General features: G+C 35.0%; 4 protein-coding genes across 36 annotated transcripts in view; 1 reads left to right on the top strand and 3 right to left on the bottom strand.

Moving 5' to 3' along the window:
• Window positions 1–6,660, bottom strand: part of LOC125680404 (outer dense fiber protein 2-like) — a 20,610-nt gene extending 13,950 nt beyond the window's left edge. For 18 of the 24 annotated variants that reach the window (XM_056155858.1, XM_056155864.1, XM_056155867.1 and 15 more), the window contains exons 1-6: window positions 6,229–6,270; window positions 5,711–5,833; window positions 5,476–5,616; window positions 5,277–5,366; window positions 4,250–4,405; window positions 3,747–3,934 (exon numbers count right to left, since the gene is read on the bottom strand). In XM_056155858.1, the coding sequence (XP_056011833.1) occupies window positions 3,747–3,934; window positions 4,250–4,405; window positions 5,277–5,366; window positions 5,476–5,616; window positions 5,711–5,833; window positions 6,229–6,255 (725 nt within the window). In that variant the 5' untranslated portion in view covers window positions 6,256–6,270. Of the gene's footprint in view, window positions 1–3,746; window positions 3,935–4,249; window positions 4,406–5,276; window positions 5,367–5,475; window positions 5,617–5,710; window positions 5,834–6,228; window positions 6,271–6,521 lie in introns of those variants that run through there. The other 6 variants (XM_056155866.1, XM_056155881.1, XM_056155870.1 and 3 more) reach the window with 3 other exon arrangements.
• Window positions 6,661–15,789: 9,129 nt separating this feature from the next.
• Window positions 15,790–28,978, top strand: LOC125667252 (protocadherin-7-like). Of its 5 annotated transcripts, none has more exons than XM_056155853.1 (5): window positions 15,790–15,815; window positions 19,172–19,208; window positions 21,889–24,538; window positions 26,451–26,565; window positions 27,096–28,978. In XM_056155853.1, the coding sequence occupies exons 3-5, from the start codon at window positions 21,911–21,913 to the stop codon at window positions 27,818–27,820; spliced, it is 3,468 nt and encodes a 1,155-aa protein (XP_056011828.1). In that variant the 5' UTR covers window positions 15,790–15,815; window positions 19,172–19,208; window positions 21,889–21,910; the 3' UTR covers window positions 27,821–28,978. The 5 variants fall into 5 exon arrangements, with proteins under 5 accessions (XP_056011828.1, XP_048756569.2, XP_048756570.2 ...); XM_048900612.2 differs by lacking the exon at window positions 15,790–15,815 and adding an exon at window positions 17,656–17,841; XM_048900613.2 differs by lacking the exon at window positions 15,790–15,815 and having other exon boundaries at window positions 18,644–19,208.
• Window positions 28,979–30,487: 1,509 nt separating this feature from the next.
• On the bottom strand, window positions 30,488–57,892 carry LOC125667251 (protocadherin-11 X-linked-like). 5 transcript variants are annotated; one of them, XM_048900611.2, is made up of 7 exons: window positions 57,757–57,892; window positions 50,403–50,611; window positions 35,640–38,457; window positions 33,108–33,251; window positions 32,189–32,327; window positions 31,915–31,966; window positions 31,497–31,599 (listed from the first exon to the last, which is right to left on the bottom strand). In XM_048900611.2, the coding sequence occupies exons 3-6, from the start codon at window positions 38,349–38,351 to the stop codon at window positions 31,941–31,943; spliced, it is 3,021 nt and encodes a 1,006-aa protein (XP_048756568.1). In that variant the 5' UTR covers window positions 38,352–38,457; window positions 50,403–50,611; window positions 57,757–57,892; the 3' UTR covers window positions 31,497–31,599; window positions 31,915–31,940. The 5 variants fall into 5 exon arrangements, with proteins under 5 accessions (XP_048778966.1, XP_056011827.1, XP_056011825.1 ...); XM_048923009.2 differs by lacking the exon at window positions 31,915–31,966 and having other exon boundaries at window positions 30,488–31,599; window positions 57,757–57,890; XM_056155852.1 differs by lacking the exons at window positions 31,915–31,966; window positions 50,403–50,611; window positions 57,757–57,892 and adding an exon at window positions 45,439–47,649 and having other exon boundaries at window positions 30,488–31,599.
• An 11,734-nt stretch (window positions 57,893–69,626) lies between these two features.
• The window catches only part of LOC125682444 (ATP-dependent (S)-NAD(P)H-hydrate dehydratase-like), a 17,669-nt gene continuing 15,206 nt past the window's right edge, over window positions 69,627–72,089 (bottom strand). The window contains exons 8-9 of one of the 2 annotated variants that reach the window (XM_048923044.2): window positions 71,968–72,088; window positions 69,627–70,007 (exon numbers count right to left, since the gene is read on the bottom strand). In XM_048923044.2, the coding sequence (XP_048779001.1) occupies window positions 69,976–70,007; window positions 71,968–72,088 (153 nt within the window). In that variant the 3' untranslated portion in view covers window positions 69,627–69,975. Of the gene's footprint in view, window positions 70,008–70,206; window position 72,089 lie in introns of those variants that run through there. The other variant, XM_056155857.1, reaches the window with a different exon arrangement.

Here is a 72,089-nt window from a genome sequence, read left to right as displayed (position 1 = left end):
AGATGTTCCCCAAACATTCCCCCATTTAGTAAGTGGTGTCATTTATTTCAGTACAAGTGGTTTTGACCATTGCAAACTGTGTAGCATGTGAATATATAACTATCTTATAACGTTCAGTCCATTTCATACTAGTTCAAATCAGTTATAAAGATCTGAGAGTTTTGTGCACGTGCACGTACGTGCATGCACGTGCATATAAATAATTCCACCATCTCGATACATTACAAGTCTTACTATATGAGTACAAGAGAAGTTTCACAACTGTTCAATGAAAAAGGAGAAATTAACGGCAACTCAAAACTACAAAGACCGAAATCAATGCACGTGCATACACGTGCGCGTGAGTACCACACAGCAATTTTGTTGATGCTGTTCAATAGACATTTGAACAATATACCTACTATATGAAATTGGTATCGATTGCTTCACTCATAAGAAAGTTATTGGGATTTCAAAATCGTCCAATCGGAATCAAGCGCACGTGCATGCGCGTGCAGGGAAGTGATTTTGAGACTATTAATAAATTGACAGGCCCAAAACATACCTGCAACCTAATTTTCAAACCTATTCATTGCAATCTCAAAATGTTATAGACCAAAACTTGAATTTAGACGTCAAAAATTACAATGCACGCGGATTCATGCGCATGCAATTTTGATAATGGAAAATGTGTTGACACCATTTCATAGACATTCATATCATAGATCCTCAGGGTAAATTTGAATTCATTTCAGTTTTTAATTCAATAGTTATGACCATTTTAGTACCCGAAAAATGAAAGAAAAGCTATGCACGTGCATACACGGGCACGTGAGAATGATTCAGCATCAATGTTGATGTCATTCAATAGACATTTGATAGATATACTTACAGTATGAATTTCATATTGTTTCCATCATTTATAAGAAAGTTATGGCGATTTGAAAATCGTCCAATCAGAATTTAGCACACGTGCATGCACGTGCCGGATAGTTCTTATGACTGTTTACATTTGTTAAGAATATCAAGATACATATACAATAAAAGTTTGAAAAGATTTTGACAAAAAACAAAAAAGTTATGGTCATTGAAAGAATTGAATATTCAAATGTCAATGCACGTGCGTGCGCATGCGCGTTTTCAATTTTTATAACATATATTTGTACATATTTATAATCTTTACCTATCCTGTAAATATCATCAAATAATCTTAATTTACCTGAAAGTTATAAACGGTTTTGTATTATCCAATCAAATTGAAGCACACGTGTATGCGCGTGCAGAATTGAAATTTTGACGATGCCAAACGGTTAACGGTCTCAAGCTATACCGGCAATATAAATATCAAACGATTTCATTGAAAAATAAAAAAGTTAGACGCATTCCAAAATTTGTAAACAAAAAATCCAATGCACGTGCATGCACATGCATGCATTTTCAGACAAAATGACGTTCGTTCCGCACATCTACATAGAGTATTCTATCATCCTAAAAAGGTTTCATCTTGATCCCTTCAGTAGTTTCTGAGAACACTCGTGGACAAAAAAGGGTGACAAGAATAAAGAAAGAATAATAATAATAATAATAATAAGAAACAGAGTAAAACCAATATGTTCCCAAACTTTGTTTGGGGAACATAATTACTGTTTAGCAGACATAAGTTAGTTAACCTAAAGAATAGAGGTCATTCATTAAAGTGACCATTAACCAAAGAGATTGATTGCTTTGATAACCAAACTCCATTATCTAAAAAATACTCAGAATTGAAAACAAAATCAATAATATTATTCGTAAGTACCGGTAATGAAAGTGATTTTTTTAAAAGATTAATTTCTATAAATATATTTTACCGAAGTATGTTTATAAGAATTTATAAGATAAGTTTATTCCAATTTTGGGCCCAGAGGGCATAACAGTAAGACAGTTTATAAAGAAGGAAATTCAAAAAACAAAGAAAGTTTACAACATTAACTACAGATTACATAGACTGCAAACTGCATGTGGATGCAGCATGTTGGGGAAACAAGTACATACATATATGAATTGCTAATCATGTGTATACACAAGTAAATGGACAGTATCAGTATTATACCAACATATGAATAATAAACTATAATGATTTTTGCAGTTTTAAAGCATCACTTCTTTTTCTGAAAGTTTGCACTAAATATTCACTCAATTTGACAATTATGGTTTGTCTTTATTAATCATCAACCAAGTAAATTTGTCCTTATTTGTTAGATAGATAAAAATTTTGTTGAGCTTGTATATACCATTAAAAAACATATTTCTCTCTTCAACATGTTTATATATAATCTAAGGTACTAAAGATTAAAAAAAAAATATGCTGTATTTGTTTTGCCATTTCTAATTAGAATATAACTACAAGTGACTTCAAAATGACATTCAATAAGACTTTCGTATGTGTACACCTATGGTAACCATTTATTTTAATTAGTACACTGAATATTCTGGGTAATAAAATTTGCAGTGAAAATAGTTCAATTATTCATTTGATCAACAAACAACCTCTTTGATAAACAAAGAGCCTCATAAGACTTATAATTGAGGCGATTCTTTTAACAACCTTTTGCTTTAATTTATCACTTGTAGTAGAACTCCAAAATGAAGGTCATGTTCAGGGGTCGAAATTAACCTTTTCTACCACAGGCTAATTTTAGCCTGTGGGTAAAAAATCCACAGACTAAAATGAAAACCTACAAGCTAAAATAAAAATAATGAAGCAGTACTCTTTTTTCATAGTTTTTTTTTTAAATCAATGATTTTCCCCATCATTGATCCTAGTGGGTCAACATGTAGGCATCATTTGAACAAGACACTAAGTTACGTAAGTCATACGGTGCAATGTTTAGGTCTCTTGACCATCGCACCTCTAATCCACAACCTGTTTACTGCAGGTCTAGATCCAATGTCTTCCAATTTCGTGCCACATCAGGGGTGTCACTAGTGATTTTTCAAAGCGAATCCCGGACTCATGGTTTATTAGCAGCATGATCACGAGTCCCATGGACTTTTTTGATAATTGTCTACGCGCCGAGCAGTGCACTCGTGTCATCACTACAACTTGACATCAATAAGTCAATAAATTAATGTAGATACCATGTGGGTCATTCTGATAAAAATGACTACCGGTAGACTTGGTAAAACATAGACTCAGATTTTTTTAAAAAGATAAATGAATAACAAAAAACCTCATACTTGGAATTCAATTTAATCACTCCTATAAGTGAACAGGACTCGAGGCACATGTCTATATTTTTCATCATAATGCGATGTCCGACCTCTAAAGCATTTGTTTGATTCCGAGTTTCTTAAAAAATCATAAAAGAAAAATCTGGATAGAAACGGTTGTTGAAACCAGTCGTTCATGTAAGCGTTTGTATGATTCTGAATGCAAGTTTAAGAAAAGCGAATAGCGCATCACCGTGTAAGACGGATACAATACGATCATGGTTTGTAAATCACCACTCGCTAAGATTGTCGATTGTCCACTATTTTTACTCGCTATTTTTCAAATCTACTCGCATTTTGCTAGTATTTCTCGCTAATTTCGAGCCCTGATGTTATTGCCCCAAAAGGCCTCTGAACAAGGTTGTTTGCTTATTTTAAGTAAAAAATGGTGATTGTTGGCTGCATTAGACAGGTGGCCAATGAATACAGTTATTGGTGCACAGAATTTCAACGGGGAATAAAAATGATTGCATACTATTTACTACTGCATGTTTGTACATTACACCACTTAATACCTGTTAACATTTGCTTCTTCGCTGAGCATTTCCATGCTTTTCCTGAGGAGTTTATTTTCATGTTCAGCCATAGACAGTTCGTCTTTTGTGTCCTCTAACTCGCGCTCCTGAACATCCATTACGTGACGACTTGTTTCTAACAAATCTTCCTTCCTTTCTAACTCTCTTTGACTGTTTTTGAGCTCAACCTGGCATTTGACAATGAAAGAGAACATTTAACATGTCAATAAGGTACATATGACAGATTACAGCTTTTCACAATATTGAATGCATCGAAAAACAAATGCCGTGGTTTTAAAGACATGTAAAAAAAAAAAAAACAGGTTGTTTAAAATGTAATTTCTTGGAAAACTACTGTTTTTCCTTCATAAATGAAAATTACACCTCACTGACCACTTTATTTCATGGCCTGACAAAACTACAAAAGCTGGTATTCAACAAATTGATGAAACCAGTTAGTAATCATCCTTATACATTTGTGCATTTTTTTCCAATATGCATACCTCTGTTTTCAAAGACCCCATTTCTGACATGAGGTTTTCTATTTTTTTCTCATAGTTTTTCATTTGTCCATGGACGTGTTCTTCTTCATCAGTGGACAGGTCATCCATACGAAGGGCATCCCTTGGTGTGTTAACTTCTAGCCTGTGTGTAGGGCCCTTCAAATAGAAACTTTCAACATTGAGTTTATGATACATTTGTACAAATTTATGTATTTAACCACCTGCTAACACTCTACATGACTGATCTAAGACTTTGTGTTTTACCAACAAGCACCAATATGTTAGTGAGACATTCCAGTTGGTTGACTTTGGGCACACTTGATTTGTCTACACAGTTGTACACTCGGTGTAGATGGTTTACACCTTGTAATCAAGTGCTATTTGGTCCAATTTAGCAAGTTCAATATGGATGTTCAGCAGCTGAGATCCTCATTAGAGAGGTAACAATTTTGTACTAGAATTTAATAAGATTTTCATTTAACAAAAATGTATGTTACTGTGCATTTATGAATACCTACACACATCTGAAAAAATACCAGGTCATACTCCAAGTAATTTCTTGATTATTTAATGCCGAACTTGCTTTTGATGACTGTATGAAATATGAATAATTTTTATTTATTCTTTAAAATACATTTTAAACTCTTATAAATCATGTCTACATACAATACACTGGAATTATCCTCTTGTATACTTTACAGCTAACAGCATATGGAGAGAAAAATCAACAAATTTTCTGTCTCACAATTTTTCACTCATATGGAATTTTTTAGTGCATTTATCAACACATGTCCTTGATTGTACAAGGTGTAGATGGTGTACACCAAACAGTGTACACTTTTGCACTTGATTACGGAAAGGTGTACACTTTGTGGTTGGTGTAGACAAATTAAGTGTGACCTTTGTACCTCACATATTCATGCATTATGATTTACCTGTGCAAATTCATCATGCACTGCACATACATGTATCATAAATACTCTAAGTTCTATGTCCTGAGTGTCCACATACATGTAGCATGCAATACCTTCCAACAAAACCGAGGTGGTCTTGATCTTGAACGTGCTATCCTGGTCCTTTCTCCACAACCAAGACAAGGACAATGATTGGGGTGCCACTTCCATTTAGAGATGAACATCACATCAATTAAATGCATCTTTAGTAAATTTTAATATTATCAATTTTTCATTCAGTTAGCCTTTTATTTTTAGTATTTTGCTTCCTACCTGCCATGAGATCTTTTGTCCCTTGGTGGCTCGACCTGGTGCTGGCACCCATGGACCTGTGGCAGGGGCCTTTAGACGAGATGAGGCAGATTTGCTTCTCACTGATTTACCAGTTTTAACACTAGTTATTCCAGAACCAGTCTAAAGAGAAGTAAACGTTAATTAATAAAAGTAAATTGCAATCAAAATGATAAAAAAAGAGACAAAATATGCTTGATAGATGATTCAACTTCACCTTCTTTGTAACTTTCTTTCCCTTCTGCTTCACATGGACATGCACTGGTATATCATCTTCCACATGAACATGAACAGGAGATGTTGCTCTCAATCCTTTTTCACCTGGCATATTCTGTAGCTTCTAAAAAGAAGTTTAACACAAAGGGTTGAATATGCAGTTTTCTTTAATTTTTCATTAAACATGATGTGAAAATATCAATGTTAATTTGCAGAATTTGTGTCAAAGTAAAAGAGAGAAACTCAAATTCCTTAAAGATCAATAATAAATCATTTAATAAAACCACTATTTCTGTAAGAAATTTCACCTTTAAATGCTTCTGACTACAGAACTGTTTTTAATTGTTATGCTCAATGTTCTTGTAACCTTACATAATACAATTCTATTTTATATCTAACAATTCACACAAATAAAAAAGAAAATCAACGATCTTGAAGATACTAAGACTCGTAAATTGAAATTAAAGCATTATCTAAAAATAAAGTGTAATATTGCACCGTGTTTTTAGCAATACATACATGTTTCAACATGTTCACCTTAGCCATAATCGAATCGTAGCCAAAGACATGAAGCACGAAAAAGAAAGCTGAAGGAGACAAGGAACCAACTTATACGATAACTCTGTGTTATGTGTGGTTTGCTTATTACAAATCAATAGAAATTGGATTTTTCAGTATGAATTTTTCATAGACCATCTGTCCCAACATGTTCTTGATAGCGGGTAAGCTGAATGCATAAAAAATACTTTGCAACGCACGATCTTTTGCACTACTTGGGTGATGAAAATTACAAATATACAAAACGCAATCACCTGTGGATTTGATATTCTTCTTATATGACAAAATGAGAGCCGTTCATTATTATTTTTCCAAATCTACCTTCTCCGCGTATTTGTTGTTGTTCTGCAGATCCTATTCTTTATTCCCATTGGTTGAAACATTTTGACGTTTGTCACACTTTATTTTCCTCCTTTGTCAAAGAGTTCCATATAAGGGACATAAATCTTATATAACTAATTTTTTTAAAATTTTGGTATTAACAAGTATTTTCTTAATGAACGGTCTTGCCAAACGCTTAATTGTCCCTATTTTAATGATATTACTTCAATTTCAATAAGGATAATCAGCAAAATCCACTATGTAGACATCCCGCTGATGATTACTATGTACATACGTGCACCTTGGAGCCTCAGTGCCAAACGTTAAAAGTCAGTTCCAATTTAAAATAATAACATATTTACACTGTACAATTATACTTTCCAGTTGTGTTTCAGTCATGGTGTTTAACATTGTTACTGATCTTACCATTTTTGTTCTATTACGCTCCATGTGGATCGCCTCTTAGTGAAATAAAAAGTGTCAAAGTTGGTGCTTATCGTTATGTTATTGTGGAGTGATGAATATCTTTCAGAAGAGAAAAATTCTCAAAGCTTTTTAGCTCACCTGAGTTGAAAGTTCAAGTGAGCTTTTCTGATCGCCTGTTGTCCGAAGGGCTTTCAAGTTTGTTCAAATGAAGAGTGATGCCCCCTTCAAAGGGGAGATAATTACAAAAATGCAAAAAGTGTGGGGTCGTTTAAAAATTTTCTTCTATATAGAACCACTGGGCCAGAAAAACTGAAATTTACATGAAAGCTTCCTGACATAGTGCAGATTCAAGCTTGTTAAAATCATGGCCCCCAGGGGTAGGATGGAGCCATAAAAGGGGATCAAAGTTAATTGCATGCAAATGTATAGGGAAAATCTTTAAAGATGGGCCAAGGTGACTCGGGTGTATGGAGCGCCAAATTAACTTAATCTCAAATAATTGAAGATATCTTCAATTATTTGAAGATATCATCAATTCAATTATTGCTCTCTTTAATTGAATTAATGCGAGCATTAAATTATTGCTCTCATCAAATGAATTAATGCGCGCTTCAATTCAAATTATTGCCCTCATCATATTGAATTAATGCGCGCATCAATTGAATTAAGGGGAGCAATAATTGATTTAATGCTCGCATTAATTCGATCATTGCTCTCTTCAATTCAATTGATGCGCGCATCAATTTCGTAGACATATTGCTCGCAATAATTAATTTAGAGCTCGTGATAAATAATTTGATGATCTCTTTAATTTAGACCTTAATTCCTTATATAAATGCATTGTGAATAATTAAAGATATCTTCAATTGAATTAAAAGTAGACCTTAATTCCTTATACAAAAGCATTGTAAATAATTAAAGATATTTAATGCACGCATCAATTCTTTTAAAGAGAGCAACAATTCAATCAAAGAGATCATTATTATAATTCAAATGTGGATATGTTGAATTGAAGATATCTTTAATTATATAGTTGCTCTCTCTAAAAGAATTATTGCTCTCTTCCCATGAATTAAAGAAATCGTTAATTCAATTGAAGAGAGCAATAATTGAAGTAATGCGCGCATTATATCAATTACTGCTCTCTTTAATTGAATTGTAGCGCGCATCAATTCAATTGTTGATCAATCTGATTAAAATCAGATCCTCGATCCGCTCCTCTTTCTTTTTTCTTTTTTTGTCGCTACCTCGTTGATATCATTAATTCATTTGAAGAGATCATTAATTCAATTAAAGCGCGCATCAATTCAGCTGAGGAATTAATGCGATCATCAATTCAAATAATGCGCGCAATAATTCAGAATTGAAGATATCATTAATTATTTAAAGAGATCTTTAATTAAATTATTGCGCGCATCAAATGAATTGATGATATCTTCAAATAATTGAAGATATCTTCAATTATTTGAGCTATGTTAATTTGGCGCTCCATACAGGTGAGCAATGTGGCCCATTGGGCCTCTTGTTGTTTATAGTATATACATGATATTGATCATTTTAATTTTGTTTCAAATTGATATACAAACAATGACATATGATTTAAGAGAGAGGATTGTCAAGGTCTTGAAATTTTGTCTAAATGGCAATAAAATGTTCTTTTCCCGGGAGGGGGAAGTCAACGCATAGTTTTTCTTTGTCGGAGGGGGGGGGGGGGGGCGCAAACCCTCCCCCTCAACATGTGCTCCGAACGGCTTTATTAATGAAATAAGGATGTTTGATTTTTTTAAAAATCAAAACAGAAAACAATGGGAAAACTCGGTAGTGTAATGAAGATCAAACAATAGAGTAAAATGAATATCCATAGACATCCTTATTAATGTGATGATCCTGCAGAAGCTGATAAATATCCATAGATATCCTTTTTTATGTGATGATCCCAAAGATGTTCAGATTACAGTTCTACCTTAACATGAGTACAATTTCTCGGTCATAGTCAAGTGACGTGGTTGATTTTCACCTTCCCCGTGTATGTCAAGCTAAACTGACCCTAGAGCATTGGGAGGGGTGGGGTGTCACCAGGCGTTACATCATCTGGAGATATAACTAAGTCGTTTAATAATGACACCACTAACTCATTATAACGAGATGATTTACGGAAACGTTTCAGGGTGAAAGGGCCATGGACACGATTTGAACTGAAATTTTCCTAATTTTATTTTCCACGTCTTAAATGTTTACAATGCTTAACTAGGGTGTTTTTTAATGGTCAGCAATAATTTCAATGTCAGTTGTCAAGGTACATGGAAGATACAGAGCTCACAACAATTCTTTGTTATGTAAACAAGGCTCGTGCCATGTTTTTATTTACTTAGAAATTACTTGATAGAAAATACCAAGTTTAAAACAAAATAAGACGTGACAAACAATAGAAACTGTTTGATTGTGTTCAAGATCAACTTGTAAATTAAAAAATTGCTTTAAACGTCACTTTCTGTAGTATGCATGAAATTAATTATTGTTCTTATCAATTCAACTGATGCGCGCATCAATGTAGTGGAGTTATTGCTTGCAAAATTTAATTTGGAAATCGGTATAAATGACTTGATGATCTCTTTGATTTAATTGAAGATTTCTTTAATTATTTAGAAAGCTTTTGTATAATGAATTAAGGTGTCTATCAATTCTTTTAGTCCCGTGGGGATCCGTACTCCTTGTTTGTCGTAAGAGGCGACTAAATGGGGCGGTCCTTCGGATGAGAACGCAAAAGGCGAGGCCCCGTGTCATAGCAGGTGTGACACGATAAAGACCCCTCCCTGCTTAAAGGCCGTAAGCACCGAGCATAGGCCTTAATTTTGCGGCTTTTCACCGGATATTGTGACGTCTCCGTATGAGTGAAAAATTCTCGAGAGAAACATTATATTGCTTTATTGATTTAAAGATATCTCTAATTGTATACTTGCGCGCATCAATTGAATTAATTATACCACTAATTCAATTGAAAAAAGAAATAATTCAATTATTGCGCACAACAATTTAATTGATGCGCGCATTACGTTAATTGTTGTTCTATTCGCGCAATAAGATATCATTGGTTATTTGAAGAGATCTCTAATTGAATTGTTGTGCACAATAATTGAATTGATGATATCTTAAAACACATTGTAATTAAAGATATCTTTAATTATTTGAGTTTATATCAATTTGGTGCTCCTTAGATTAACTCGTTATAAAGATATTACAATATATGTAATTCGTTATAACGAGATACTAACTCGTTATAACGAGATACTAACTCATTATAACGATTGTCTTACTTTTTCGAAAATGATTCTATCCAACTTTCTTATGACAACGTATTAAAATCGTGATAGAATACAATGGTTATCTAAAACGATTTCGGTAAGTCGTTAGAACAACTTAGTAGTATATGATAGAGCTGCAGTGTGTATTTGTCTCTATATGTCATGTTTTTAGGGACATCGACTCTTTTGAACAACCATACTTTGCCGAGCATCTTTGTGTATATGGAAATTCAGTGTATGTAAACGAGGGATCATGTCCTCTTTACAAAAAGTTCGAGTGTATTTTTTGTTATCCTGGTCCGTCCGTCCGTCTGCCACACTTGTCTTCTTCCACAAACTCATTTTTATTGTAAACAGTAACCAAATAATTACTGGTGTTGTCCTGTGGATGTGCAATAAGGTTTAGGAATTTTTAATTTTACCCTGGGGACCAAATGAGGGTAAAACGATGTTTTGCTTAAAAAAAACCCAACAACCCTGGTTCCCAGAACTCCTCTTACATTTTACGCAGTTGCCAAATTTTTATCATCTTTTGTAATACGACTGGTGGTGTCCTATAGATGTGCAATGGGTTTCAGGTGTTATCATTTGCATCCTTGGGGCCAAATGGGGTCGAAAACAGGCCTTTGTTTTTTTTGTTTTTGTTTTTTTTTTTTATTACAAAACCTGGTTACCAGAATTCCTCTTACATTTTATGCAGTAGCCAAATCACCTTTTGGAAGATGTTTGCATGGTGGTGTCCTGTAGATGTGCAATGATATTTCGAAATCAGATTTCACTCTGGGTCCCAAATGGGATTCGAAAAACGCCTTTCTTCTGAAAAAGAAAAAAAAGCTTGATTCCCAGAACACCTCTTACAATATTTTGGACATGATTGGTGGCGTCTTGTAGATGTGCAACGAGTTTTCAGAATTTTCATTTTCATACTGGGGACCAAATCGGGATAAGAAAAAATAAACCAAAAAAAAACTTTATCCACCAATAAAACCCTGAACTCCCCTTACAGTCTACGCAGTTGCCAAATCATCCGTTGGAAGGTAATTGGTGGTGACCTATAGATGTGCAATAAGTTTTTACACCTTGAGGGTCAAATAAGATGAACAAACACCCGGTGCTCAGTTATGCAATGTCACGTGCAACAAGATTATATTTGCTTTAAGGGCTGGTATATCAACCATTTTAAGAATATTTGAACAATAAAAAAATGTCGGGGTTGGGATGACCATTTTAAGGATATTTGAATATTGGGGTCAGGATGACCACGGAGCACTTGCCCATCAGAATACGCACCTTGATATGTGTGTAGCAAGAATACATATCATTTAGGGGACCTGAACCTCAATTGTCTTAAATATCTTCCAATAATTATGAAATTTAGGGTTTGTGGTAACCCTAGAACATACTCAATGTATCTTGACATATGCAGCAAGAATACATATCATTGAAATTTAGGGTTTGTGGTAACCCTAGAACATTCTCAATGTATCTTGACATCTGCAGCAAGAATACATATCATTGAAATTTAGGGTTTGTGGTAACCCTAGAACATACTCAATGTATCTTGACATATGCAGCAAGAATACATAACATGGTAATTATTGTGGCTTCTATGTTAGTTACACGAGTATAACGAAGGGTCAAGACAGCATCTAGTTAGATTATATGATTGATTTTTTCAGTTATATCTGGTGGCGTCCAGTTTCTTATTGGTGGAAGAGAGAACCCAGATATACGATGTACCGGGGAAGAGACCACCGACCTTCCGAAAGTAAACTGGGAAACTTTCTCACTTACCAGCGCGAGCGGGATTCGAACCCGCGCCGACAGAGGTAATAGGCCGTGTGACTATGAGCGCGATTGCTCTAACCACTCGGTCACGGAGGCCCCAGTTAGATTATAAATTGTGAAGTATGTTTAATGGGTTGATCTAACAAAATGGCGCTTTAAAATTGCTGGTTTTGCGCCCCCAGTAGGAGACGAAGATGAGCTTTCTGAGGCATTCATTGTCTAATGCTTGTATCCTTTCTTTATCTCAACCGGAAGTATCCACGTCTTACACCCGTAGAGGATGGAGACCGACCAACGGATTTCAGGCTAGTTTCTAGCTGTAGCAATGCGCGTTACATGTGTCATCTTTAAACACTTCCTCGGGTGAATGGACGTCCGTGGTGACGCTGGTGTTATCTGTGCTCTTCACTTTGGGTTTCTCTGTGCCAACGTCCACTCTAAACGCACCTGCTCTTTTATTGAGTTCGTTAGTCAGGTTTTGTAGTTCAATATGAATGTTACTGCCTGCCATGAGACCACCGTTGCCTGACAAAACGGCTAACAGGTAATACGAGGATATGTCGTAACGAGGTGTTGTCATCGTGGAGCGTTTTCTACATAATTTTCCGAAGAAACGGGTGGAAATCATTGGATAGTGGAAACCCCAGTCTGATAGTCGTCTGACGACATTACTATTTGCTGAAGAGAAATTCGTTGTCGACATGGTCATAGAAGGCCCCGGGTGACCTAGATAAACCCTCCCTCCGAAGAAATGCCAGAGACAGTCATGCCATTCTTGGAGTCAATGTCATTGTGTAACAAATTGCTCTCGTTTTGCAGATGCTTCTCGGTGAGGGCTCTGCAGTTGAAAACATATACACATGAAATTCTATCTATTTATCTATTGCATATATAAGATTTGCACATTTTAAAAGACTATTTATTTTTAGTTCTACTATAAAATCGCTGACCTTGATGTGATTGTGTACCACTGCTCACTATAAATATGCCACTGTCAGATGGCAGAAGACTTGATGGTCATTTTGGCAGAGGTTTGAGTACTCACCATAATCATGCAAACATCTGACCCCCTTGATGTCCAGTGGTAAAGGAGAAGTGTTTCTAAGATATAATGCATCTATTTGTTAATTGGTGAAAATGTACGTATATAAAAATGTGTCAATACATAACTTATTGACACACCAGTGGGGCTAACATCACCGAAGCGTGTATTGATCACGGTAGAGAACACAAAACTTAATAATAACGTTATTCAATACTTGTTTTCAAAGTACTAAATGCTCTGTTGATAATCTGTTATCTTCTGTAATTGTGATTTAATACTGTGTGTCGATTTTTTTCTCCAGCATCAAATGTTTCATCCCTTTTTAAGAAGATTTTCTTAGACAAACAAATTATAACTCAACGCTGATGATCCGTTACTCTGTTCTTGTAAGTGGTAAAAATCAGGACCATTATAAAATAGATTTAGTTTATCATCGATGCTATCATTTGATTACAAATCTATTATGATCAACAACAACAACAACAACCGAGTAAGCATCCTCATTTTAGCAACAGCATTGTAATTTTTTTGTCATAGCCCAGTGTGGAGTAGGAGTGAAGGTTATGAACCTGACCTTGGTTTCGACGGTGTTTCCGTTTCACTCAGATGGAGTAGGAGTGCAGGTCATGAATCTGACCTTGGTTTAGATGGTGTTTCCGTTTCACTCAGTCTCTGTCATCTATCAAAATTAAATCTAAGGCCGAAGCCCCCGCCCTGTTGATATTTAAAGGTCACTTTTAGGGGGTAGTGCTATCTCATTCTGTTGTCCCGAAACACGACAACGCATGCACAGGGAAAACAATGTTGGGTTGCTATTTCCTTCTACTGGCATTGATGTTTCCGCACGATCATGAAAGGAAGAAAATAAAGCATGGTAGACATTCGTATGTTGTAGAATACGAAGGCCGATTAGTGTCTAGGAATATCTTTTCATTGTAATTATCTCGCAATTACGAAAAAAGAACATTTTCTCTAGCAATGATCTCGTAATTACGATAAAAGGTTTCGAAATCTTGAAATTACGAGATCCGATCTCGATCGAGATAATTACGAAAAAAATTTTTTTTTTCATTGATACCAAAGTGCTTCCGTGATAGGACAATATCTTATGAACTTCATTTCTATCTTGGATCCACTTTCCAAAAACTGATGTGAAGACAAGCACGAATACAGCTATTCCCTTTCCACATACATAATTATATGACATCGTAAGAAAGGGATCTTTTCTCGCAATAACGAAAAAATTTCAACACGAGATCTATTCACGAACTTACGAGATAATGAATTCATGACAATGAAATCTTTAATCGCAATAACGACTCACCTTGAAAAGTTTCAAAATGAAATGTGTAATTCGCCTCTCTCTCTCTCTCTCTCTCTCTCTCTCTCTCTCTCTCTCTCTCTCTCTCGTAACACGATACTAACTATACCTGCTTCCGGGGCCTCCTTACCTGTTCCTAATTATGGAGTGCCTACCCCATTCATCATTCTGATGAACAGGGGACTGTCCTCCGACATGTCATTCTCCCTACGTTTACAATGCTTCTGAAATGTATGCACTTTGGATCCACTTTAATGATCTGAACCACATGCTCTCTCCCCTAGACATTGTCATCAGGTTGAAATCTGAGAACTTGGGACACCGACCAAGAGAACGGAGAGCAATTCTCTGACAACACAACACAAATCATCTGCATTTCATACCAATTTTATGTTTCGATGATTAGAATGCAGGTTTTCTTGACTATTTTGGAAAATAAATTCCGAGTTTTACGACCGATATGTTATACAAATACAAGTCCTTTATTAAAACGAATCTCGCTTTTCACACATTGGTGCTATAAAGTTTTAATCTGAGTTTTTGAATAATCTGATACGGACGAATACTGATGTATAATGGGAATAAAACGAACGAAACAAAGTATCGACATTTCTTATGTTAAAAAAACCTCACAAACAAACAAACAAATAATAACATATTAGGGGTGTCTGATAGGTTACCCCCCCCCCCTCACCACCCCTGAAAGAGAAATAAAACTTCGTATAATTATTTTCCCTTCGGTAGATGTTTTACGCCTGAAAACTCTAGAGTACCCCAACTATGAAAATAATTTTGCAAAATTCAATTGCTAAATTTCTCGTTCGTGAAATTAAAACACCATTAGTAGGAGAGATTTATTAATATATCAAACACAATTACGGCCAATTTTCGGATGTCTTTGTGAAAAGTTGTTATCTTCTCTTCAGTCCAACAAGCGACATTTTCTACAATAACCTTGACTATATTATTTTATATACCCGTTTCATATAGTTGATGTTGCTACTTTCTGGGTTTTGCTCGGATGGCAGCGGCGATAAGAATGGATATTGTTGAAGCATGGGTCCCTGCTATAATGGGAATGGTTTGAGAAGACGGATCACATCTTCAGCAGAGCTAATGGATTTTACACCCCACTTTAAACTTTACTTCACGGATTATCGTACAAATCTCTTTTGATACACCTTTTGAGCAGGGTAATTGCATCAATTTTTTGTCATCTTCTTTTGCCGTGTTCCCGGCCTCTTTTGATTGTGAGTGTGACATGAGGGGGCTGTAATATCTCGCAATAGGCTTTACCTCCAGCGAGGTCTCGGGAAGGCATCATTCACGACAGGCTCTCCGACAGGTAAGTCAGATACTTCAATATTTATATTGTCTATTGTTAGATGAAGGGTAAGGTACGTTTACATTGAAAATAATAAATATTAAACGAGAGAGGGGGGCATTAGTGAATGAGAGAATTAGTGAGTGAGAGAATAAGAAAGAAAGAGGAATTGAGTGAGAGCAGTGAATGAGAGAATAAGAGAATTAATGAGTGAAAGAATAAGAGAGAGAGAGAGAGAGAGAGAGAGAGAATTAGTCAGTGAGAGAAGAGAAATATGAAATAGAGAGAAAGAATCCGTGACTGAGAGTATAGACCATAGGGGAAGAGAGAATTGGTTAGTGTTGTCCCATGATCCTCAGCACTACATGCTGCAGGGGCCATGAGACAGGACTACGAATTAGGGACATGATGAGAAAGGGAGAGAGGGGTGCAAGAAGAGCGATGGGTACCGTACTATAAATCCATTATAATGTCCAGTGGCAACCAGAAATCGGCCATTAATTAAGTACTGTTTATATTTATGTTTATTTATTCTATGTAAAAACGTCAAACCTATGAACTGCGTGGTTCTTGGTAATAAACAATACACTACAACACACTGACCCAAAATGAATGATAGAATTTCTGTGATATTATATTGCTATTAATTAAGTCAAATTAAAGAAAATGGAAGATATGTAACTACCAAGGATGGTGATGTAGACTCGCTTTTCGATATTTGTTAAACTCTTTTTTAATGTTTGCAAATTCAAGGCACGTGCGATCTTTCAGAGACTGTTCCAGATCATTCAACATCACTTAAAGGGCAAACATTCGGAAGGGGGTTAGCACGAAAAAAAGTTGAATAATTTCGGTAATTGTATATATATATTTTTTTAAATTTACCATCAATAACATTTAATTCAAGATTAAAGACTAGCAAAACGGGGACGTAAACTGTGGTTTTGACAAGTACTTTTTAAACCAATTAGATAAGACATAAAAGATCAGGCCCAAGCTTCCTTAATTTCTTATAACACTTTCGGGCTGATTTTTATCCTGGGAAACCTCGGATTAGACAAAAATAAAAACTTTACGACTCCAGGGAACAATAGTAAATACTCGGTCTTGAGCTCGACCACTTAAACGTTATTCGAGTCCCTCGAAACACACTGATGAGAAATTCATATGGAATCTGCGTTTTATTTTAATTACTGAAAGAAATGGTGAGTATCTAAATGAATCATACGTAGATTGTTGTTAGAAAAAAAAGTCGAAGAGGACACATTCTGTTTGTCTAATATTTTGTTTATGGTGACCATGGCAATTGTTTTATCTAATAAATTACGTGACGTGGTGTAATTATAAGAAAGTTGTGAAAATCACACGAAGGTTAGTCTATATCAGATTAAAAAAAACTTGTGTGAAATCAGACAAAAGCACCAGCCCTGAAAGTGGGGATGCGTTCCTGTAATTGGAAAATTAACCATTGTCAGGGGGAGAAAAAGAGACACTTTCAGTAAAATGAAAACGAAAAGGTCCTCTCTTGTGTCACAGTTCCTTGACTACAACGATTGTCCTCACAATTAGTATATGCTCCTTGAAATGATTCATCATTTGAGAGGGAAAAAATGACATTTAAACTTTTCATTTTTCCCCTTTTCTTTCCATTTCTTCAAAAACTGAATGCTATATTTTTCTTTGTTTTGTTAGCATTCTCAATTTTAATATAATTATCATGCTTGTTGTAAACTGTCTTTTGTTGTTCCGAACCTGGGAGAGTGAAAAAGGTCTATACCCTTGATTTCTACGTTGAACAGAAGATCTAGATAATTGAACAGTCCATAATTATAGTCAAGGCGCTGTCAGCCTGAAATCAAACACAGGCACTGTATGTCTCTCGGTGCCGCTATTGATTGTGTTTTATCCAAATAAAACCAAATTCAAGGTGTGCACATTTTGAGTTTTGAAATTTGTCGGGCAACTCTGATTGTGACACAGGTAAATTCGCACCTTGCTGTTAGGTTGTCATCAGCTTCTGAGACGTCTATCCGTTTGCATCTTGCAGGTAAGATATACTGAGTTATACAGACATGATGTAAGCACCGCGCACCTGTTTCGCACCCGATAGTATTCACTTCAAAGGATTTTCTGTGCGGTAAATATTGATGCACCCTATTTCTGAATATCGTGACATTTTTATTTTTTAAAAACTTGCTAGTCGTAGAGAAAAAATGGGTCTTTTCATTAAAAAATATATAGATTTTTGCGTTTGTAAATTCGAAATGGTTTTGTTGACCTGTTAATGAATCGGGGATAGATGTTTGGCGACGCTGTTCATTAATATTGAAGCTTAAGTGGTATAGATGTAAAAACGACAGATACAGATATTTTAGTTTAGTGCATGCTGCGATGAACGTGGACTCAAAAGAAACAGCCTCCGTTCAGCGTTCATACAAACACACAAAATTACAGTTAATTAAAGCTGACATTTATAAATGCATGTAATATACCAAATTGATTGAACTGACCAACGCACACGCTGGGGTAAAATCTGCACCTCTCTCTAAATTCACCAGTGTTTATCAAGATTCTGTAGGATACAGGGCGAAGTTCGGAACTTGTAAGATTTTGTTGACTGTTGTTTAAATACATGAATAATTTACAAACGAATTTGAGTTGGTATTCAAATTTCTTTGATTTCCCAATAATATTTACAATGTCTTTTGAATTTATGTGTTTAAAGGGTTTAAGTTTTTTTGAATATTATGCAATTAAATGTGCAAAACGACACGGGTTCCCTGTTCTTTCTGACTTTGAATTCTTCACGTTCGAAAATTCAACATGGTTTCTATTTTATAGTTTAATTTATGACTCATGGAAGAAAACACAATAAAATTGTGGAGGATTTTATTTTCAAATTTCTTTAGAGAGCGTTTTAAGAAAGATGAGTATTTAAATCATACATAATGGTTAACACGTAAAATTGTTGTAGATGCCTTTTAAACATCCCATCCGGAGCAAGTAATTGTGGGATCTGAATAATTTCTGTTTAACAAAATATTATTGAATTTATGAATATAATCAACCACTGTGTATATTTTCTTAAAACTGCTAAATTTATTTTCAAGATTTGTTTTGGGTGAGATTGAATTAATTTGTGTGTGTGTTTTCTGGACATGATAGGGGCTTGTTACAGGGAGGTTTCTTCATTTACAAAATTAGTTAAAAATCAGCAGTTATCCGTGATATATGCAAATGTTGAATGGTCCACTTAGCTTTTGAATAACGTGAAGCAGCCTTTGGATTTGGGGCTGCTGAGACCTCTGTCTGACTGACTGTGTTTTACAGTGCGATTAAAACAATTGATGGCTGAAAGTCTAATCCTGTTTTTTCAGGTGATATCCACTTTAGATGAAGGAGCTATTACATCAGGTAAGACTCTCATTCACATATAACCATTCAAACTCCAACAGCTCCCCCTCTCAGTATTGCTCTCATGCATGCAGTTCCTGTCTATGTGTCTACCTGAAAGTCAATATTATAATGTCGGATTTTTGCCTTTGGCACTCCAGGGAAAACGGATCAGGAGGATCAGCAGATAGAGAAATTAACACCATTCTTTTCCCCCCTGTTTGTTTATAAAATGAATTAGTAAATGACTGTTAATTCCATAAGTTTTAAATCCTGTTACCTCAGAGGTACTGGTGTAGATTACTAGATGTCAGTGATAAAGGGCACTTAAAAGATATTCTCAGCCACGGATTATCTCCCCTCATGCATGTACTTACAGAGGTTTGCATACATAGATATTGGAAATAAAGGGATTTTTTTTTTATATCCAAGTGCAACTTTGTCCGCGGAGATGGTGGGTAATGGTTGATTTATCGACATCATGTCCGCTTCTTTTAGTTGGCTGTTTCACTTTCCATTACCTGTACTGTGATCTAGTTAATGAAAACTAATGAAACATCTTAGTTACATTAACAAATCCACAAATCAATAGTCTCATTTGGGTATAATCTCACCTGTTCACTGGACACATCGCAATCAGGGGAGACAACTGCCACCTGTCATCTCAGACAGTGTCAAAAAAATAAGTCAACAAAAATTGTGGTATATAATATCATGTATAACTTCCTGGGATTGATATATCTGTGTAATTGATTCTTTATGAAATTTACGTTAATCTGTCTTTGTTCAGCATCAATGTCCCATGTCCAGTGTTGTTTTAACAAATGGACTTTACTTTTAAAAAATCTGTAGTAAAGAGAGAAGTGTTGACTGTGTGTGGGGATTCTGTAAGCCTTTGTACAAATGCTGGCCGTGCATCTTTGTTGGGCGATAATGTTTAGATCCCTACTGTAAAGCCTCAGTGTCAATATTATACCTGGTCATTACCGATACTTCAGCACAGGGAGGAAACGCTAGGTTTAAATTTGACAACGGAAACTTGTATTTGATTTTGTGTACGGGGAGGGTTGTTTATTTGGAAATGATTTATCAGGACTATCAGCTGTGTTTTTAGAAAGAGAAAGTCAATTTGTGATAAATTGCTGGCTTTTTGTCTTCATTCGAAGGTAAGCAGATTCAGACATTGTAAAAACAGAAGTAGAAACAGATGTGATAGTTCAGAGTTTCTCTACAAACTTCTGGTAATATTTTTTTCTTCTTCAGTATTTGGAAGAAATTGAATCTGCAGAAGAGAATTATAATGCCATTTTTGTAAATTCATATGAACATTTAATCTGTTACATTTACTCATTTCTCCCTTTTTGATATTCTGCATGCACTAATAAACAGAAAGCATGATTTAATCTTTTTAAATGTGATGATAAATAGAAGTTTTACCTGTTTGAATATCGAAATTTGATATTGATTTTTGAAAATGATCCATGAAATGAATGCATTTAAAATGTTATCATGACATTTTGAAAGAAAATTTCCAATTATAAAGTAATGATGAATGATGTGAAGTTTAAAAAAAAAAAATCAAATAGATTTATGTCATGTTTCATTTTACTAAAATAAATAAATATTAATGATAAGTAAATGTATAAATGAAATAATTCTGTTGCATTACAGAAGTTTCAAATGTTGTTTGATGTCTAATACAAATCTAAATGTATAATTTAAAAAGAAAATGATAAAAAGGTAAAAATGGGCAGCGTTGTTTGCATATGAAATATCAATTTTATTTCCATCTCTCAACTAATATTTGTTACACATTTATTGTAATATAAAAATTCAGATTAAATGCACAGTGTCTGACTTGCAGTGAGTTGTGAGTAAATGAAACCTCAACACCAGAGATGTCCAGCTGAGATTACAAATCTAAGGACACCGATTAATTTCTTACCAATGTTTAATATTTACTCAAGACTTTGTTGATTTCTTGTTCCTGGGGTAGATAGCTATAAGTATAGTGCACACCAGGATTAAGTTAATCACCAATCATGACTACTTAGGATTGATTGTCTCCCCTCTGAGGGTGATAAATGATTGTCACCTTGTTTCACAGTATCTCCACAAGATAAGGATGAAAGAACACCCCCTCAGATAAGGCAGCTAGTCCCTCCGGACTATTGTAGGCCATTTTTTGGTAGTGGGTTTAATATCGAAAAGTTTCCTGTTGGACTAAATAAGACCATTTACAATGATAAGGAGGGGTGCTGAGATTTGCTGGCTTACGATAGATAGCCCTTCATGTATCCACGTTTAATCTGTTCAACTCCCTGGTGGGTCCTTTTAAAAACAAGTTTTTCTTTAATTTGCAAAGTTTGAGAAATTGGAGTGAAATGTTGGTTTCTTGGACTGTTCAGATAAGGGTTTGTTTTCATTGGCTGTTTAAGGGATATACTGTATTTGTGTAGGACTTACTCAGTGATAAGTGGGAACGTGTCGAACCACTTTCTTGCCATCTGTGTCCAAAGTTCCTATCCAGATGAAGATCTGCTCCATTTGGGATAAAAGTAAAATTATTGTGGACATGAAATTAAATTTCTAGTCTGTAGCAAAAATCTGATAATTTGCTCTGTAACTATTTCAGGAATAAAATACTGCATGTACGTATTTCATATTGTTGAAGTTATTATTTTTACCTTATTTTTTGCAGATCATGAAAGACAGGTCTCCTGATGAATGAAAATATGAGTAAGAAGAATATCTTTGGTGCTGTGATAGTGGCAGCGGTGGTATGCATAATCAGATCAGGTCAAGGTCAACAGACAGAGGAACTGCATTACAAGATATTGGAAGAGCAGTTGCCCTTGACCTTTGTAGGGAATATTGCTAATGACAGTAATCTAAGGGATGAAGTGACTTCTGTGATGATGTCTCAGCTAACGTTCCAGATCTGGAATGCTGGGAATACTGCCTACGACAAATTGTTCCATATCAGTGAATCTTCAGGCCGCCTAGAAACAGCTACTGTCATCGATCGGGAGAAGGTCTGTCAGCCCACTAGTAGCTGTATCCTCAGCCTGGGAGTTGCTGTTTTTCAACCTGATAATGAGTTGCTGAAAGTTATAAAAGTCCTTGTCACGGTTGAAGACATTAATGATAACTTTCCCGTGTTTTCTCAGCCGTCCATTTCCATGAAGGTTTCGGAAGCAAGTGACATAGGTCATGTACTCCTGACAAACACGGCACATGACGGGGACAGCGGAGGGCAGAACTCTGTCTTGACCTATGAACTTGTGTCAGGAGGACCAACCTTTAGTGTAAAGCTTGTTCAAGATGTAGACTCTAGGGAGAACCTAGGAATAGTAGTGGAGGATAAATTAGACAGAGAACTGCAAGACTTCTATCAGCTGGTGATTGTGGCTAAAGATGCCGGTATTCCACAGAGAAATGGAACTCTTCGAGTCAATATTACTGTGCTGGATGCTAATGATAACACACCAAGCTTTCTGAATAAGACCTACAGCATTAAAGTATCGGAGGACCAGGCTAATGGAACAGTCATCTTGCGTCTATCAGCTGATGATAAGGATATAAACAACAATGGTAGGATCACTTACGAATACAGTTCCCGTACATCTACCCAGCTGAAAGAAGAGTTTCAGTTAGATGAAACTAATGGAGAAATTAGAATCAGCAGCCCACTGGATTATGAAAAAGAGACTAAATACCAGTTTGTTGTCATTGCTAGAGACAATGGCATTCCTTCCTTGTCCACTCAAGTGATAGTAAACATCACAGTGTTAGATATCAATGATAATGCTCCACAGATCAATGTCAATCTACCACCAGGTGGCACTGGTGTGGTGGAGAATGCTGAAGTTGGTCAGTACATTGCCACAGTAGTTGTCTCGGACCCTGATGGAGGAGAAAATGGAACCGTCAACTGCACCGTATCTAATGAAAATTTCAACATTGTAAAAATGTACCCCAGCATCTTCAAAATCATACTGGGTAGTCGACTCGACAGAGAAAAAGTACCAGTGCACAATTTAACGATCAACTGTTTCGATTTCGGAAATCCTCCAAAAACGAACAAGACCTTCTTCTATGTGAATGTCAGTGATGTGAACGACAATTTTCCTGTGTTCAGTAAGAACATTTACGAAGTTGATTTTCCAGAAAATAATATAATTGGTGATGTGATAGTGCATGTCTCTGCCAATGATAAAGATGAAGGAGAAAATGGCCGAGTTACATACCAGTTTTTAACCATGCAGTCTGACTTTGCCATCAATCCTACCTCGGGAATCATTACAGCGAGTCGTATATTTGACAGAGAGAACATTTCAGATACCACTTTTGTGGTTATTGCTAGGGATAATGGTGTCAGCAAACAAAAGTTTAGCTCCACAGCAACAGTTTTTGTCAGAATAAAAGACATAAATGATGAATATCCGTTGTTTTCACAAACTAGATATGACATCCTTGTAGCAGAAGAACAACCTATAAATAAGACTATTGGACAGTTTTCTGCTGAGGATAGAGACAGTGGGATAAATGGAGAATTTGACTTTCACATTGAGGAGGGCTTTTCAAAGATTTTCGCCATTGATCCAACTGGAGGTCTGAAAACAAAAATCCTCCTGGATAGAGAAAAACGGGAGGAGTACCATTTTCAGATCTATGTGACTGACAGAGGAACACCAGTCCTGACCAGCACTGCCAATGTTTCCTTATACCTGGAGGATATTAATGACAATCCTCCCACCATTTTTTACCCCAACGATAGAAACAATTCCATCTCCCTGTCTCTGCAGACTGTACCAAACACCATCATCGCTCGAGTGATTGCAAACGATACAGACAAAGGAGTCAATGCACACCTGACTTATCACATTATTCAAGGGAACCTCAACAACTTGTTCTCGATAGACAACGAAACTGGGGTAATCAGACTGGAGCGTTCACCAACAGAAGACGAAGCTGGGACCTATAATCTTGTCATGGCAGTCTCCGACTCTGGAGACCCTTCCAAAGCCAACTGGAGCCACCTGGTGATCACTGTTGGAGAAAAATCCAATTCTCAGAATCTAATTATTGTCATTGTTGTCTGTTCCGTTACCATGGTGATCTCTCTAGCACTGATTCTAATCATCTGCATTATCCGCAAGAGAGACCTTAAAAAGTACCAACACAAAGAGAAACACTTTAAGACATCGCACAAGAGTCTTCTCAGAAAATGCTTATTCTGCCTGACAACTCCAAAACAACCAAAACAACTGACAACTGAAAACAACAACAACAGGTACACAGAAGCAATGCCCAGCACGTCTCACAATGACAAGATGTACACACAACTAGTAAGTTATGCCATTTTTATTCACGCATGACAGGGCCTGAATCCACTTCGTAACCCAGGGGTCAGTGTAACCATACGCTTTAGAAGAAAACTTTAATAGCCCCTATGTCACATATTTAATCATTTTGTGATTTAAGTTCATTCAATGTAAGTGACAAGAAATAATGTTTGTGGACTTATAATTACTGAGGGTATGACAATCAATTTGCTAGCAATGCAAAACTATTACCACCATCCCTGAAACTTTTCCTTGTAATGGATTTGGTTAAAAAACTAATAACAATAGCCAGAAAGGAAGTGGATTCACTTTGTTTGAATAAACCCAATACAGTGCAATTACAAGGCCTGTACTGTCACTCTTGTCCATATAAATGTCAATACGTAAGATCTGAAAATGAGCATTTAGGATTATGATAATCAAAACTAGAATTGAGAGTAGCAGATTTTGTTAAATGAGGTGTACGCTCTGACACTATTAAGCCTTTCTTCGCAAGTGTTGGATAATTGACTTAAACTTGGAGTGGACGAAAACATTTGGGTTCTCTGAAAAAAATCCATGCCCACAAGACAGTTAGCAACTTTAAAATGTTGACACTATAGATTATAATTATTCCATTTCATCAAATCTATTATTTGAGTTTACATTTGGCATTTCATTTACATATGCTGGACGATTATCAAAATTGTTTTTAAGTAAGAGCTCGTCAAAGACAAACTGCTCGCAGGGTCTTGGTGAAGTTCAATCTACCTTTGGTGTAAAAGCGCTCAAACAAACATCTGTAGTGCCCCAAACAAATCTTCATGTCATTCTGTGAAATCCTTTGCAAACATTTCAATTTAATCTTAGAAAAACCTAGTTTTGGGTAAATCTTTGAACAAGGACAAATTTTGGTTAATATGCTCTGAAAATGAGTCATGTGCGTCACGGGCACATGAAACAAAACGGACAATGGATATAATTCTGCAGACACATGTTTACCATGTAGTGTCCATACATGGAGATACATATATGCAAAAAAGTGAAAAACTACATGTTACATGGTAGGGAAACTTACCCCTACACAACCAGAAGGAAATAGATGATTGATAAGAAAATTTAACTTTTTCCAAAGATTAGTCTACAGTGTCGAGGCAGCAGTTTAAAGTAATGCAAATTGAATATTCTGTCAGTGCTGTATAATGTATGCATCCCGGATGCAGTAAGAATAGGAACAGTTGCTAACCTTTAGAATTCTTTGTACAAAGACATTGGCAATACTTAGCATACTAACAACACATGACGGAGATATTGTTCTGGGACATGAAAAGCACTAATTCAAAGTCTTTCACCAGTTTGCTACAAGGCAGTAATTACGTGAAGAATAGAAGAATTAAATTATGCATGACAACAATAGGACAGACCTAACAAAAATATAGTTCTGTATTTTTTATCGGTGTATAGATTTCTGTCAGATATACGTAATGATGGGTCGTCAGACCTTGGTAAGCCCACAGCTTTGTTCCTGGTGTCCGTTTGTCCCCAATTGTTTGTTCCAAGGATCTACCACCCATTAGCCGGGACTTAATCCTATCTGCACATTGACACTGCTCTCAGTGACATGAAAATCTGTGTTTATTTTGGGTATATTCAGGGCACCATGCAGACTTGAAATTGATTAAAAGTTGAATTAGGACAAATTTAATCTATACATGGCACTCATGCAACACACAAATATTATAAGGTTAAATTAGCAAATTCAAGTCAAGGGTGACAACTCTCTTCATCATTTAGTGTGCAAGTCTGGAGTTTATTTAATAAATGAGGCATTAAATCTACCTGTATATATGCAATGTATCACAATGATTTAGGTCAAGTGTTTGATAATGGAAGTTACTCTTTGCAATTATTACTGAGAGTTTCATAACTTTTGTAGGTGAGGGGCACTAAGCCAGACCTGGCTCGAGTTGACAGTGGTATAGGGGAAGTCTCACCCCCAGATAGTGGGCTTGGTGACAGTGCTGATGTTGGCAGTGAAATATACAGATCTGGTAAGATAACATCTAAAATTGATGATAAAGTAGATTAATTCCATAAATTGAATAGAAAATTGTTTACAGATCTGCTATGTTCATTTTAATCACATTTATTTGTCTTTGATACAATATATTCATCTGCAAATAAATATTGCAGTTTGAATTCTCTCTGATCTGGATGTTAAGCTTTGCAAATATACTGTATAAGTGGAATTTTTAGCGAGACTCAAATTTAGTGATTTTCCAATAAAAATGGGTATACATGTATATATTTAATGAGGAAAGATAACTATTGAGGTATATACTGCTATGGAATAAATTGTTAGCGATATTCCAGTTGCTAAAAATTCTGCTATTGAATTCTATAGTAAAGTATTCTTGAATTGATTTGTCTAGTCCGAAGATTTATTTTCTGGAACCAAGCATGTTCAGAAAATATGAGTTTCACTGTTACATTCATGTGTTGAACCACATTCAATATACCTGTAGAAGTTCCCAATCTACCCTGTTTTATGAGATTTATTGAGGATATCTCAATTTTTCAGATATGGACCTCTCCTCTGTGCCTCTTCCTCCTCCAGGCTTTTCTGATAAATCCTCTCACTCCCTCTCTCCTGGACAATCTGAGCAGGACATTCCAAATAATTCTGCCTGGCATCAGCAGACAAGAGTTACTTTCAATGACTACCAGCGTAACATAAGTCTGGATGAACAAATGTTACGAAGGAATCCAAAACCACCAATTTATTTTGCAAGATTCCGATCCAGTTCTGAATCAGAAAGTTTATCCAAAGACCCATCTTCAAGTAGTGATAAAATAGATGTGTCTCATAGCTCCTCATTTAAGCATAATAACATAGACTTATCACAGTCCTATTCTGGACCATTCTTCTCAAAGAGTTTGGACAGAAATAATAAAAACATTCACTTTGCACGAGGAAGACCTCAATATTCACGTCAGCCTCGAGCTGCTGTGAGAAGAGAACTTCCAACAATCAGTGCTTCCCCAGATTTATATGATCCAATACAAGAACTCACAGAGATCTCATATCAGGACGACGATATGTACAGCCACAGCAATCACTATAGGGACCAGGTCTCCCTTCATGACAGCCAGTCCCAGATTTCCCAAAATCCTTCACTGGACTTCACAGGAAAGATAACTCTGGCTGAAAATCAGTCCCAATACTCCAATGACACAACATTGGCAAGCTTTGCCATCAATCCTTCCAATTTCGAAAGTGTGTTCAATACTGATGTTGTAGTTTGACATAGTTGTTTGAATTTTTGGTGAAACTTTTGAATTAATTAAGCATTGTTAGTGCCATACAGATAAGAAATGAAATGATGAGTGCTAATCAAATTTGTGATATATGTATATTGAGATGTAACACAGGTTATCTTAGTACAGAAATTACCTCTAATTGTTGTAAAAAGATGTCATTCATTTCATCAACTTGTTCATGTAATAATAGATATATTTTTTTCCACATGGATTTATTGCAAACGTCAGATTTCTTTGATTTTTTCATCAGGAATATAATCAATCTCCCTATTGATATTTATTATTTTGCATCGATCTGCATGTACTTGGAATAAACAATACAAATTGTAACAGTATTTTTCATCACTTTGATTAAATGGTACCGTGTGTTTATCAGGTGACCATAAAATTCAAAATGATGGGTACAGGAAATCTATTGGTGACATGTTCATTACATGGGAGAATGTTGTTTTTCTGTTACTGCTCATATTTAGATGTGTAGTCATGTTAAATAATAACAAAGATTCTTGGAAATATCTTTGTCATATATCCTGTACAATACTCAGTTTTCCATGGTTATACTTAATAAACCAGATTCAGGCAATCATTATTTTATGTCTCAAAATAATTTTTGCATAAAAATGTTTTACTTTCAGACATTCTGTTTATAAATTATATCCGAGCAACTGTTCTCAGTAGACAATTAGTATATATATTTTTATACTGTTTTATATTGATAATATAGGACAAATATCATTTGTTATTTTATATATTGTTGCAAGGTTAGCTGATACGAATATTGCACCTTGAATTTTAAAATTTTATTTTGATATGCACATTTAATGTGCTTTTTAACAATATATATGTTTATATTGTCTATCAATGGAATCTTAAGAGTGAATTATCTCCCTTTGAATCTTAAAGAAATTTGTCTCTAAATTCATAACATATAATTTTTTTCCCCCTGATTAATGGTCCATTGCACAATTCATTTCATGAATATACAGTTTGCATATGGAACTTGGTTGAAAAATATATTTCTTCTTTTCAAAAAAGTGATGATATTTTTTAATACGTATATGATTTTACTTGTGTAGAATTTAATTATGTCTTCTATTGAAGAATTATGATCTTTGTGTTGCAAATTAAAAATTAATTTCTTTCTACATGATTTATTTTTTAAGGAAACATTATAAACATACATGCACTACAAAGGAAGTAAGCATCATTAATGTCTGTTTATGTTCACTTCATAAGCATAAACAATCAAATTAAACAAGTCCTCTTGATTTACACCTGTGTAATTCCTCTACCGACAGAGGATGAAGTCATTGTAATCGTATGACCTCTGGACAGACAAGGTCGTGCTATGGTGCTGGTCAGCATTGTCTCACTTAGTCATATTTCACCTGGTCTGACAAATTTTGACAGATGCATTATTACACATAATAGTCTTGCACATAAACAATGCAATAAAACCTCCCAGACTGGTATCTGTGGTTAAGAACCAGACCTTAGGCCATATTTACTCTGTAGGCATAGTCTTTGTAAAACACATTGGATGAAATTTGAAAATCTTGCTGCATAATCTAAAATAATTGAATGATCTTCAAAACAATGTTGATATGATTATTATTAATTACCATTAGCAATTCATGCGATATGTGCGCCACTACTTTTAATACACACAAACTTTAGATCTTGAATCGATGATTGCCATCGAGCATGCAAACAATATAATCTGGCACTAAATGATTTATAATTAATATAAAGTTCTCCAGAAAAAAGCATACGATATTGAGTACAAAGCAACAATTTCATGTTTGATTTATTTAGTTTCATCCAAAACTTAATAGCAGTTCTTTGAGCTATGCAACACACAACTCACAAACTTGTACCAATTTCGAATTCATTCTGATACTGTAAGTTGAACAGAAAGTCACCGAGATACTCGCTTTGACAAATTCATTGGAGAGAATCAGGTTCATGGATCCAGTCTAATGGCATCAGTAAAATTATGAGGAATTTCTTAAAAACAGTCTACGAATGTATATGCTGCCAGAAAACCAATTAGAAAAATCATTGATGTACTCCTGAATTTGATATTTCACTTTGATTAGCAACATCAACAGATTCGGAAGCAGATCAAAGATCAGATTTTAATTCAATCAGACTGTTAGAACACTAAAATAATATCCTATTCTTTTTCGATAAGACTTGCATTCCAAATGACCTGCATAGAATCGTCTCCCCTTTTGACTCATTGACAGGACATGATATGTTCACCATACATTGTGGTGTACTGAACATGGAAGTGATGGCTATTGTAGTTCGTTTAATGACTCCTGTGATGAAATGACACCAAAAAACATGTTTTATTGCAAAAGCCATCATATAGTAATCAAGACTTATGAGCATACTGCTGACCCTTGGGGCGGCGGTTTCTCACGGTGTCCCCAGGGCCTGTTACCAGAAAGTCAGGAACAATTAATTCTTTGCAAGCCTGCATGAACACCTACAGACCACATGATAACATTAGCAGATCTTTGGTCATAAGGAATATACTGCATAATGCATAAATTTCCTTGTCCAAGAAACCCCTCTTCAATACAAGTGGTGTTATTTATAGAAACTATGGGACAATGTGCATGTACCAAAATCAATGGCAAAACATATATTTCTCTGTTTTATTTTGTTGCAATTTAAAAAGTCAAATATAAGTCAATTTACAAATTACTATGTACAAATTTCAACAACTGCTATTTGACATTGTAAAATTGCATAAAATGAGTATAACAAAATGGATGATGACACATAAAAATAGAAATGAGCGAAAGATACATGTGTTTTATAAAATATGTGTGAAATGTAAGAGAATGCTTGGCATTCTATGAAAACACTGATGCACAATAATATGCATATATCAAATTGTAATATTTTGGTAAGAATTATCGAATAAGATTACAGGACACTTTTACTCAGCAAAGAGATCCTTTTGGTATCACATTATCACCATACAACAAAATACTGATTCAATGTTTGGTAATTAAATTTACATATAGATGAGAGTTCAGAAGAAATGCATGCTAGTTAAACCCTGAATCATATGACTATACATGTTTGCCGATGTCTTGTGACATCTTACAGCACCTTTAAATAGTGTGACTTTTAAAGTCTTACTACATATATCCATAGGCCCCTATTTTGTTACCATAGCAACAAAACTATAGATACAGCAGCATATTTTTGGCACATTACGGGGACTCTCAATACATCAACACACTTTCAGACCACAACATCTGATTTAAAGAACAAATTGTCAATTTCGTGCACAAGTTCGTCGGGATTAATGGTGTAGCTCCCAGACGTTGTGGTGGAGTTTCCGTCATCGTCCCGCGTGATGACACTCTCACTGACTGTGTCGTCAATGTCCTGTAAAGAGTATCTGAGACCAAATGTACTATGAGTGGCTTCATCTAAGGTGTCTAAGTGGGTGTGGCCATTCACAAAACTCAGACCACGATCTGATGACAAGCACAGTATCCGAGACAACGACGATTGGTTGTGTGTGTCTTGGCTCGAGCGCCCGTGTCTATTTTTAGCACAATCTATTGTTGTATTGGCAGTCACACTGTCATCACTAAAACTAATGTTTCTATGGTAATTATCATTGGAGGGTAGCTTTTTCTGGTAGCTGGAATGTAATGCGTTTCCATGCTTGTTGGGGATATTATGGGATTGTTCCCCTTGTGGATACTCATTGGTGTATGCTTGCCTTGTTTCTTCTGAAATCAAAAAACAATAATCAATCTCGGCTTGAATGTATACAAGGGCAGTAAAATCAATCCAACACAATCTAACATTGACATGACAAACTACAAATTATTAATAAAGCATGGCTAATATTTTAAAACAGAAAAAGGCAAAATAACGCATGAAAATTATCGAACATGCTACACACTCTTAAGGGAGTATCAAGTCAGGATGCAAAACAAAAAAACCGAAAACAAACAAATCATCACACATAAACATAATTTATTATAGTACAGGCAAATATAGATTGTGAATCATGGGCTATCAGTTGTGCATGCTCGACTTACCGAGCTGCAATAGACAGATGTCTTGGTCAGACCAGACACTGGCAATAGAAGTCTAGGGGATAGAACCAACAAATTGTATTTCTACAGGGAATTCATAAGTCTAATCATAGGATATCTCTCCACTTTCAAAATTAAATCTATTGACTCCCATATATGCCCGAGTTTACCGAAAAAATTGAAAATGATTTTGACAAAGGCAAATCAGTACACTTCCATATTGCTGAACTAAAACGAAAGCTATGAGTCACAAAATTATGTTTCAAGGGTAGTGTACCTGAATCACTCATGGGGTTTCCCCTGTTGCTATTTATATCCTCTTCGCTGCCTCCCCTTCCACTGTCACTAGTAGCTGACTCTGCAGACATTTCACTGTCATCATCATCTGCCTTCCTGGACATGGGGTCTCTCCTGGTCTAGAAAATTATCAAAGAGAATCGTTAGAATGTAAAAGCAAGTCAATTGCTGGGGGGAATTATTTCTGCAATTATGAGTTCAAAAGAAAGATCCCAAGATAAAAACGTATAAATTGACTTTTTGCATGTATGGGTAACTTTTGTGCATCTTTGTAAGGTACATTAGAGAAGAGAATTTGGCCGAAAAGTAAGAAATATCTTGTGTTGTGTTGATCAAACGAAGCGATTTCTGGACCAAATGTGCAGAACTGTGATTAGCCTTGTTTGGGTGTTAATCCCTGTTCAGCCTTTTTTATCCTAAATAATGAATGGAGGACCCTTCAATGTCAAGCAACACTTGTAACTCTTGGAACCAATTTAAATTTTCCACTGTACTGAAGGAATTATTTTGGAAATAAAAGATCTGCATGAGTTTATAAGTGTTGGAGGGTTTTTAAGCAGGGTGTAATGCGAACACTGGCGTTTAACAACAATGCCCCCACATGATATCCCCCCCGCCCACCACCTCCCTGCACGGGCCCTGTAATCAACAATCATTTCTCACCTCAAGCTCTTCCACAACCTTTCACATTCTAATAAATACTATCTTTTCCTCTTAAAAGGAAGAATGTGATTCTGACTTTGGATTGAGCATCAATTTACATACAAAGGAAGAAAATTGCTCTTGATTTGTACTTAAACTGAAAAGAATGTGCTAATATTTTGAACATTATGTATGATATCCTGGTGAGGCACATAAATAAAGAGTTACAAAAAATATTACTCAGAATAAGCGTCTACCTTTTCCTGTAACTGTCGAAGCCAGGCAGGTGATTTGATCTGTTGGTGATACAACGTATTGAGGTTTTTCTCAGTCAAGTGGTCCTTAGACAAGTCCATGTGTAGGGTATTGTTAGCCATAATGGAACTACAAGCCTGTGGACCCTGTGTGAAAACAAAGAATTACACAGTTACTGAACATCCTTAAATCTAAATAACATTCTTCATGAAAGTGCAATGAAGAGAGACAATTGTGTGAGTGAGAGGGGGGGGGGGCTAAAAATTATATTTTCAAAAAGGTAAAACAAGAGAAAATCATACACTGGGCATATCTATGAATTGATCATATTTAAAATAAGTTAAACCTGTTTAACTGGGCATATTTATAAACATAATTGGGTATATCATTTAACTCTTTAACATTACACAGGCATGCATTCACTCGTGCATTGTCACATGACTATGTCAACTTGATAGCGAGGGGATAACAAATTGAATCACTCAAAAATGTTATTTGATCATATAACAGCTTCTAAATATAACACAATTAATTTTTTTCTAAATCAAACAGTACTTGTGTGATATTTTTTTGGATAAATTGATCGGGAAAATATAAAAACAAATTTGCAGAGACTCAGTTAAATTTTTTGTCAGTTTTTGTTGAGATAAAGCGACACTGAGTCAACTTAAAGGAGCATATTGACAATTGTTATGACCTTCAAACACTTTACATGACCTAACAAAGAGCAAAAGATTACAGACATTTCTGTAATTACCTACACTGGCTACAAAGGAAGCAAGCCTTCAACATTTAAACAATCCTATGTGCAGGGCTACATTGATCACCTGCGTCCACAAAACCAATTAAAGGTGAACTTGAATTTGTAAAAGTTTACTTGTTGAGGAACTGTGAAGAGCAATTTGGTGAAATTTAAAGCCATCTTAACAGTTATTTAAGTGATACTAGAGCTTCTTGGGTTGTGCATAGCTGAATTAAAGGGCTGGTTACGATATCCCAAAAAATTGCATTATTCACCTCTAAACTTCTGTTAAAACCTTAAACTTTCAAAATGTTTCATCGAATGCGATAAGTGAAAATTTAAAAAATCAATTCCAGAACAACGTTGATGTTATGAAGACGATGTTTGTGTTTGCCTCTCTGAGATCATGGAGACATTGGTGAGAGTCCAATGTTGTCTAAAACCTTATTAAAGTGGTCTGCAAATTTGTCAATATCCTCTGGCAATACCGAATTACAAAGAAAATCCAACGAAAAAACAAAGGCCTGAGCAGGGATGAGTTGGGCATGTCAGTATGCAGGAAGCTTTCATTTCAACATAACAAAATTTTAAAGAGCACATTCCAAGAACATGAAAACTTGTCTTTTAGCTGAATTTAGGAAAGGTTCATGACTGTTTTAGTAGGTGTTGATTGCCAAGAGTATTAGATAATTAAGATACTGTAAAACAGAGATATAAATATTGACTCTGGGACGAGCAGGTCCCAGGGGCCTTACATAAACATGATTCTTGGCCCAAATGGATTTCAATTGAATTGTATCATTTTGTTAGGAGGTATTTCATAAACAGTTGATTCCTTGAGAAAGTGAAATGGTCAATAGAGGAAAATCTTAATATCCTATACAAACACAGAAGTCATTTAAAATTATCAGGATAATAGTTTCCTCAAAATATTATACTTGCGGTCTGAGAGGAGTTTCTTAAGTATATGTGAAAAACTTGCTGCGTATCATTTAATCAAGAATTTATACATTTCTAACAGGATTATCCAGCCAAAAATTTCTCTTTCTCTGATTGCCAAATCACGAAGCTAGAATGATTTCACATCAAATGTTACTTGTAAATAAAACCATTTGATACATAATATTTATAATAAATGTATGAGTATTCTGAGGAAATGTCTACTTTTGGTCATTTTATGTCCCTAATCAATGCCAATAAAATTCTGGGATCACCTGACATAACTGTTCCATTAATCTTTGACCACTGGTCATTTATCTTCATAATCTATTCATGTTCAGATCAACCAGAACAAATTTACCTAATTACCATTAACAGTTACACTTAGCATGAAAACCTGGCTTTCTCGATCTAGTTCAATCAATTCTTGTGTCACCTTGTCCACCATACCTACAGGGGTCAAGTGACATGATACCCGATAAAAATTCAAAGACTAGCTGGGTATTTATAAAATCAGAAGTCTCCAGTATTTTACCACTGGAGTGTTAATTTGATTATTTCTACCATAGATTACCATGGAAAGAAAAAGTGTGATTAATTACATTTTTTTGTGTTTGTCAGATAAGCATGACAACAAATTTTACTGCTCGTTGACAAAGAGGAATTTTGTATAAAAGTCTAGAAAATATAAATTGTACCCTATACCTTATTAATCAAACTAAGTAATGAAATACACTTAAAACTGACTACTTTACTGACTATGGATCACAGAGGCATGAAGCTAGGATGATCAGAGCAAACACGGTAAATTACTGAAAGAGTTTCTGAAAAAGTTTTGACAACATGTGGTTACCTCTGATGATTTTTCCTCCATGGAGTAGACAGAATGGGGATTCTTCATGTAGGAAGAGAATGAGGTGATATTTGTCAGAGACGAGATGTTCATGGAATCGTCGTCACTTAATGAAAAGCTGACTTCCTTCTTATTTCTGGGCTTCATTTCTGTAAACTGTGACGACTCAGTTGTAAGACTCTCCTGCTTCTTCATACCAATCACAATCTCGTCTCGTGTCTTTTTCTGAAGTTGTCGATGTCTGTCCACATACTTCACAACGCAAATGGCAGCGATGATAGCAACAGAAAGGATGACAGTCACCACGACGATGGCGACAACGATTAATATGTTACTTTCTCCGGAGTCCTGAGAATGTGGGCCTAGTACTGTATTGTTACTGACAGTGATGATAACATTCAGGTTGGCATACATGGTGAAAACTCCATTTTTTACTGCCAACACGAGCCTATACGAGTCAGCATCATACAGATGCATCGTCTTGGCAATGATTAACTCCCCTGTCGCGGAGTTCATTTTGAAAAGATCATTTTTACTAGGTTCCACTTGGTGGATGTAGAATGAAAGCATGGAATTATTTCCTTCATCAATGTCATCTGCTTGTATTCTGGCAATCACGGATTCTTTGGGAGTGGTGTACATGAGTTTGATTGTGTTATTAAGATTATCAGGGTAGATAATCCTTGGCATATTGTCATTGGCATCCAGTACATGAATAGTTACAAGTGCCACACTGGAGCGCTGGGGAGTTCCTTTGTCTGATACTGTTACATTAAAGTTATACACTGTCTTCAGCTCTCTGTCCAGCATTCCAGCCTTTAGTAAACCGGTATCATAATCAAGAATAAATTCAGGGTAACGAGGGGATGCAAAATCAAAAGAGAATTGACCATTAGGTCCTGCATCTGGATCTTCTGCAAAGAGGCGCCCAACAATGGGCAGGTTCTTCTGTTCTTCTACAACATAAAATTCAAAGTGGGACTTCTTAAAATGTGGAGTATTGTCATTCTCATCTTCCAGGGTCAGTCTGATAAGGGTGGAAGATTTAAGCTGTGGATTACCAGCATCAGATGCATTCACGTGGAACAAAATGACTGGATTTATTTCACGGTCCAGTGACTTTGTCACAGTGACCACTCCTAATGTGGGATGAACCTTAAAATTATCTTTTCCGTCAGTGTGCATGAAATAGGTGACTTTTCCAGCCAGACCCGAGTCCTTGTCCACTGCTTCCACAGTGGTGATGACTTCGTTTGGTGGATTGTTCTCCATGATGGTGGCCCTGTATATAGACTGTAGAAACACTGGACTGTTGTCATTGACATCTAGCACATTGATGAGGAAGCTGGATGTGTTCTGGTGCTGGGGAATCCCCTGGTCTTGGCACTGAATGGTTACATTATGAACATGCTTAGATTCATAATCCAGTGGATTTTTGATGGTCACTTTGTACATGTTGGTGAAAATTTCCTCAATTCTGAAAAATTGTCCCAGCACTTGACACTGGACTTTTCCGTTTGCACCACTGTCTCGATCTGACACAGCAAAGTTGGCCACATACCTCCCAACCTCTGCCGATTCCAGAATATCCGCTCCATCCGGAAGCAGATTCACACTGATTTGTGGGGCATTGTCATTAACATCCAAAATGTTGATATTTACAATGGAGGTGGATGACTTGGGTTCTCTTCCTTTATCCTGCACTTCCACTAAAAATTGATAATTATCTTCCTCTTCAAAGTCAATTTCTGAAATGGTGTAAATTTCCCCCGAGGTTTCATTAACAGCAAATTTGTCCTTTATTTTTTGTGGCACTCTTGAATTAAATGAAAAAGTAAATTCACCATTTTCATCAATATCCAAATCTTGGGCTGATAAAGTTAAAACACTTTTCCCAACTGGATGATTTTCTGGAATAGCAGCATCATATTTAGCCTGAGAAAATAATGGTCTATTGTCATTGTCATCGATCACAGTGATATTCACAAGAACAGCCCCGGACCGCTGAGGAAACCCGCCATCTTTGGCAACAATTTCAACTTGGTAGAAGTCTAAAGTTTCACGATCTAACTTATAACGAACAATGAGTCCTAAATCTGTGGTTCCATCGATATTTTTGATTTCTTTCAACCCAAACATTTCGTTGCTGGGTTTAAGCGTGTAGGATTGAATGGAATTGTTGACACCCATGTCTGGGTCCACGGCTCCACTGGTCAGGAGGACGTAATCCACAGGCACGGATTCCTGAACATTCAGAGCCACCTGGGATTTAGGAAATGTTGGAGCATTGTCATTGGCATCTACAATGTTAACTTTGATTGTAAAAATCTTGAAGAGATCTAGATTACTGTGTTGAGGGTGTTGCTTGTAAACTGCCACACTGAATTCCAGAACACATTGAATTTCGTATTCACAGAGAACTTCTCTATCAAGAACATTTGCAGTTTTGATTGTGCTGGATTTCTCATCAATCATAAAGAATGAGGCATCTTTACTTCCTTGAGTTAGAATTTGAAATTTCATGCGGTCAAGTTCCTCCTGAGTCACATTGGCCTTCAGTAAACTGTCCACTGCTACATTTCCGACAAACGTTTCTTGAGACTGTTGCTCCAGTAAATCGTATCGCAGAGAAATTTCCTGCCCCACAGTCATTTGAGTATATATGTCCAAAGCAAGAAGGAGAAATAGTTGTCGGATCCCTTGCCCCATCATGCATTATTGACGAAAATCCATAAAGAAGAAAAAAATGGTTTATTGGCTATGTCTTCATAAGGGACCAAACTGTCTGTTGTATGGTGATAAAGAACACTTCACACACCTACAAAAAAAAAAAATAAAATATGTTACATATTTACAAACCAAAAAACTCAGTCATGTACAAAGTAATTTTTTAAGTCATTATGATTGATTGTGGTTTTTAAAAAAAATAAATGAGCAAAAGTATTCTACGTATGAAGATGAATTAAACTTTCATAAATCATAATTAAACTGTAGGAAGTGTTTAAAAGATCCTTCCTGAGCAAATTCACCTGAAAAAAGATGTATCAATCCAAACAACAAAATCAATGTTTAACTCCACAAGACAAGGGCCCAGATTTCCACTCACACAATAACACTACAGGTCCATGAAAAATGCATGGACACATTTTCTGATGGACTCATGAAGTGGGAGGGGCTTAATATTCATTCCTAGCTCCATACCAACACCAACTGACCAATCACAATGGCTTATTGACCAATCAAAACATGCCACTGTCCACTCTAAAGAATAGGTATAGGCTTGTGCAAACAGTTTCTATTGCTACAAATCTATAATGGGTTGTCATTAGACTTTAATAAACACATAATATGGTGTAACTAATTTCAATAATTACAGAAATATTCCATGACTTTCATTTTCATGACCAATTCAAGAAATAAAAAAACAACAACTTGTTAATCAAAATGTATATATATATATATATATATATATATATATATATATATATATATGTAAAAATATTTTTATCTTAAATAATTATTCACTTTATTTCATAAATATATTTTTTTAAAAATAAGTACCATAAAATTCCCTGTGGCTACAGAGTAACCAGTGAATAAACTGTTAATGAGGGCAAGACCTGGTTTTGATAATCACCTCTCATTGTTTGTAAATAACAGTATATTTGTATAAACAAACAGCAGCATTCCTAGAAGAACACACTCTAATGTGTTGATTGTAATAATATGTAAAAGCTTTTATGTAATGTATGTTTTTACTACCATCTCCCAAAAGATTTATTAAAAGGAACAACCAATGAAACATTTTAATAGAAAAAAATGCTTCTAATATTCCAAAGAATCCGTATCAACAAATTAGAATACATATTTATCAACATACTGGGAACAGATATACATTTCTTCATATTCACCAGTCTTTGTGTACAAACTACAAATTATTGTCCATAAAATTAATCAAAAAATGGATATTTTTGATATTTTCAGGGTGGGTGAAGTGCAGAAGATGCATAAAACATCAATCGAATGATATCTACAGTAATTTTTGAAATTGTTTTCAAAATGAAAACAAAACACACAAGCACACACAAAAATAACAAAAACCCTGAAACAAACAAACCAAAACCAAAAAAAAAATAATAAAAAACCAAAATCAAAATCAAAACAAATAAAACTCCCAAAAATCAACATCTCAAGTAGGATCAACACCTGGGGTGGTGGTGTCTGTCCATGGGAGGGTAGGTCTCCTTCACACAGTCAGTATTATAGAATCGGAGTACTGTTACTCAGGCAAACATCTTTACTGTCTAATATATTTGAGTTTGACTTATCCTGTCCATGTAATGAAATAATCAGATAATCTTATCAGGATTTACTAACAAAGCTTTAGTAGCTTTTAACGTATTTACAAGATTGCAAACTCCATTGTTTGCTTTTTCCTCTGGTGTTATTAAAAGGAAGAGCAAGGTTAAGAATTTGAATAATAGCTTTTGGATTCAGTTTTATGCTTTTTAAATTAATATCAATTGTTGTCAATAAATTGTTCAATCAGATAGACATTGATTTACAATGCCCTGAAATTAGGGACAGAGCTGGATTTTCAAATTCCATCTGGCTTTCAAGTCATCAGGGTACATTTTACTTGTAATAAAAAGTTTTTCACAACTATCACCAGACAAATGAAAAATAACCCCAAGATACTAAGTATAATAAGAAACAATCTGAACACATACCAATCTTAATTAATTACTAAAAATTGAAACTATTATAATCTTGATAGACACCATGATTTTAACCTAGAAGAACAAATTACATGTACTTGTAAATTGCTCTTAGTCATGCGAGTGTGGGCTATAGATAAAATAATAGACACTTTAGAAAAAAGTATACACTGGGATTTTTAAAAAAAATAGAACGTGTCCTTGCTATAGTGGGTGATGTTAGCAATTTCTCTGAATTGAACTTTGGCCAAATATTTGATTGTACTAGTATGTCTCATTAGACTTTAATTATCCAACAGTTAAAGGATTTGACTTTAATGTTTCAGTTCTGTATCAATGTCCTTAAGCTGAAAATCTCTTCTATGGATTAAGTCTTGCTTGCCAAGGGAGATAACTCACTGACAAGAGAGGTTATCAATGGTTAGAGAAGATTAGAGCATACTACCTTTTCTTTTGGTATTCAAACATACCCAGTCAATATTACTAAAGTTATCAATCCCCTCTGAATCTGCCAAAAACTGCCCTTCTTAGCAACCATAAGAGTTCCTGTCACTCATAAGAGAGAATGTCTCATGACAGCAAAACAACGAAAATTGTTACACACTTGCTGAGATTAAAGAGGCAATAAATTTGCCAGCACACCGTGTTGTTGGTGTACCCGTAGAGTCTAACCTGAAGTCAACCCAAAATTTCAGGGTACCCGAGGAATTTCTTACTGAATATTATCAATGAAATTGAAAGTTTCTCATCGAAAACTCCTTTATCAATCAATCAAACATCCTGTCCCCCTTAATTCAAACTATGACAAAGAAATGACATACATACCAACACAAGGACTTCCTAATCAAAACTACAGAAAAATAACCAAAGAACTTTGCTTAAAGTAATTCAATCAGTTGTAAATCATTTAAGTTTGTCACAATTTTGCAGGCCTGTCTGTCAGGCATATGTCTGATGGCAGCTTTAACAAGTTTATAACCCTTTTTTGTGATTTCCTGCAGGAAACCAGAACATGTACAGTGTATATATCAATGCCTCGTGACTGTCTTTGTTAGGGGTGTCAGAACAGAACAATCGTACCATTAACACTAGAACCATCTGTTCTTCAGATTCTTCTGAGCAGACTGTATGTAAACTGAATGAAAATTCAGCATTTAGTGAATATAAACACCAACTGAAGTGTTATATGGTTTATATAAGGGAGGTAACTCAGATCATCTGAGCTCTTTAAGGTGCTGTGGTATCAGATGATCTACAAGGATGGTGTCAATGGTTATCTTTGGTCTGTCAGCAAGATGTCTTCTTTAACGAAATAAATATCCCCTAGACACCATGCCTAAATCTGATTAGCTTGAACACCCTATCAGCAGCATGCTTCTTACTTATTCATTTCACAAGATAAAAGATATTGTTAAAGACAGAAGGAAAATTAACCAATTTACACCTGAGCAAAAACACTTCCAGTCTAGCAAATCGTAGTGGTCAAGACAGTCAGAAATGAATGGACCGACAATCTGATTATGACCAGTGTCAGCTTCAACACCAGTCAGTATTATGGTCAGCGGAACAGCAGCTTAATGACTCCTCCGGTCATGGTAATTTCATTACATGTTTTATGTATTTATTGATTCTGATAGGTGTCTCCTCCAGACCGTTCTCTAACCTAGTACATGCTCCACTGCATCATGTGTTCTACTATATCAAATATCAACATGCAGATTCTACCAGTCTATAATGAGATAAAGTTGATCTTAATTATATATTTTCAAAAAAAAACATTTCTTGAATAGATTGGAATATTCTATTTTTTTTTTTTTTTTTGCTGTACATCCATTTTTTTTTTTAAAATACTGCATTATAAAATGATGAAAGTAAATAATTTTCTCATAAAAACAATATGGTTTTTCCTTCTTTGAAAAAAAAAATCCAGTCACAAATTATATATAATACTTTCAGTGACCCCCTAAGTAAAGTAATTCATCATAGCCTTTCCCCTTTCTCTTATGAATTTAAAGTAATGCATAAAAAAAATTTCTTCTAAATCACACAGGTTCAATACTTACCAGTGTAGTGACAACACTGTATTGTTCAATGTCAATAGCGACTGTGTTTTTGTCTCTAAATTCTTACCATTTTAATAACAAGAATAGAAAAAAATTTTGAGGACTTCTTATTTTCACAAAGGTATGTAAGTTCAAGTACAACCAAATGAAACCATTTCAATCTGAAGTGCTCTCAATGCAATGAAAATTCGTATTCTTTCTCTACAAAAAGTATTGATAATGATTAGAAGAAAGTATTTCAAATTCCAAATAATGATTTCGTCAAAAGAGAAATAAAAATGAATTTAAATGGATTTAAAAGATTAATAATGCGCATTAGTGGAAACTGAGTAAATATCCTCTAAAAAATACAGGCATATCCTACCAAACAGAGTACCAAAGAGAATGGTCATTAGTGAGGCAATCGGAGCTTGCACGAGCTGAGCAATTCACACGCTGTCCCCGTATTGACATAAACTGTGTAGGGGTGGGCACAGCAATTTTCACACAGTATTCAACATTTTCATCATATGGAGGTCTCAATTGATCTAATGGTATGATCAACAGAGCAGCGTGTTAGTGTATTGTTGCTATTACCCCACATATAATTATCAAAAATTAAAAATTTTATTCTCTAACATTTGACAGATTTTACTGCCATCAAAATTCTAATAAAGGGAAAATATGTACAGCCATGTCTAAAACTGTGCAATGCTGAGTCATTCAGTAAAATCAATCAACACTCCATCTGAATTTTCGCTACGCTGTACTAATGCACTATCCAGGTACTATATGTCCCCCCCCCCCACCAACTACTAAAATATTCTTTTACATTATTGAAGGGTTATGTTAATTCTAAAGACACTTAAACTGTGACTATTGCAGCCCTTCAATTCTTTCTGTATAGACTACTTGGCTACCTCTTCAAAGGAAAAATTGATTATGTTCAGAAATGTTGGTCACCTTTTTTTTTTTTTAAATTTCTGGACTCAGAAATTCTACTGTGGAGGTCTCTATTCCATTAAAATTTTATTGAATAAAACAAAGGGGTCTTGCACAATATGACAGTAGGACGCCTACCAGTCAACACTTTTGAAATATTTCACTAAAAATAAATTCGCAACTCTAATCAATGTTACATTTGAATTACTTAAATTTTATTTACGTCTACTTCTTTAGATAAAAATAAAAGGATTTTTCTTTCAAAGTCATACCCAATTAACAGCATTCCTGTCAATATTTAATTAAAAGGAGAATTTTCAAGGATATTTTAATGCAAAAAAAAAACAACAAAAAAAAAACAAATGAAAAAAAAGTTTACAGGATAAAAAAGACATAAAGAATACCTTGTGTCAGGATATCCATCTTAAAAAGCTGTCATGATCACACATATTAATGATAGCCAAGAACATGATCATCCGTTTTCATTAATCGAAGTAAAACAGCATTTTTTTTTACGCCACAAGTGTTCTGTGGTGATTCATAGCTTTCGCATGTAAGTAAAACGGATCACTTCAGTCTGTCAATACCTGGTCAATCGAACAACTCAATTTTGTTAAAATCCTTGAATGCCTAATTAAAAGAAAAAATTCTTTCTAAACACAATTTTGTTAGAAACTTTCAAGTTGGTTCCCACATAATAGGGAGCACATTAAGGTGTTCTTACAGGAAAATAACAAGCCGAACAATTATGTTAATTTCCTATTGGTGTTCACTTGTTAGTGACTTCGGAGTAGCCTTTGTCAGTGAAGGTTTCTGGTGGTTAGGAGATCAAAATGGGTTTTTAACATATCGTTAATTTAAAACATAGAAAAATATCAATATTGAATGTACAATTTGCTATGAATGAAATTCTGTCTTTAAATAGAATCTGATGCTTTTTATGTTGATGGTGGAACTAAACAAAAAGGGTTGGGCAAGGAAAAACTCAAGATATGGCCCAGTGAAGCAAATAATGGCGGGCTTATTTTGTTCTTGCAAAAATTTGAAGTCTGGAGACAACTTACTCATCAATGCTTTTGCTTACCTAACATACTCTTCACAAGCCCTAGTCAAATCAATAACCAATGGATTAAGATAGAAGAATATTTTTGAACACCTATGTAAAGAGAAAATGTCAGACGAGGTTATGTGTCCCTAGGATAGGTTGATCGATTTGATGTGGAGATAGTTGGAGCCGCAGAATGGAGCACACTTACCAAGCAAACATATATTTCTGTAGTTTACAATTATTGAAAAATTACCACAAAATGACTATTGGGTACAATTTTGTAATTTTGTAATTCCATTCTAAAACCAGCCACTTTCTTTATTATCCTATTAATTTGAATTAAAAAAAAAAAATTAATGCACTGTATTTCCAGCAGGAAATTTAGACATGTCAAAATTTTTAAATGGTTTTAAGGATGATTGGGTTCAAATATTTACAATCTAATGCATAGGATACAGAAAAAAAGTAGATGAAAATTTCATCATGTCTTCCTTTCAGCTGGTTGTTTGACTCAAACAGACGTGACATCAGTTCTCTAACTACATTGATGAACAGCTTTAGAATTTCCAATATTAACTTAAAAGATCAGATTTGTGAAAAATTGAAAACCAAACAACCAGCAGGTATTTATGCTAGTTATTGAATATGACAAAAAAGAGAGCTTTTGAATTGAATATAGCCCCCAATGAACACAAATCTGTAAAACTAATAATATTCTCTCTATGTTCAGATTGGATAATGCATGATGCAAAATATTTGAAAAGCACTTAAACATAGGCATGCTAATCTGCCCTACTCTAAAAATGAGGGGTTCCCCACATCGTTTCATCAAAGTCTTCTGAAAGTTTCTTTTTTCCCCTCCAATACAAGGCATCACACTTACACAGATGTGTTCTTCGTGACGTGAAATTAAATCAAATAAAGATACCTCTATAAACATACAGTACAGGCTGACAATTTTAAATCTCTGTTAAAAAGTTTTTAAAGACACTTGTTTAAATCTTGTCTTTAAGTTATGAATTTAAGATATTTAGAAAGAAATTGCTTACATCTTCTCCGTTTTAGTAATCCATACCTCAGAGAAATATTTTTTTTTTACATTTCATCTCTGAAAAATGTCCTGACAAATCAAACTGAATGGGCTCAGTGACTTCATTTTGGCATTTTGTTATGACTTTCTGTTTCACTGTTTCAGTACATGAACTCATTGTTTTTTGATTGTGATCTAAACAAACTGCTATCTCATATTTAAATGCTCATTAGTGAAAGTTGAACAGCAATATTCAAACTCGATCAAGGGTTCCCGGGCCAAAGAACAGGGTGCACAATTTTTTTTTTTAAAATGTCGAAATTAGGTCTCTATTCAAACAAAAATAAATTTCACAAACAGGACAAGAAGTATGAAATTAAAAAAAACACGTCATTAGCAGATAAATACGCTGCAACATATGATATATTCAAATTAAAAAAATACATCAACAGCAGGTAGATTATAATAAGCAGCACACTGCTGTATATGGTATATTCGAATCTAAAAAAGGAACAGTTTGTATGTATGAATGTGTTGAAAATACAAAAATAAAACATTAAAAAAAAAAAAAAAAGAACAAAAGCACCAGAACATTACAATAGGGCTGCATTCATTTCATAGCAGCTACATGGTACCTAATAGTGCTAACTAAGAATGAGACAGAACATTTAGGCTAGTTAACAAGCATTAGCTGATAAGATCTACATAGCTATAACCGTGCAGCGAGCATGAGCTAGGCAAACCACTGCAATCTTTTGTTGTAAACTTTTTTGGTGGATAAATTAGCAGACTTATACTTACAGCACAATTGGTAGTACATGTAGCTCTATCATTGAATTTAAAGGAATGAATATTTAGCTTGTTTGTATTATGGGGGTATAAAAACAATGGGGGGGGGGGGGGGGGGGGTGTAATTTGTCTTATCATCAATGGTTATACTCTGTAATTCAACTTCCTTGTATTCAACATATAGGATTTTTATGTTCAGTTGAAACATGACTTGCATGTGATAGTTTATATTGAGAATTATAAACACTGAAACAGCCAAGGTTTAGGTTCAATTTGTTTTCTTATACACTATATATCATCTTCTGAAGTATGAAGAATGTACACAAAATATTTTTCATTTCACCATAATTGATGTGTAACAACTAGCCAAAACATTTCTTTTCTTATTAAGTCCGGCATACTGTAAACTGATGGTCATATTTTCTATAAAAAAGAAATTATAATTTTACTATGGTAAGTGGAAGGCTTGATTTTAGCAGTTGATTACCATTAGAAAGGCATGTATCACAGGAGAAGATCAAAGACATTAGCAAAAGGTGGATGAAGACGTCAACTTGATGACAGGAACTTACATGCATGATTGATGTTGGAAATCATAAAAAAAATGTGTGGGACATTGTTGGAATGCACTGAAACTATCCAGGCATTCAAGTGATCCAGGAAAAAAAGAATACCATGCAGAAACCATTTGAAAAAAAAGCACCATTAGAGAAAGTTTAGTCACTAAAAATTTGACACGAGCCTAAAATAAAGCAGTAATCTGAAATATCTCTTTACTGTAGAATAACAATTCAGTAAATCAGCAAACTGTTTAACACATATTTTTGAAAACTAAATGAATGCACATAAAAATAGATTACCTTTATTTGGAACCTGTGTCCATTTTGCCGAAAACAAATACTAACCAAAAAAGGCTGAAGGTACATAATAAGTAAAGTAAAAACATGGCATTCTTGTGATGCTAATAATTGCTTGGCTTTTTATTAAGGAATCAATGAGTCCGTTATTTAGAAGGTCTACCTACCCCTCAAATAAAATTCTAATGGACTTCTGTCATTGTTGACTTTACTGAATAAAAGAATTTTCATCCCCAGAGTAAATCACATTGTCCCCTTCAACTTGTTTTCTTTCTGTATTTAGTGGTTCCTGTATAGGTCACACAAGCCTTCCAGTGTCCGGCAATGCTAGCATTCATACATAGTAAATAATTCCACAGGCCATTCAAAGCAAAAATGTTCATTCAGTGCAATTTATTTATGATATTATTAATTACAGCAAAAATCTATGTAATGTGTACTTGTTGACTGTTTATATTTAGAAACGGACTGCACTTTCATCTACCACCAATACTCAATGATACAGTTATAATTACGACCAGTCTACACCGGATGTCCTCATCAACACAGTGTAATGTGAATTAACTGTGATGTCACCAAAAAAAAAAAGGGAGAGGGTATACCTGTGACATATAAAAAATGTAGTCAATTTTACACATTGGAAACGAGGAGTTCAAATTGTAATTAAATGTCTAATTAGGGAGTAGAAGTGGATATCAATCTGTTGCAGAATGCAGTAATTTTGAATTATATGTCTACAGAGTCTATGTGATTTCATGTAGGTCCATATGGATTTATCACCCAATCTACAACCAAAACAAGACAATTATTCCAAAAAAAAAAGAGAATGATATTATTCTAAACTATTGTCATCTGGAAGAAATTGTCACTGATAGAGTCCAAACAAGCACAATAAAACAATCGGGATGTTCCATCACTATTAAACAAGTGACAATATGACCAGAAGCATTGCAGAAATATCCCAAAAGTCAATTGTCATCTGGGCTCTAATTTGTCTACTATTTTCAAGTGAAAGAGTTATATAAGAATCTAGTTCTGCAGAGCATTGGTGGTGATCCCAGGCTTTGTGTACAACACACGGCACCACGCAGTCTCGATCATTAGCATAAACCTACAATCTAATGTTATGTACCATAAAAAGTCATACATTAGACAACTGAAGTTCGAAATGTTGTTACATTCTGTCACCAGTTCAATGGATTCAATCTATTAGCTTTCAATTTTGACAGAGATTTAAAGAATAAACTCAAAGAAAAAAATCTGCTATCATAATATTTGATGATTCAGAAAATTGCCATTTTTTAAATTAAAATTTGAACTTTTATGGATTATATGAGCCCCATAAAATACATTAAGAATTTAAAAAGTCTTTGATCAAACTTTTAAAAAATCAATGTGCATCTTTCTATATGTAAGTCCTAGCTATGAACTGAGGAATTTGATCCTCATGATTTGGTAGAGTACCATTACAAAGAGGGGGACATTCTCACACTGAAACAATGCTGATAAAAGTGTAAAAGGGCATTAAATGATAAACCTAAATGCCAGTCAAAATGATCGACATACAAACAATGAAAATCCTTCTGTTTACATGGAAAATTCTGAACTCCCTCTTAACCTTTCACAATTCTTAACACTTCTGATTTTTTAAATATTTCAAATAAACTTCCAAGGAGAAATCACAGGAAACACAGTAGTCTTTTTTTAATTATAATTACAAATTACTTGATAGTTTGCTAAGGATGTGCAAGCTACTGTGGAACATAATATTCACCAAAGTGAGCTGAACTTCTACTCTTAAAGTAGACAGGATGATGTAAAATACTGCAAGAATTTTTGTTCTCTTTACAAAATATGCCATTCAGACGGTCTTCCATGAAAATAAGTCCACATTTCTGAGACAATCTTCCTCCATTGAAACAAAACGTTACAACAGTAATGCTAACTGTGTTTTTTAGGGACAGAGAGGTACCCGCGGGTAGTTCAGACAGACTTGGTCATCACAGCAGCCTTTAAGACGTCTAACCACTAATGACTTGAGCGGCTATACAAATATTTCTGTACTGATGATCAGTATTGTCACGGCCCTGTATTGCCCTCTAAATCCTCCCATTGATGCCCTAATGACTGTTTTCCTTCAAATCTGCCACCCTAAGAAAAACACGACACCCCTCACTCAAGTCATCACATTGTGTGCTGCGGTAACTTCTACCCAGGAAATGTGTGATTAATGGGGACTTGGGTTGGATAATTTGTCTTGTGGACACTTGTGGTCATCTTGACCTTGATGGGTTTCACCTTTACGAGGTAGAGATGATGGATTACTGTCACTTTTTTAAAGTGATTAATCCAAGTTTATTTTATTCTGAAATCTTGCACAAAAGCTAGTGAAAAATCATTTTCTTATAATGATGAAAATTTGTAGTCAAGTATCTTCCATGTAAATAAAATTTTGTAAGCACAGAAGAAAAAATCATGGGATATAAATGATTTCTTTTAAATATCATAAGGTGCAGACTTCCTGAAGTGAAATCCACACCTGACTTTAATCGCCTTGCCTAATCTACTAGTTGACGTCTATATATTCAGAGATACAGATCACCCACATTAAATACCGAAATTCTGTCAATCACAGATGAGCAATTTCTCCTTCAATAATATCACTTTAATATTCCTGTGATGATACGAATTCTCCGACTTTGGATTCTGTGATATCAAAACGGAACAAATATCCTGGTACTGCTGAACCATGTATCAACGAATTAAAAAGTCTTTAGAGTCCAAAGAATTTAATAATAATTGAGCAGGTCATTTAACAATCTAAAAAAGCCTAACGGGGGATACCCATTTACATGAAAAGACCCTCATCTAAAATGAAATCTAATTTGAATTTCACCTAACATGAGAAATTACAAAATCTGAGAATCATTCATTTTAATTCATTCTTTTTTAACCATCTTCTCTTGGTCTCCTTCCCTTTTGTGGCAAATTCTGTTTGGCAGAAACTTTATTTGTTGAACAATATCATGTACTTTATTAGCAGATGCAAGGATTTACAAAATAAAATTCAATGAATGGATTCATTTGGTACGTGTTTCTTGCTAAATTTGAGTGCAGCCATTATATCTAATATCTGATAAAATCTGAAGAAAATGGTGGTAAAAATAACATTTTTATGAATGATGCAATGTATTTCTCTTAAAATTGTAGCTGTAATTTTTAGCAACTGGTGTGGTGATGATTAATAATCTACACGCATGTGTATTTAGTCTATATTTGTAGGATGTACCTATAATGTAATATTAGAAATTTGATAATTTAAGAAAATGTTACTTACAAAAATATGCTCACACACACACACACGATAGAAATGGTTGAGATGATTAAATGAAAAGGGACTGGAATGCTCTCTGGATCTGGTTGATCATATCCGGAGTAGTGGTAGAGCGCTGGTGGATCTGGAATGCTTGGTTGTTACACTGCTTTGTCAGGAGACAAGAAGCGTAGGCAGCACAGATTGTAGGACCATACGCTGAGAAAGTAGCACTGAAATAGAATACAAAAAAATATAACAAATAGCATGTCGAAATGTGTGTGTTGTACGTATCTTTAGACACAATAGTACATGTAAAAGGGAGGAATAAAATACGAATGACCAGACTGGGATTCCAACATGGGCCCCCTGAATTTCCAGTCAGGTGCACTACCAACCAAACAAATTAGTCATAGGATCAAACCCACTCCCTCTTTGCCCCTGAAGACAGTCCGGTTTATATAGGGAAAAGTCATGACATCAAATGAATTAGGGAGAAAATAAAAAGGAACAGACCGGATTCAAAACTAGAGATCCTTGAATCTCTAGTCAGGTACTCTAAAACTTAACTATCTTACCATAGATAATCAGACTGTCTTGTCCTCTGCTCAAACAGTTTGTGATTTCCTGATGTTTTTACAAATTAACATGTATTATAGATTATTTCATTTACAGCTTAATGAGCAATTTAGAAGCAAATTTGATTAAACACTCATCTCACATGCATTCTATGTTTTATCCAAAGACTGAGTTGTAGCCCATTCCTAATCTACTTTACACAGACAGATGCTGAAGTGGGGGTGCTTGTGATTAATGCCCTTAATTAATGAGTTTAGGACCCTGAAATCCTGAGATACGGTCGACCCGATGACCTGGTAGTCTTTAGGTCCTCCATTCTGACAAACCATCTAATGACCCATCAAAAATGATTAGTTCCGACATCAGGACCTTGTTGACAATTTCTAAAACTTGTCCATTCCTAGCCCTGAAGTTTAAGATTTGTCACGACCCCCTCTCAATGAAGACAAATTTAATTTGCATGATTTCATCGGCTGAATATTCAACTCATCACATTAGCAATTCCTAAAACAAACATCATTATCAAAATACATGAATGGCACACAATTTCTTTTCATGGTTTCAAGAAGATTCACGTTTTTGCAATTCTCAAGAAAACAAAATGATATTAAATCTTAATATATTAAATATTAAATCCCCCTCCCTCCCTCCAACTACTTCAAATTCGCCCCTTCCTTTGCAGATTTCCACATCATGTCTGCTTGACGTCTTTATTTTAATTGCTGAGAAGTAGACACTATCCTTCCAAATTTCCTGAAAAATCAAATATTCCCCGCAGAAATTATTGTTTTGTTCTTCTGCTTGTTTGCAGATGAGACTTGGTCACCCTTTAAATGAAGGAATGATATTTCAGTCACAAACTCTTGTAATTAACAAAATCACATTTTCTGCTGGGGGATTTTGGAAGGAATTTACTGATCTGTAAATAAAGCAAATAATCCCACAGCAGTCATGACCAAAATTGAGAATGGAATGTAAAAATCTCAATTACAGAACCCAGTGAAGGATGCAGTATCGTAACCTCCAGTTGCCATGATACAACAGGGATGCGTGGTTACTTGATGCAACTTATTCTATTGTTCTGTTCGAGACACTTATCATGATACATAATATAACAATTTGATAATCAAACTTGAATCAATCACCTGTAAAATGATTTCTGTCAAAAAATACCAAGCGTAGCCTCTACACCATGCTGGTAGTCAGGTCCAAACACAATACCCATGTTTGCTTTTCTTGATTTATCCCCAGAAATCTCGTTAATTTTTACAAAATGCATTTGAATTGATGAATTATTCAAATCCTGTATTGTATCATTTGATAGAGATATCATTCTAGAAGACAAGAGCCCAACCTCAGCTGATCAGACTATTCTACATGCAACTTTCCGACTCTCCTGCCAAATCAAATACTGATCTCAACGAATGTCAACAACTGAAAAAATAAATAATGGATCTATATCTCTAGACCTGTCTCAATTTCTAATCAATTGCCCCTTGTCGTAAGGCTCACCTTTGAGAGTTGTCATACAAACAGACAAACAGTTGAACACATTTATCTCCTCAAAGTGGGAGAGGTACTAAATGATATAGCAGAATCTAGCAAGTCAAAAGAACTGTTTTCTTCTACAAATCCATATGATTGCTGCAATATATTCCAACCACATCAGCAGTTCTTTGATATTGCGGTATTTATTGGTTTGTGCGATACTGGTATATCTAAATCTGACTGAAAAGTGGCATTACATGTTTTTACATCGTGACTAGTTCAGTATATCATACAAAATCAATATTTTGTACTAAAATGAAAAACGGTATTTCTATGGCAACTTCATTTGATTTTTATATGCATACCTCGAGAAAATACCCAAATAATGATAGTCTCTTCCAATTTTTTTCAACAACTGCTTTTAACCAATTTGAACAAAATACACAAAGCCATGATTGATCCTCCAAGTGACAGAGATAAATGGGTATCGATACAAATACAAACGTTTTCACCGTGTTCTCATTAAATTCCACGGATCACATGAAACATGAACATGGTCCACACTGAAACTGGCTTACCTTCTTGTGACTTCAGCAGACAACTATGACAGACATCTTTGATTTGACTGCAGATTTCATAAAATAAGATTAATGATTGCTTGATCTTGATAAATTTCCTGGGTAGTCATTATACCCATCAACAAGACATTAATTAGGATTGTTACTGTTCAAATAGATGAAACAGTCTGTACAGACTGCAAATCTGACAACACAAAAGAATACAGAGAGCAACCATCAGCCAAGATTAAAAAAAAAAAAATTCTGTTCAATTAGCATTTAAAAGTCAGTCGTATCTGATATATACATAAATTATCAATATACTGTATCCAAAGGAAATCATGTAAGGAGACAAGTTATAATATAAAAATAGTAATATTTCAATACAACTGCTTCCAAATATGTGAAGAGCAGGGCATTTCACCCTCAAGTAGAATAAACGAGATTATTGTCTTTAACGAAAGATGTGGTCTCTTGTGAGAAGGATGGACAGACACTGTACAGAGCAGTGGAGGTGGATTATACTGAATCTGTTTAATTTGTACCATTCTCAGGTCCTTCTAGATAGAGGTATCATGTTGCTCTAGAATCATTGTCTTAATTTCTATACATCAAAAGCAGGTAATAAATGTTGAATGGTTAATTTGGCAGTGAGAGTTAAGGGTCCAATTCACCAATGAATTTAAACCTTACTGAATGACTTCAGTCACAAAACACTAATACTGTAAGCCTGTAAGAGGTGAAGTCACCAGCAGAACCAATCTAGCTCATCAATATTTCACAGATTCTCAGATTTCTGATCCTGCTTATGGTTTTGTTCCTGAATTATTAAAACACCTGGCAGGTAGGTGAGAATTGGTGAAGGGTTTTTGCTGAGCCATCCTGGGTCTCCACAGAAGGCAGTCAAATATTCCAGGAATATTGGCTCTAAAAAATGTGATACAAATCCTCCAAAAACTGAATGACTGAAGTCATTCAGTAAGGTTTAAATTCATTGGTGGATTGGACCCTTAACGCTCACTTCCAAATTAACCCCGACTGAACTTTCTGATAGCAATTTTCTCAATTGTTTTTAAATACATGCACCATATCTTACGTATTACCAGTGCTTACTTACTATCCTGAAGAAATGGTGTACCGTAGGAAGAAAAATATAGAACCATTAAAAATTACGATGTTGTTCAGCAAAACAAACTGGATGTCCCCTATTGGGTGGCTATTTGTTTAATGACTATGAAATGTCATGTCCTCATGAAAAACAACTAAAACGTAATGGATTTTCTTTTCATTACAAAAGTGCTGAATTTGGAGATGATGCACTGTTCATAAAATGTCATAAAAACTGCCCACCAAACAAAGCCCATAAAATTCACACAAAAGTCCCAGGCATGGAGAGCTGTGATTTAGAGGTGTGAGGGTCGGGGTAAGGATCATGGTACATATGAAAGCTAATTCTCCCCATCATCTACACCTGCCATGTCCAGTGGCACATTCAGAAATCAATATCCTTTTAAGGAAATTGTCAAATCTTTTTTTTTTTACGACCAGTACAACAAAATATATCAGCATGTAATATGATTTGATGATGTATCTTTTGAACGTAATAAGATCGAATTGAACGGACGCTGCACAGACACGTGGGAGACGCTCGACCATGTGACAGATCATCAGGGATGTAATTACTTTGCCTGATTAGTTTTTCTTTCCTTTGTCTGATGGATCACACCTGGAGATACACACATTACCGATCATCACCTTTTTAATCATTGTCTAAAAGATGGCTGCATTGCTTTATGATGTCAATATTACAACTAAAAACATCAACATTATTCGCTGTTTAAAATTGATCTGCTCATTCATTGTTGAAAGACCATAAAATTTGTCTGGCAAATTTCTAGTTTGTTAAATTGATAGCTACAGCTTGGTAGAAAAATATACACGGTACAAATGATTGTAAAGAGATGTAGAAGGTACATTTAATTGATAAATCAATAGTTGCATGTTATTCTCATTCAATCTTAACGACTGAGGAAAACTGCACGCATATTGACAATATTTCTTTACAGCCACCATTACTACATCAACAGATGTGTCTCCCAAACATCGTCAAATGGCATCACATGTTGCTTAAATTCACAAAACTTTTCCAACGAAACTGCATAAGAGGAGTCATTAAAATTTAATGACAGATTGTTAATAAAACTGAAATAAGGTAAACAGGATATCTCTCAATGTACAATTTTTATTGATTTTCAAGCACTAACAACAAAACTATGATGTACCACCAGTGAAAATCCACATAGGAAAACTGTGGACTATCAGATGGGTGGCAGACATGTTCTTTGTACCATGCAATCAAAGCTTCAGAGCCTACACATTAAACCGATCAATTAAGATGAAATCTGAAAATTCTTTAAACCTGTGCTAATCAGTGCTACCCACTGAATATATTAAAAACAAAAAAGTAAAAATGGCTGTATAGTTAATTGTGTATTTGTAAAACTAACATTTATCATTTCATCCTTTTGATTCCATTGTCATGGATACATGATCAAAGTCATAAAGATGCTTGGCAATAGAAATTCTTCAGGTCTGAAATCTGAAGCTGTTTGGTAACTAGCCCCATGTCTCAGCATCTACAATGTCATGTAAATTTGATGAATCTGTTTTGCAAGTTTACTTTGATGATTCTGTTTTGGCAGGCTGTGTCTTCTGTTGACCGAAGCTGACATTAGGATTTCTTCTAGGTGAAAATTGTCACAATGAGTGGCTCTGTAAATTACCACCAGGTGTTGAACCGGGTCTTCCCATCATCTGCATCAAAGGCCACACATTTGAATGCAGGAGCCAGTATAACCACTGTATTGTACACACTTCATCACAATGTAATTAGAAATTAATTTTTGTTGATGGTTAGAAGATCACCATAATTTGCTGTCATTTATCAAAATTTATGACAGTATCCCTGCCTGTCCCACCCCTTGATGAGTTAATCATGAATCCTCTGGAATTTTAAGCACTGGATACACTTTCAAAGTAAAACTTTTTATACAACTTGATTCATACTATCTACTTCATATCAAATTTATGGCATCACGCAACACACTTAAATATCTTTCACCTATATCTTGTATTTTTGAAATACTGCAGCCAAAAAATGTGAGAATTATAGTCCTTGCTCACCAGATTTATGTTCATTTACTGGCAGACACACAGACAGTGTGATTGCCCTGAAACAATAAGGAGACCTGTGCACTAGGTTGGACATGTGGAATCGCTTGACATGATGGGAAGTAATTTATTTCAGCCTGAAACATATTTTTCTACTTCAGAGAGAATAGAAACTACTTCAGAAGAATTCACCGACACATTGCAAACATACAATGAACCCAAAACATAGCAGTAAATTGAGGGGTGTACATCCTTAACTGCTGTTTAATGAATCCATGCTATTTTATGTAAATGTTGGGAGTTCATGGAAATTTTGACTCCTTTAATTTTTGGACATGAAAAACAAAGTCTGAAAGCTTTCCAATAAACAATATAACATCTTGAAAATGAAATGATCAGTCTTAAGTATTTCATCAATACTAGGTACATAGAGTCCACATGCAAGACTAAGCTTCAGAACTTGACAAGTGTTTCTACAGAGCTCTTTGCTAGCTTGGTGGGGTGCCTTACACATCAGAAGAATACCGGTATTGTTACACAGTCTTTATCCCATACATTCTGCAGACACAAGGCTGAGGTACAGTGTATACCTATATACACACCACATATAGATCACCACCCAACCTTTACTTTGTCAATAAGTTCTCGCTCAATATTCACTGAGAGAAACAGTTACAGGCGACCTTATTTAAAGATGAAAAGAATTATCACAATATAGGCAGAATCTTTAAGCAACTTGTCAGAATAGATGACATCATTTTCAGGAAAGTCAACAGACGTACAACATGAATATCACTGTTATTTTAAAATACTATCCTTTTAAATACTATTTTTGAAAGATGCATTTTCTTTAACTTTAATGATTTTGTTTCATTTGATTACTAATGTTGAATACCTGGTATATCAAGTTTTTCTCCAGAGCAAGAAAGCAATGTCTTGGGAGTTTTATTTTAAAAATATGCTTAGCTTTGTAAGTGTAATTCTCTTCTCCACCTTTTTTTATTACTTTAAGATTTCATAGTCATACTTAAATTTCAACCACATGCAAATACCGATTTTTCAAAACATTTTCTACAGTATAAAGATTTCAAAAAAGATTATATTTTATATTCCTTTCGAGTTTTGCAGATGTCAAGTATGAGAACCGGGCATTACCCATGAATCCATATGTATATGTAATATAATTCAAATTAATCTTAAAATGTACTTTGAAAACATATTTTCATAAAACTGGAGAAATACAACAGTACATATTTAAAATCAATATTTTCATGAAAATTTGTTAATTAAAATGGGAGGATAATTAGATCATAAAAATAAAAGATCTGCTGCTGATGAAATTATTAAAACTGTTGAATTTTATATAAAGTGCTTGTATGAAATAATTCTTCTTTGATTAAATGTTTTCTGAAATGAACAGTATTCTTGATGTATGAACACAATATTCAGAGAATAGAAATATGCTTTGTGTAATTTTATTCCACTACAAGATCTTCAACATTGAATGAAAATTTTAAAACTGAAAATAAATCATCAATTTCAATTCTCACCTCCACATGTCATAAATTAAAGAGGACACTTACCTACTGATAGTAAATCTCAATCCCACAAAGATCACCTGAATATTTGTAAGAAGCTTATCCAGGTACATGCAGTGAATACTTTTCACATAAGCTTGTGCTCAGCAGTACTGCTGTGTATCTTTAAACTCCACCCACAACTGTCAATCAAGTCATCGGAGGATTCAACCAATATATAGAGGCTGATTTCCTTTTTCTTTTATTCTCTCAAATTTATTTTAAATGGACAATTGACCTACTAGCAGGAGTCTTACATTAAGGACAATTGAGCACAATATTTCCTTTTGTGTTACAAAAACAGCACCACTTTTTCTTCTGAAGATTGCACACGAGTATAGGACCTCTATAATGAACACTCTCAGTTTGAAATTTTATCAAATAATCCCACAAGCTAAAGGGAATTCAAGAAAGAAATTTATTGCTGTGCACATTCCAAAATAAAGTAAATTTTACCTTGTATTTAATTCATTTGTGTGTTTTGAGATAAGATGTTTTATTATTTGTTGAAAAGCCCACATTTTTGTCCACACTTTTGAGGATACAATGCTGAATTATCTACATCTCAACAATGATCCTGCTAAGTCCGGGTATGAGGGATCTGAACACCACTAGGACTGTGGCTGATTAATGAGACACAATGTTTTCATACGGATCACAATCCGAACATCAAATGATAAGTCTCTGGAACCCAGACCTTTTTATTCCAGTATTTATTTTTTCCCTGGCTTGTACAGGTAGCAATGTGTTTACAGAATTCTGCAAATGACCAACAATTCTTTTGTGAATGGAATTTTGTAGGAAAAATACTTTTGTATTGATCTGATTGAGAGAAAGAGGGAAATGAGAGGGAAAGAGAGAGACCTTTTCAAATATTCAGAATCTTACATACAGCAACACTGAGTATGGTGTCTCTATGTTATATCATAATCTACAGTATCATAATGGATAAATATTTCATAGTATGACGCTTATTAAGGAGCCAACAGGGAGCAGTAAGATTATTATTGTAAGGTGAGCATACCGGGTAAGTGTCGGTCAATTTCACACTGATGGTCACTGTAAACTAGGGACACATAAAACATGGGGAAATCTCAGTCTCTACATATTCTATTGAATAATCAACTGGATTGGAGACAAATCCTTCCAACCTGCTGGCTCCTTAGTCTATTACTATCACACAGTACACTTTTCTTCTCTAAGTTATACACCAAAGCGCATGCAGTTTTGAACACCTTCATAAATTTGCTTTGTTCAAGTAAACTGATCCATGTAGCACATTCAAACTGAACAGCTGAACAAATTGACAACTGAATTATGCATGGCTCAGATATTAAAGAGAATTCCTCAAAACTGACCAAAGCTGGGTTAGGTAGATCTGTGACAGTCTGCAAGCGTGCCCAGACCCCAAATAGATACATGGTCTGGTGGAAGACAATATACCACAGGAAGAGAAAAGATCAGATAGGGTGATTTTAACAGGTCAACTTCAGATCATCACCCATCACAAATTAACCTGGTTAACCCGATCAGCAGGGTTGTGGATATCTGTTTAGGAGATTGTATTCTGATCAGTTTTCTAATTATTTTTTTGTCCTTTTAAAGAGATAGTCATCTCCCCTGTTTCTATGATCACCACTGACCACAGCCAAGGAATCACAAGGGACAATTGTAAGGGAAAGAGAATCTTCTGAATGTTTGTCAACAAGGAGAGATTTAACCTTAAAATGTGAGTCACACTGATTAAAATCTATCTACTTGGCATTGTCAATTTCATTCAAACAATGCAGGCTAGAAGGTTAAATCAGTGAAAGTTTGAGGGGATAGGAACTTAATCACTGGGTTTTTTCCCCAACACATCTCTGTTTGTGTGCATTGACTATCTTGTCTCAGTGAATGGTAGACCTTGAAGAATGTTTTATGGGTATATGTACCTCTACCAATGAACCAGTACTTGCAGCTTCACTGCATATAAAGCTTTCTTCTGGATAAACAGTGGAGTTTCAGATCTATCAATCCCTGGCAATATCTTAAAAAACAATGTCTTTCAGCATTCATTCCCTTCTTCAGATAAGGTGTGTAATTGACATATTAATTATTGGTAATGCAGTTGCATCTAGGTTCCTCCACAAATATTCAAGTGGACATGTGACCTCTAAAAAAAAGTCAGGGACAGAGGGATATTATCTCTTATATTATTAATGCTAACACTCTATAAATCGAGCAGTTCTCTAAAAAAGAAATTCGCCCCATCTCTCTGTGGGACATGATAGATCAGATTCACGCCAGGTGACGAATATCAGAGAAATTATAAAGAAGACTCGTTTTGTTGCTAAAGTATTCTCCACTTGTCTCCTTGACAATGAGTGAGAGCGTCTGTATCTTGTAACCTACCATCAACATATGCAGAATTTATCATTACCATAACAAACTGTAATTATCACACATGGAGACCTCTATTAGCATACTAAACACTGCATCACTGAGGGGACTGGAATTTCGTTCTTCCGTTTCATCTGTCACACGATAACAGGTAAATGTGAACATCTCATTCCTTGATGACGAACCCAGGAAACTACCTCTGTATCCTATCTCTGTCTAAGAAAATAACTGAATTTGATGCTAAATATTGACTTTGTCAATATCACTACTCTTACAAATTGTCACAAATTGCCATGGTAACTGTTTCTATCGTATGTTTATTGGGTGTTCAGGACCGAGATTATTTGTAATAATTTGAGACTACTGGGATTCTTTCCCTCTCATTGGAAGTAAAACACATTTTTACAGCAGAATGGATGCCAATTTCACTGCCAATAACTACTTAAAAAAAATTTCTATTTCATTTACTGCTATGCTACTCTTTAAAGACAGGGGCCCATTTTCATACCAGCAATATTCCCATGTTAAGGAAAGGTGCCAGCGATGCTCACCTGTACCACCTATATCAATCTCTGTATCTATTGATGATGTGTGTTGATACACTGCCTTTCTTCCATTGTATTTTATAAATGATACACGTTTGCAAGTTACAGCCTACAGAATCTAGTGGTCTTCTTTAAATAAAGCATCATGATCATATATTTACATTACCAATGTTTTTGCCTTTAATGTTTTTACCAATTGTAATGATAGCCATTTCCTCATGAATGCGTTGCAGTTGTGAAAAATGGCCGTATGAATCTTGATAATACAGTATGTCTATTTTAACAGCTTGGAAGGAATTCCAACAAAAATGAAAGTAGAATGTAAATATAAAAAAATACACTTCATTTTTGAAAATGCATGAGGATGAACTGCTACACTTCACAATGGAATATTTTTCATGATGTGTTAATGCAATTCATGAAGTATGCCGATGTGAAACATTGCAGTTCATACCCTCATGTATTCTCAAAACTGAAATTTATTTCTTAAATAAACTTTTATTTCGTGTGTTATGGTTTAAAACTAATACTTGTACTGATATATGTTGAGTCTATGGATAAAAATAAGTTTACCTTTGGAAATTTTATTAACGCATTTTTTCCATGCACAGGAAAGGATGGAATTCAAACGTTAATTCATTTATTCTTCTTATTTATGAACACACAAAAGGAATTTTCATGTTGATGGAACTGTTTTGTACAATCAGAAGCATCTTTTGGGTTAATATTCTCCAAATCCTACAGCAAGTCACGTTCAAAATATGTTGAACTGACATGGTAGCTTTGATGTTTCATAATGCTCTAAATGTTTTGAGTGAATTATGACGACAAGAGGTGCACGCAGTGGCTGTATTTTGGTATGGCTTACAATAAATTAGACTGTAAATAACAGGAAATGTTTATCAAATGTCTCCGAGGACACCTGTTTAGTGTTACTTCCCATGTATGTTTTTATCAGTGTTTCTCCTATTGAGTCATATGATGCCCCTCCAAAGTAGCTGGGAGATTATAAAGCACCCGATAATTACTTTCATATGAAACATGGCAGTTTCATGTCATATAACTTCATTGAAATATCTCTGTCGTTTCTCCGCCCCAAGAGAAATTTTTTGGCTAACCAGTCTGTATATTAGTTTTCATCAAAAACATGTGGTTTTAAATTGAATTGAGGAAATAAAAACTTTACATCATCTGAAGAATAATTAAAAATATCTAAATTATGTTGTAGTTCCCAATCTACTTTGAATACCTGACTCCATTAATTTACAAAGGAATCTGTTTAACAGTGCCAACATGTCTTTCTGCTTTCCAGCATCCTCGCTTTGAATTCTTCAGCATTTGTCTTCAATAAAATGCATCAGGACAGCCCCACTAAAAATCTGTTAGAAGTTTAAATTAAGGAAATATACTTCAACTGAAAATTGATGTGGGAAAGTTTAGAATCTCTGAAAAAATATCAGTGCTGCCCTTCGACTTGTACAGCATATATGTGGCAATACACTAGTATTTCAAATATTATCTACATCATATTTTCAGCACTGATGAGCTAAATACCCTAATTGTGTTAAGTGTTTAAGTCAAGATAATTGCACCAAACCCTGTTGAAAATAAGTTTCATAACAGTTCACTTATTATAAATTACAAGATCCTGTGGATTTATTACCCATAATCCTCACAGTGAATCACCCTATCAGCACCCCCTGGTGACAGAATAGATAGCAATTCCTAAATAAATGTAAAAAGCTGCCAATCTACTAAATCTCTATCATCAAGTATCTCTCTTAACAAAAGTAATATAAGAATGCATGAGGTAATATTTAAACCTAGAATAAACAAGAGTGATTTAAGGGAACATTAACAACTTTCTGATGTTTGGGGACATTCCCTATCCTTACAATGTTTTAAAGTCAGGGCAAACTCTTGATCAGGTCAGAAGACTGGTAATTCAATAAACCTCCATACATGCACTGTTGGTAGGAAATGGAGTTTATCTCATTACTCTCTTCATTGTTCAGGTAATCAAGTTTAATGTGATCAAAAGATCTTCATCCATTAAGCCCATGATTACAGTTATATAAATCGGCCATTAGTCTCACATGCTTTGTTCATCAATTAAACTTGTACTATATTTTTGAGACTGGACATTTTAGATCTGATTCAATAGCCCACTGATGGGTTTTCTTTGAAGAATCCCACTGTTTCAGGGGAAATTAATGGACAACTAGAAGAGGTTGGTGCCTGGGTGAGGAATGGTCAGTGCTGGGAATTGCTAGGTGATCTTGGCATGAGGTGTCAGTGATGAAGAGAAACAGAAGCGTGCCATTTATCACCCTGTCCATTGTCTAACCCACCAGAATCAAATTTCCCAACTTCATTTATTTTCTTTTACAATGAGTAGGATTGGGTGTATTTTTTTCATTCATTTGAGAAGAAAACCTGTTACCTATATAATATAAAAGTGGAGGGAAAAAGCAGAATACAGTTACATATACCCTATATAGCTTACAGTGTATCTTGTAGTCAAAAATACAAATACTGGTATCCCCCCCCCCCCCAATCCTCTAATGTGATTTTAATCCTTCATTGCATTGACAGCCCGTGTGATTTGATCATCTGTTTGGCTGTGTTTTGCTGATGTTGTAGGGAGCTGTTTACTTTAATAAAGAGGACTAATCTGTCCCATCTTCTTTTCTCTCCTCCCCTGAAGAAATTGATAACATCCTCACCTGATGGTCAGTCTGAGAAAAGGGAAAGAAATGTAGCACATTGTTTATTTGCCCCCAGCAGGGAGCAGTGAATTCATTAGGGGAGATCACTCAGATAAAGAAATGGGATGACAGAAAAGGGGAGATCATCATCATGATAAAGGGTAGATCTGCCAACATTACTATGCATTTTCTTCAGACAGAAAAAAAACAAAGAAGTACCCTAATCTTGAGTGCATTCCTGCTAGTAACCTTTAATGTGTAGTATAAAATGGGAATTCCTGCTAGTAACCTTCAATATATAGTATAAAGCAGGGGAATTCCAACAGTACATGTGTGACATTGCATGACTTCATGAAATGGAAGTGGAGGTCACAATGAAAATTAAAAACACTGATTGAAGACAAGATTGATTGACTGATTGTATCTTGTTTAACGTTCCTCTAGAGAATTTTTCACTCATATGTAGACGTCACCAATACCAGTGAAGGGCTTCAAATTTAGGCCTATGCTTGGTGCTTACGGCCATTGAGCAGTGAGGGTTCTTTAGCATGCCACACTTACTATGACATGGGACATCCGTTTTTAAGGTCATCTCCGAGGACCTGGGACATTCACACCTGATGTTGAGCGTTTCGTGATGTAACTGTCACTATCTGTTTTTAACGACTTAGGTCTGTTGTGGCTGGGATTTGAACCCCGACCTTCCACGTGTGGAGCAATTGCTCTACCTCTAGACTACCGCGCCGGTGATTGAAGACAAGAAGTTGACAATTTATGTTCTTACATTCAATAACACATATATATCAGGAGAGACAACAAAGTGAAGGAAGCTATGTCGATAGAGGTCAAAAATACTAGTAAATGGTTTAGAGGTCAAAAATACTAGTAAATGGTTTAGAGGTCAAAGATACTAGTAAATGGTTTAGAGGTCAAAGATACTAGTAAATGGTTTCATCAGCAGTTTGAAACACAGAAGCTCACATAATTATACCACCCTTAAATAGCAACAACCACGCTCGCTAGGTGGCGCGTCATGTTCTATTTTTATTTCTACAGGAAAAGTGGGACGAGGTTCCACCCTATTTTTTACGGGCTAGTATGGATAAACCTAGAGCCTACGAATGATGCGAAGTTGATCGTTCGGATCTAAAATAGCTATATTTAGCGTATCTCACGTGATTAGGCACATTCCAGAAAATCCCTTTGAGATTGAAGGCGATTAAGCAGAGCGAGTATATGTAAACATTTACTTAACGGTTAAATACCGCAACAAAGAGTGACATATTAATACATTTTATGCATAAATAAATTATACTGAGGTCAAACATGGACGATAATTGCCCGTGTTCATATAGTATTTGATTGATTTAGATATCCAAGGAAAGATAACTCCCATTATTAACGTACTCACAACGTACCGGTGGTATACAATAACACAATGTTTATACATTTCTGAATGATGAGTGAATCTTTATTTTCATCAGAATGTTTTCCATCACACTCACAGACCAGGTCCCCATACCCCTACCAGTGTCAATCTGTGACTGATAGCAGTGCGGTATTTAATTTGATATAGTCTAGAGGAAATTCGAAATATGGTAGTGACATTTCTTCCTCACTGAATTAGCTGGATTTTTAATGTTAAAGAAAAGTGGGGTATGGACTGGGGGGGGGGGGGGGGGGGGGGGGGGGGGGTTAAAAATGCTATTTGCCAAATTTTCAACAATATTAATTACAAGGCAAGACAAAAGGGGTCATAAGCTACATATGATGCAATTTTCACTTGCAAGTTGCACTGCCACCAGTTACACTTAATTAGTGACTTACTTACAGATGAATAAAGGTAACTTACAAATATTTTATTTATTTATTTATCTATCATTTCATTTTTTTTTTTAATATCATGGTTTGTACTTGAAGAGTCATCGCAATAAAGGGACATTAATTATTAGTGTTACAAAAAAATCTGATCATGCAGTTTTTAAATTTCTGAATTTTGAAAAAATAAAAATAAATAATTCTGATACCACTCAGCCCCCGACTGGTCAGAGAGTTCTGCTTCTGTCAGTTCTGATGCAACTAGCTCAGCCCCCAGACTGGCCCAGAGAGTCCACTGTTTTCGGTAAATTCTGATAATGATGCAACTCAGCCCCCCCCCCCCCCCCACCCCCCTCCCGACAGCTCTACCAGAAGTTCTCGGAAAAGACTTGCTGATGTTTAATAAATCAGTTTTCTATTAATTTTACTTTTGCTCTTGTTCATCAGTTCATTAGGCTATGGCCCAATCTGATTAAATTTAAGATCGTTGATCCGCTCCGTATTCCTCTTCCTTTCCTGTATCTGTGAAGTCCAGAGGTGAGATATATTCCAAAACAATGAAGAGTGTTCATGGAACAATTCAGTATTAATTGTTTTCCTTTTCTGTTGTATGACTTATTTCAATAAATAACTTTCAGGTCACTTTTTAATGTGAAATGGAACATTTTCAATTTTTGACAACCTGACGGTAGGGGTGTTTAAGACACTATACTCATTTTCTGTAAGGAAGTGGAGTAAAAGGAATTCAGAATTGGATTCATCATACTCAAAATTGGTAATTACACCTGCTTTTTATTGTTTTGGGTAATGGTGTTTCAAGAAATAAAGTTGGGTCACTTTTTGATGCGAAATGAAACATTTTCCGTTTTAGGCAACCTGATGGTAGGGGTGTTTAAGACACTATACCTCATTTTCTATAAGAAATTGGAGTAAAAGGAATCCAGATTTGAAATCAGCATACTCAAAATTGGTAATTACACCTGATTTTTATTGTTTTGGGTAATTTTTAAAAAAATGGGTGGTGGTTGCTACCTTAAACATTGGTGTTTTGGGATTGCATATGAGTGGCATATCAGGATATATGATAGCAACAAAGGAATGTCACAGCAACACAAGCTTATGTAGCTGGTACTCTTAGTAACACGATCTGCTACACCCGTCTGTTGCATTTTTCAAGTGTGCACTTAAAAATACATAATACACACATGATAGCTTTAACATATCAAATGATCTCAAAACTGTTGCCATTTCAAATTTCCTATGTCATATTTTAGATCTGTATCTCTCAGTTTCATTTAAGTGTTTGTACTTAATTGACTTGCATATGCTACATCACATTTATATGAAACTCTGGTTAGAGAAGGTAAAGAATCTGATGAGGAGAAGTAGCACCTTCTACCCAATATAATTATGTAATATTACACAATAAAATGCACAGACCAGTATTATTTATTTAAAATAACAATCACTCAAGATCATACATAGGGTTTGTGCAACAACTCTTAAACATATTTTATTTCACCTTACATTATGAAAGAATTGCAGAAAAGTTTTGAGTGCACGCCCTGCGCCAGATCGACATCATCATTTGACTTTATGTTGTTCACTTGAGTCATTTAAGTGTCAGTGATAACCCTGTTTTGCTTCATAAAAGTTGAGCATGAATTACTGATTTTAAAATAAAAAAAACCCTACAGATTCTGTATTTTTTAGAAACTCGTTTGCATTGAAAAACCTTTACCTAGCTTTAATTTAAGTGCATGAATGAAAAGTTTATGACAATTTTATCCTCCTTAAACATGTTTAATACTCATCATGCCTCTTCCTTCAGAAAAACTCTTAAAGAAGAATGTCGGTGATCATGAGAATGCTATGAAGATGCTCCGCTTTGAGGTGATGCTCGCATCAAAAACTGGCGGTAAGAGCACTACAGGAAATCTGAGGCACCCGGGAAGATACAATGTTTTTTACACTTGCACATGAAAGAATTTTAGTTCCCTCAGAATATAAAAATTCAACTTCCATTTAACCATGGCCAATTGACTCCTAGTTAACAAAGCTTGCAATTCTAATCATTGAAATGTTTTATTCATTACATGCTGAAGCTTGCACTTTCATACCTCCCCAGTACAAGATCAAACAAACTATAAAGAAACTGTTGCCCACTCCTGTGTACTATAATTAAGGGATGCTTCTTGAACATTTTTCTTGGGAATGAAAAATGGTTACATCAATAATTTGGACTCTGAGAACAAGTTCACTCCTTTAGAAGAATGAACTGTCTTAGGAGACTGGGAGAAGATGTGAATGTTGTGTATCAGTTATGTAACAGAAACATGATGCCTAACATCAGCCTCTCTGTTCAGTAAACTAATTTCCTGTAAAAACCTCAACAGTGATTAAAGTTTTACGTTGAACACAAATCATTGGCAGCTCTTTGTGTTGTTTATGAAACACCTGACATTGCTACTGCTGGAAACTGTAAACACTATCACATAGAATGTCCTTATAGCGGAGGTCCGGGACAGGCAGCCATAAACACTACCAAACACACTGACATAGGCCAAATCACCAATTGATGACTGACAAACAGCCTCTAACAACCCTCAGTGCTCATAGCACTTATAAACATTGTGTTACATGGTAAATTACAAGTCTCTGGTCTTTTGAAGTTTAATTTTTATATTGATCTCTGTTGATAGAGGAAATTCAGGAGACATTTCACAAATCAGTTCTTAAAATATCTTGTGTTTTGAGACAAGTTTCACTGACATCGTGAGAAATATGTTACCTGGACTCATTGACCACCTGTAGGTCACCTGTCACACCTGGGTCATAACCATCAGGTGTATGTCACGTAAGTAGACGCTGCTAATGAGATAGGTGTACAATAGATGGTCCTTTTATGTCAATGGTCAAGAACTACTCCATATACTACTCCTAAATCCTGTGAAAATTCCAACTGATTCTTGGTCCATACTGACAAAAGCAACCTCAAGCAGTGCAATATATGTGATAAATGTCATAAAGTGCTTCAACCAACATGTATGGTGAAAAAGACTTTGAAAATGTTGTCAGCATCCTCTCTCTGTAATATATCGTAACCACTAAAAATCCATGCTAAATAGCCGTTTTCGACAACAAGTTGAACAATTTTTGTAGTAAATAAAATTCAGTACAAGAGTGTGTAGTTCTTTACAATGAATAACATAACCTAGTATTAAAAAAAAATTATCACTGGTAACCTGTAACTCATCAAGTCATATAATTATGTATGCTTATCTTTATTATATCAAATCTGATATAACCTAGTTAGTGCCAGCTTCCTTCTCACCACTTCCTGGTTGGTGCCATTTTATTTAGTAACCATTTCCTTGGTGCCATTTTATTTAGTAACCATTTCCTTGGTGCCATTTTATTTAGCAACCATTTTCTTGTTAATGTTTGATGCCATTCTAATTAATTAGCACTTTCTCTTACGTACAGATCACTTCCTGGTTTGTGCCATTTTATTTATTCATCACTTCCTTTTTAATGTTTGATGCCATTCTAATTAGTCTGCACTTTCTCTTTCTGCACCTTTTTGTAGTTGGTACCATGTAAATTAGATACCACTTCCTTGTTTGTGCCAATTAATGAAACCACCATATACTTTTTTGATTACAATATATTCAGTTACTTACTTTTCATTGGAGTTTTCCATTGTTCTGTGGGCCCAATGAGTAAATGTGCCCAGAGCTCCAGATAGAAGATCCCCCTGCCCACCACATCGTCTTGGGGACCCCTCAGCAGTACACACAAGAGCTGAAAATGAGGTAAATGGTAAAATTCTAATCGGGAAAAATCTCTGTTGAGGTATAGAAGTTTCACTGCTATGAAGTGCAGTTCTATAAGACTGAGCAAAGCTGTGGATGGTCATGTGACACTGATGCCAAGTATACCATTCCAATTATCCGGACGCTTTTGCTGGGAGCCAAAGTGTCCGGATTAACGAGGCTCCACTGTATACCATTTCAGTCAGTCACAAACTCCGTAAAATTTGTTTTATTCTGTTTAAAAACCATACTGAACTTACATAAAGATTACCACTTCTGCATACATTTTTTATTTAACTAAAATACGTTTTTATGTTGTATCATCTTTTATCATGCAACTGAATTTAAAATTTTAAAGATCAAAAACTTTATTATATCAAATCTGATATAACCTAGTTAGTGCCAGCTTCCTTCTCACCACTTCCTGGTTGGTGCCATTTTATTTAGTAACCATTTTCTTGTTAATGTTTGATGCCATTCTAATTAATTAGCACTTTCTCTTACGTTTCACTGCTATGAAGTGCAGTTCTATAAGACTTTAAAACTCTACAATGTTCTATGAAACAAAAACAAAAAACAAACCCAACCATAATAGATAAAACAGAAGCTTATCACAACATAATCATATAAATATTACAATACATGTAAAATAAACAGCTATCAACTATCATTTTAAAATCTGATCAAATGAACTTTCCATCGTCTTCCCACAGCCTCTTTGTGATGATAATCCCATGTTTTTTGGCGGCAATTCCTGATAACCTGCCATATGTTTTTTTCTGTCTTAATTGTCATAAAAACATTTTAACAGAATTTATACATAGATCAAATCAACCAATTTCCATCTGTCAAAGGGATGGCTTAACCAATTTTTCACAAGTCTTGGAACGAGAAAATATATCTATCAACTGGTGAAGAGGTCTGTGGTATGGCACGGTTAGGTGGCAGCACATCTCATCAGCAGCCGCCCTCAGACCGGTGAAAAACAACTGAATACAAGAAAATCCTTCAATCTTCATAATGATGACTTACTGGAACAACTGCTATGAGCCATAATATTTAGGGCTTCAATGAAAATGTTTTTCTGCTGCATTAATAAACTTTGCATTCCCAATCAGTTATGTCTTTGATACACAAATTTTCTGTATTTAAGTGTGTGATCTCTTTCTACCATACAAAAAAGTCAAATTTCCATTATCATTTAAATACATATTCAATTTCATTTAGAAATGATAAATATATATAATGTATATACTTCATTACAATGCTGGAGTTCAATCACATTTAGTGGTTGATGTTGTGTGTGAATGGGAAGACATCATGCTCGGTGTTTGACTGACCAACAAAATCTGTCTAGATATCATTATAACGTTGTATTGTAGGCGTATTATCTCCAAGATTTACAACATTAAGGAGATATGCTACACCAGAGAAATTTCATATGGATGAAAAATCAAATTTACTTTATTTAGTCAAAATATACAGTTTTAGTAGAAAGCATTCTGAAAAAAATTAAAACCTCTTCTTGACTCAAACCCGCGATCTACAGTTCAGCAGTCAACATGCTAACCTACTGAGATACTCAGCTAGGCGATGATTTTTTAAATGAATACACAAATTTTGCTGAAATTTATATTTTCTCCCATGTTTTAAAAGAAAGTCAGCGATTAAGATGATGTAGAGTACCTCCTTAATCATATCATACTTGTCCTTATATTTCAAAAAAACTGTCTAGTTTTTTTTTAAAATTTAAAATACATAGACCGACTAGATAAGCATTTCCATTTGACTTATCATAGAAAGATAAATATGTAGCAATAATATGAAGCATGTTTACAAAGTCCCTCTATATTTTTGGAAAGGAAAACGGTTTGAAAATGTGCACTTTTAAATAAAATTTTGAAATTATGGAAAATATATTATGTTTACCAGCATTTAAATTTTTTTTTTTAAAAATCACAATATCTCAAACTAGAGTACTGTCAACTTTGCTTTAAAAGACTGAAAGGAATTTTAGGGGGTCATTCATATTGTGTAGCCTTTTAAATTAAAACTATGAAACAAGTCACATATAATAGCAAGCTTTCCTTCCAAGATGGCTTCTACTAACACGAAAAAATACAAATTACATGAACCTGTTGTTCATTGTATCCAAAAATTCAAAATGCATTCCATTAGGTTCATTCTATTTTCTTCAGACGACTGCCACTGACAAGAATTCTAAATGCTTCTCTTGCATTCCTACTGTGTATATTGCCAGCATCTATCATGTTATGTTTTCACAATGAACTGTATATAGAGTCCTTGGTACTCTGACAACATATGTGAAACAAAGTTAGAATTTTATCTTCCTGTGAGGAATGGACAGTGTTGGTGGTGGGTCTCCCTTCTCACAGATCTTTTGTCAAACACATAAACATTTCATCAGAGAAGGCTTTTTGGGGAAAATTCACCTGATAAAAGCTGCTCTGAAGTACTCCAGGACTGAGGCAGTGTCACATAAGCCTTAAATTGTGGTTTAAATTATCTTGCAATATCAGGCACTTTATCTTAGAACATTTCACAGAGAATAAAACTGGAATAAATGTGTCTACAAAAGAGACATAAATCAATTACTCCTATGATTACAATGTTATGCTAATTAGATTTGAGAGCTTAATAAGACTTTATGATACAGACAAGAGTTACAGAAGGACCGGACTCAGGTGTGAATTTTGCCAGAATTTCCTCAGTATGAGAAGAAGTCTGCACTAAACAGTCACTAAAATTACAACCCATGGTGATAAACTGCCACTGGTCTCAGCTGCTGAGTTCACGGCACAGAATTACTGTTAATGTACTGATAGTATCGAAATTCGATTATAATCTCATAGTAATTATTACAAAAGCAATAAAAACAGTCAAGAATTACATCATATATAAACTGCACCATCATGTGATCTAACTCACCATTGTCACCATCCGAGATGATGTCATCTTCTCCCTTTTGTAGGATGGTAACATTCCCCATTTTACGACTCAGGGTGTTAACATTTCCTACCAGATCTGTATCATGAGGCTTGTGACCAACC

The sequence above is a fragment of the Ostrea edulis genome, chromosome 2, assembly GCF_947568905.1.
Source record: "Ostrea edulis chromosome 2, xbOstEdul1.1, whole genome shotgun sequence".
In the NCBI taxonomy this organism is placed as follows: Eukaryota; Metazoa; Mollusca; class Bivalvia; order Ostreida; family Ostreidae; genus Ostrea; species Ostrea edulis.
Note: the sequence above shows the minus strand (reverse complement) of the source record. Positions and strands in the feature narration are given on the sequence as shown.

What these genes read in the sequence shown, in the direction of transcription:
- LOC125667252 (XM_056155853.1), top strand. Translation starts at nt 21,911, where the DNA reads ATGAATGAAAATATGAGTAAGAAGAATATCTTTGGTGCTGTGATAGTG. An exon ending in ACAAGATGTACACACAACTA is followed by an intron (nt 24,539 to 26,450) that starts GTAAGTTATGCC and finishes TAACTTTTGTAG; the next exon opens with GTGAGGGGCACTAAGCCAGA. An exon ending in CAGTGAAATATACAGATCTG is followed by an intron (nt 26,566 to 27,095) that starts GTAAGATAACAT and finishes TCAATTTTTCAG; the next exon opens with ATATGGACCTCTCCTCTGTG.
- LOC125667251 (XM_048923009.2), bottom strand. Translation starts at nt 38,351, where the DNA reads ATGATGGGGCAAGGGATCCGACAACTATTTCTCCTTCTTGCTTTGGAC. An exon ending in TTCGACAGTTACAGGAAAAG is followed by an intron (nt 32,328 to 33,107) that starts GTAGACGCTTAT and finishes ATAATTTTCTAG; the next exon opens with ACCAGGAGAGACCCCATGTC. An exon ending in AAACCCCATGAGTGATTCAG is followed by an intron (nt 31,600 to 32,188) that starts GTACACTACCCT and finishes TTTTGATTTCAG; the next exon opens with AAGAAACAAGGCAAGCATAC.